At 38.2% G+C, this 72,089-nt stretch overlaps 3 protein-coding genes across 4 annotated transcripts; 1 reads left to right on the top strand and 2 right to left on the bottom strand.

Moving 5' to 3' along the window:
* Window positions 1-40,170: 40,170 nt before the first annotated feature.
* LOC114290810 (uncharacterized) lies at window positions 40,171-44,819 on the bottom strand. Of its 2 annotated transcripts, XM_082869049.1 has the most exons (3): window positions 42,101-44,819; window positions 41,200-42,005; window positions 40,171-41,114 (listed from the first exon to the last, which is right to left on the bottom strand). In XM_082869049.1, exons 2-3 carry the CDS (start codon window positions 41,218-41,220, stop codon window positions 40,512-40,514), a joined length of 624 nt encoding a protein of 207 aa, XP_082725175.1. In that variant the 5' UTR covers window positions 41,221-42,005; window positions 42,101-44,819; the 3' UTR covers window positions 40,171-40,511. The 2 variants fall into 2 exon arrangements, with proteins under 2 accessions (XP_082725175.1, XP_028090586.2); XM_028234785.2 differs by having other exon boundaries at window positions 41,200-44,819.
* Window positions 44,820-48,697: 3,878 nt separating this feature from the next.
* Window positions 48,698-49,778, bottom strand: LOC114290811 (stress-response A/B barrel domain-containing protein UP3). Its single transcript, XM_028234786.2, has one exon. It carries the CDS (start codon window positions 49,666-49,668, stop codon window positions 48,844-48,846), a length of 825 nt encoding a protein of 274 aa, XP_028090587.2. The 5' UTR covers window positions 49,669-49,778; the 3' UTR covers window positions 48,698-48,843.
* Window positions 49,779-56,549: 6,771 nt separating this feature from the next.
* Window positions 56,550-57,435, top strand: LOC145791470 (zinc finger BED domain-containing protein DAYSLEEPER-like). The gene is made up of 2 exons (XM_082871822.1): window positions 56,550-57,001; window positions 57,141-57,435. The coding sequence occupies exons 1-2, from the start codon at window positions 56,550-56,552 to the stop codon at window positions 57,433-57,435; spliced, it is 747 nt and encodes a 248-aa protein (XP_082727948.1).
* The last annotated feature ends 14,654 nt before the right edge of the window (window positions 57,436-72,089 follow it).

Here is a 72,089-nt window from a genome sequence, read left to right as displayed (position 1 = left end):
GATCAATTTCGTAGGAAAAACATATATGAAAAATCTGTTTTAAGCTTGTTGTTCAAATTTTGAAATTAAATAAATAGATTTATAAAGAAATCAAATTATATATATACTAAGAACACATACTAATAATTACAACTAAATTTCAACAGAAATACACAAAACAATAAAAGGGTAAAGAGACGAAACCGAAGCCTGCACGGAAGCAGTTTCCTTAAAACAGATTTCGCCGCCTCACTGGTCGAGTGCTTGAGGAATCCCGGCGTCTGTCTCCCAGGATACGATGGTCAAAACCAGCTACGGCAGAAGCACTCTCTGTCTAGCTTAGCGAACAAAACAGTGGCAGCACTCTCTCACTGTAGGAACTTTCAAGCAAACTGACTTGTGAAATGGAAGTAAAAATTTCTGTGTTTGAGACTTGACAGGAGGGTCTCAATTTATACATGTACAGGGGAGAGAGGAAGAGCCTCCAGCCTTTATGGCTGTTCATAATGCACCATTAACCTCTGCAATAAAGGCAGGAGTTACAAACCCCATTAATGTAGGAGTTACAAACCCCATTAATGCAGGAGTTACAAACTTCATTACCTTTTTTCCATGAAGCTAACTTCATGAGGTAATTTCTCATTCAAATCTCAATGGTTTTTGGCCATTCTATCTGTGGTGTAAAGATCTCAATGCAAAGTATCTAGACCCACTTGGACCCAACACAATAGATGGTTGGGACCCACTTTAATCTTTAATTAAAGTCACCACACTTTAATATTAAATTAAAGTCCCCAAAAATCATTTTTTCCAACAATTTGTTGGACAATCTTCAATGTATTCAATGAAAGAATTAAAGAAATGAGAGAAACTGTTTGATTACAAAAATCAAAACAGCATATAAAATAAAATAAAACAACATATTCTTATTTTGTTACAAAAACAAAATCAAAATCTAATAAAAATAAATGAAACAAAAAGTACATTAATTACTTACCTTAGTAATTTCTCGAACAAAATTTTGATCAAGTTTTGTGTTTAACACTGTCCTTAAGACAGATTCGTCCTCTCCACGGTGCTTTCATATTTCAGACTTCTATCTCCCAGGATAAAATGATCAAACAACGAATAGTAGTAGCACTACAAACTATTCATACAACGAAAACACTTTGTGTTTATATTCTTTCTCACAGAAAATTAAATGCAAAAAAATACAGAGAGCAATAGCAAAATTGAGAACGAAAAAATTAAGTGAAAAACCAAATAAGGGACTTGTCTATTTATAGATGCAAACGTGGCTTTTCAGATTTGAATTCAACGGGCAGCAAATTTATTTGAACAGGTACAAGACCTGTTCGGTTTGAATGAACAAATACAAACTTGTTCGGTTTGAATTTTGAACATGTACTGAATCTGTTTGATTTAAATTCAAACAGATATAAATCTGTTCGGTGAAGGAAAAATCTGGACATTATTTCAGAATTAATTTCAAAATTTAAATTTTGAAAGAATGTAAGAATTTTAATTTAGAAAAAATAAAATTCAAAATGTTTTTGGCCCAAAAAGATAAGCATTGGGTCTGACAAGCCCAATCCAATCCTCACACCACGCACTCGCGTCCAAGCCCAGGCCTAGCCCAGCCTGCCTGACTTAGCCCAGCGTACAGATGAACAAAAACAAAATAACAAAACATTCTGGGTATGGTTCACAAAACTTGACTTTTCAAATGGGAACCTCCTTGGGAGGCATAGTGGCTAGCTGACCCAAAACTCTCCAAGCAGCAGCTTAGGCATAGTCACGCGCCTGCTCACTTACATACATAATATAAATAGTAAGTGAAAGCATAGTAAATATTAACAAAGTAAAGGGTTAAATGAATGATGTCCCATATCATATCCAAAAAGCAGAAACAGATTCATATTCTTATTCAAAGCTCAGAAACATGTACTTGTTCTGTAACGCCCTTAAAATAATACATAATTCCCACATCCAATCTTTCCATAAACATGATAGATAGTCTAATTTTCCACACAAACACCAGAGTTAATATTACAAAAGTGTGCTTCATATTAATAAAAAATGTTTACAAAAATAATAGAATGCCCTGCAGGCTTACATCTTTCCAAGTTGTTACTTGGTCAATCAAGGGAAAAGTTCTATCTCTACTACAGGTAAAGCCCTCGGCTTGCATTTACATATAATCAACAAAACAAATAGTAAAGTAGAGTCTTCAACTCCTAAAACCTCCCAAGCAAATATCTTGAACTTGGCACGTCTCCGGTACCTGAAAATGGTGTCCCAAGTAGGGTGAGCCAAAGCCCAGTAGAGATATACTAAACCCAACATGGGAAATAACTAAAACAATATCATTCAACAAGTGATTAACACGTGTTAACCAATTCACACCCTTCTCATAGCTCAACAACAAGTATATTCATGTTTCTATCCGCCTCCCTTATTATCCAATTCAATTCCTCAATATGGTTCATTATCTAACCCAACAATTCAGGTGAGACTACAGTTCGACTCATTAATACTTCCGCTATCTATGATTCAAAATGAGACTACAACTCATGTAATTTATACTCCAGTTAACAACTCTATTCATGCACTTCAATTTATAAGGTTTCGGGACTTTCACCCCGGACATTCTAGCCAACTTAGTTATCTATGGAGTCCATTCCCCATCTCTTTCCAAACAAAGATACGCAAACAATATGTTAAAATATATGAACACATATGGAGTACATCCCCTATCTCCTCCCAAACAAAGATACATAAATAATGTATTAAAGTATATGAACACATATGGAGTACATCCCCCATCTCCTCCCAAACAAAGATATATAAATAATGTGTTAAAGTATATGAATACATATGTGTGTGGAGTACATCTCCTATCTCCTCTCACACACTGGAGTACATCCCCTGTCTCCTCCCAAATAAAGATACATATATAATGTATTTAAACACTTCATCACATACCATGATCAATCAATACACATATTTGCTGTATTATTCCAACCATCACATTCAATGACATAACACGTTCGATTAGTTTCAGTTTTCCCTAATCAACATACAGTGTCTACAACAATCAAGACTATCCTCCACCGATAGTGTAAACATCCCATTTTTGACCGCCCTTAAGACTTGGAGGCGACTGATGGTTTACGTGGTGGAGAAAGGTGTGCAGGGGAAAGGTTCAGTTTCTTCGACAAGGAGAGAGTCAAATCTCAACTTCATATCTCTTTTTGGACCAAAACAATCTTGATCAAAAGATTTTAGACCTTAAAACGCTCTCTTTCAAAATATTTTTGAAATAAAGTTTTTACGATGTTCCGAAGCTCGTATTTTGTCAAATGTTGCGCTTTTCGGTAAACCGAGCAAGGACAAAGTGGAAATGAATGAAAGAGAGATGATATCTTTGAAAAATCTTTCAAAACACCTTGTCTAGGGGTTTAGAGTTGAAGAAAAGAGGAGAAGAGAGACAAAAACTAGCTTGGGAGAAGTTCGGCATGAATCCGGGTAGGACCGAAACTGCGCAGCTTCACCAAAACGGGCATAACTCTTTGTACAGAAGGAATTTTGATGCAAGGTTGGCGCCATTGGAAAGCTAACTTCTGGGGCTTCAATGTGGCTACATGGAAGACCAGAAAATCAGATGGCCGACCACTTAGGTGGTCAAAAGTGGTTCAGCATGAATCCGGGAAGAAGAGAAAAAGTCAAGCGGTCCTTGCTAAATCGGGCTTACTCATTTGCATACTTGGATTTAAGATATGAGGCCACCACTGTTGGAAAGCTTACTTCCGGGGCTTCATTTTGCACTCAAGAATCTCCTAAAGCCAAGTCTGGGTGGGGGAGATATGGTTGGTTGAAGTAGGGCATCAATCCGGTTGGACCGAATCTGCGCGGCTTCACCAAAACAGGCATAACTTTTTGCACAGGAGGAATTTTAATGCAAGGTTTGCGGAATTGGAAAGCTAACTTCAAGGGCTTCATGGACGACTAGATTTGAATCTTGAACCCTTTGACCCCTGGTCGGCCGACCAGGTCAAGTGGTCGGCTGAGCACTTGAACTGGTCGGCCAGCTACCCTCTGTTTTGTCTCAATGAGTGTGAGCCAGCTGTGCCAGCTGGAAGCCTCAGAATGCATCTAAGCTTGGTTTTAAGCTTCTTGAAGAAGCTTTAGGCCCTCTCTTCTATAAAGGAAAGGTGCCTCTTCCATTGCAAGGGTTCCAAGAATGGTGAAGGCTCATACATACACCTCTCCCTATATCTCTCTATTCCAAGCTTCAAAACACCCTTGTTCTTGCACCATTGCTCTACACCTCCTAGCACAACACCTCCACCATCACTCTAAGCAACTTGGGGCTGGTTTGCAGAGATTGAAGGTGTGTTATTTTGGTCCAGAAGCTGCTGGTCCCTTTGGCTACAAGGGTAAGTCTCTATTTTCCCCATTTTGACATTGTTTTGCTCCATAGTTTAGCTCTATTTGCAAGCATTTTTGGGTTTCATCTTAAACTGAAAAGTGTCTTATTTTGAGCTCCTCTTGAAGTTTGATTAAGGATACTTTTCTGTTTGAGGTCATCTACCTCCTTGTATGCTCCATCCCTCTTTGTAGGCTTATTTTGCTTCCTATCTTAGCTTTACTTGCAAGCATTTTCGAGATTTTTCATAAACTGAAAAAAGTTTCATTTTGAGCTTATAAACATGCTTGCTTAAGGTCATTTTTCTGTTGGGGGTCATCTATCCCCTTTCATGCTTCATTTCCTCATGTTTTGAGCTATGCATTTGAGCATTTGCATTGGCCTTGGTTTGGCCACTGAAATCTAGTGGATTTTCAGTAGCTTAGATGTGTTTTTAAGCTTCAAAATCATAGAGGGGTGACCCTCTCACCCCTTGTTCTCTTTACTAGCTTTATTGGCCGTCCAAAGGACCCCCATTTTGCATGCTTTGAAGTCTTGTTTCAGGCCATTATTTGTGAGTTTTTAGGTCTGCCTTAACTCTGTCCAGAGCCCCTTTGGCCATATTTTGTGTCTATCATGCATGTGTGGAGCAATCCTCCTCAAGGCCTTTCAAAGGGGCTATCATTTGCATGCTTCATTGACCCATTCCAGAGCCTTTTTGGTGGGTTTTTGGACCCTCATAACCTATTTCCAGAGTTGGTTTTGCCATTTGGTGTGTCCGTCATATACGTGTGGAACAACCCCTTGCATGGCCCTCCAAAGGAGCCCCTCATTTTTGCATGCATTGACTGAGTTTCAGTGGTTATTTGGGCATATTTCAGCATACCATGTTGCTATTTTTGGCTGGTTTGGTGACCTCTCTTGTGCTTCATATACATGTAATGTAAACCATGCTTACTAGCCTATGTTGCATGTTATTTTAGCCCTTCATGTTAGCACTTTTTGGCCATGCTTGGAACTGATTTGGTGCATGTTTAGGACTGCCTTGGCTCTGTTTTCATGCCTCATGGTCAAATAATGCTTGCTTTGCATACTTGTGGTTCAATGCATTTGCCTAGTTTTGAGTTTCGGGGCTTATTTCGTGCATTGGGTGACATGTTTCCATGATTTGGGACCATTGAGCATCTTATTTCAGAGCTGAAAATTGCATGTTTGTATTCCATCTTTCATCCCTTGCCATGCTTTGGTAGAGTGGCATTTGATGCCTTAGGATCGGTCCCTTGCATCGCGCATGTTTGCATGTGTTTCAGTTGTCTCATTTCCATCATATGGCCACTGATTTGAGTGTGGCTGAGGTCCACTCATATTGGTTTAAGTCCACCTTGCATTGTGTATGCCATGTTGCAATGTGTCGTGCATGTTATGTTGTTAGCATTGTGTATGCCATGTCATTCCTCGCATTGTGTATGCTAGGTTGTTAGTAGCATTGAGTATGCCATAGGTTGTTAGTCACATTTAGTTCATGAGCATTATGCATGCCATGTAGTGTTAGCATTGTATATGCTAGGTGCATGTTTGCATTTTCATCCCTTGCATGTTTGCGTCATTCAGTGGCATTGCATCTAGGATTGCATGTTAGAATTGCATTCATGCATATCATGCATATTGCATTGTGTTTAGAGTAGGGTTTAGTCCAAACACAGCAAACAAGGGACGTTTCGTACTCCAAGTGACGAAACGTGTCTCAATTCTCGGTTGCCGACACTCCGGATTATCCATGATGGAGTTTAGGCCTTATTGCGTTCATATGTGCATGCATTTCACATCGAGTCGTGCAATTCGATTCCTCGGCCATCATGCATCGAGATACGTGATTGGTGGCACGAGGATCGAGGACTACACTCCCTAGAGCTTGTGTAATGACGGGGAGAGTGGTCGTGCACACATGTGTTGCAAATACCTTGCTTTCTCTTTCTCTTGCCTTTGTTGCAGAAAAACCAAAAACTGGAGGCAGGAACTGGTCGGCAGACCAGCTTTTCTGGCAGGCCGACCACCCTTTTTGGTTTTTTCCACATAAACTGGTCGGTGGGTGGTCTCTAAGCCCAATAGCTGGCCGGTGGCCCTCCCACAGCTTCCCAGAGTGGAGTTTCAGCCTCTCGGAGCTTTGTGCAAGTTTCTGGATTCAATTGCAAATAAAGGCGAGTCAAGGCATCGCGATGGAATTTATCGACAAGGCAAATTGAGCACGCATACACCCTCTATCATTCCAAGCAGAGCTGAGGCAGTCCATTGCACATAGCATAGCATGCTAGTTTACTTTGCTTACCTAGTTCATTTGTTAAGTAATTAGTGTTGTGTAATAATTCGTTATTTATTTTGGTTGTGTAATATTCATTTGGACCCTCCGAGCGAGGGCAATGTTGTAAATAAGTGTGCATGTGTGTGATGCATGTCTTCCAACCCCACGTCTTTCTCCCTTTTATTTACCAGCTTATGATGGTTAGATTAGGGCATGTTTCAATTAGCATACTTATGTTCGCATGTTTGCATCATTCATCTGTATTGCATGCATTGGGCTCGGCGCATCATACTAACTGCATTTGTATTTCAATTCCAAATTGAATACGTGTTAACTGTAACATCATCATATGCCATCTTAGAATAGCCGAGCCAATTGTAGTTGCATTCCTGCATGTGTTGCATTAGGCATTTTTGTATAGTTAGGATCATGCATGGATTTCTAACATAGCTTTTGTTTTGGCTTGGAGTACTCGGTAAGCATTTATGCTTTAGCATCCTTGCATGCGTGTGAGTGACTGCCATGATAGCATGCTTACCATGAGGCTATCTACTTTCGTGATATAACTGCCTGAATGCCTGTGGGTGAAGGTTGGGTAATTTGGATTGGAACAATTCATCAATTGTGAGTTTTAAGCCCACTTGAGAGTGGCAAATCACCTTATTTCAAGCCCAGCCGAGGGTGGCAAATCCACGTTTTAGCCTACTTGCGGGTAGCACCATCAAACCATTTTCAAAATAAACAAACATGAGATGTGTTGTTCCAATTCAGGCAATCCAGTCTATACTTATATGCTGTGTGCATCACATAGTAAATCTAGGCTAATAATCGGAATAAGAATGCATAATGTTTTCAAAACCCGATATCATGGTTAGTAGAGGCCGATCTTTGATCGGGCGAGCGGGGGTGCTCACGAAGTGACCTTCCCTAATCGTACCCAAGTTCCCGAGTCGAGGCAACTTTGGTGATGACGGACACGTGGCCTTAGGCAAACGAGTCAGGGTTTCCTAAATTCTCCAAAATAAAATATTTAGGTGGCGACTCTGTATCTGGCAAAGCAGTCCATGTTTGGCACTTCTTTCAAAAAATATGTTTTCAAAAACGATTTGCCGGATTTGGACTCTTTGATGATTCATCGGTCTTGCATTGTACTCTGCGAGATTAGATACAGGACCGTGACATTTGAGTCCTGAGCTGTAGTGAGCCTAATGAACAAAACGGGAGGGGGGGATTCCCTCTCGGGACGTTCGGGGACGTCTACAGATAGCCCAAATCAGTTATCTCTAAACAGATAATAAATTCATCAACAGATAAAATATCGACAATCTCATAGGTGAGTGATTAAATTATCCAACTACACCATTTACCCCCACAATTTCCCAATTTCATTATTCTCAACTCAATTTCACATTTTCCCAAATTAATTATTTAAATTAATTATTCAACATAAATAGGGCATTTTCCCCATTTTCACAATATTGATCATAAGGCCAAATTCCACCAATTCAACTCTCAAACTCATATTTCCAAGTCCTTAAATATACATGGGGTTATTAAACACAAAACCCCTCTTTTATAAATTACAAACCAAACCCTAACTTTCTCCAAAATTACCTAACAACACCAACTAATCAAAATGACAAATATTTAAGTCAAAACCCATAAGAAGGAGTAGGATATCCCTACCTCGAAATTAGAAGCTCAAAGGAGAAGATGATGAAAACCCGAAGTGCTCCAAATCCACTATTTTTCAGATTAAAGTTAAGCCCACGCCACCCTCTATCTTTCTTACAAAGAGGTTAGGGTAGAAACACTCTAGAAGTAGATGAAACCCTAGAGAGAAGATGTATAGAGAGAGAGAGAGGTCGAATCTAGGGTTTGAGCGAAAGAAGAGATGAAAAAGTGAAGTGTAATCTCGCTACTGTCTATTGATATAACACAGGCTCGCTCGAGCGAAGAATTGGTCGCTCGGGCAACCAGACACAAAGAACTCTCGCTCGAGCCAACAATTCGAAGCTTTAGGTCTGCAACCCAGAAGCACGGTCGAGCGACAGAATGCTCGCTCGAGCGAAGAAACTCAAAACATACACCTCGCTTGCTCGAGCAAAGGCAAGCTCGCTCGAGCCAAGAAACACAGCTCTCAGGTCCAGAATCAGACGCAGACGCAAGCTCGAGCGAAGGACTTCTCGCTCGAGCCACCAAATACAAAACTCAACTTTCGCTCGAGCGAACAAACCCTGGCTCGAGTGAAGGATCTAAAACAAAGACCTCGCTCGAGCGACAAAGTCCTGGCTCGAGCAAAGACACCAAAATCTAGGCAGTAACCATTTGCGCCCAAACACTCCCAACTTGTAACAAACCTGCCCAACACATCCTATAACTTAAAAATAAGAAATTAAAGGATGACAACAATATAAATACAACAACAAGCTCCACGGAACTTAAGTCCGGATACAACAACCAAATGGGGAAAGACCGGGATCACTATAATTAGTTTCACAGAGGATCATACGTGGTACACCTATTAGCGTTAACAAATCATGTATAAAGAGCATTATAGGTCATACTTGATCAGTTCCATAAAGGAACCTCCAGTACTGGGAACTTGTAACATGCTTGAGCCACGGTATTGTTACGCCCGGGCAAGGGCCATGAGACCACAATATTAGTATCCTCGGGCAAGGGCCATGAGCTCATAGACCACGGTATTGTTACCCTCGGGCTAGGGCCTTGTGCTAAGGACGCCACAAATACTTTTCAATATATGGACAATCATTCATTGATTCAAAACATAACTTGTTAGAAAACAAAGCATTTCTTGTCATATCATATCATATAAGAAATTACTTAAACGTAAACATAGCTTTACAAAGTTATTATTCATCGATGGCTTCCAAGCAGACAAATCAGATAACTTACGGTGCGTGACCTACACAGACACATGATGAATACATACTGAATTACACGCCCAGAATCATTAACTTAGTTCTTTCTTATCTTGGCGTGTTTCTACTTCTTATCCTCATTATTATGTTTTAACTATGACCTAGGAATGCCTAAGATGCAATACGGATGCCAAAATGAACTTTGAAACTCTTAAACAAAATTTGCTGAAAACAGGGCTTTTGCTCGAGCGAAACTTCCTTCGCTCGAGCGAAGGCTCAAAAATGTGAGTGGTCGCTCGAGCGCAACTTCGGTCGCTCGAGTGGTCTGTAAACTCTACAACAGTACTGATTGCTTGGTTTTTTCGCTCGACACACGCTCGACGATCGCTCGAGCGTAAGACTGAGGTCTTCGCTCAAGTGCAACTCTTATCGCTCGAGCGATTTGCAAAAATTGTAAACTTCTGGGAGCCTACATTTTACGCTCGAGCTAACTTTTGGTCGCTCGAGCGAGAGTGCAAAATACGGAGTGGTCATTCGAGCGGAAGGACAAAATATGAAATTTCAAGATTGCTCTTCCAAGTTCAAACCTCAAATTCAAAGTTGCAAATTATGGTCTTTTGACCAAAAACTTGAGAAAACACTTATAAACTGATAAAAACATGGTGAATTAAAATTCATTTCGCAAAAATTAAGCCCAAAATCTTTGTCAATTGTTCCAAACTCAAACTTAAAATTGTGAAAACATATCATTACATATCACGCATGTAAAGATGCAAGTTCAAAGCTTTCAAACACATGATTAAATGAGGTGTTTAACTCAAAAACATGTTGAATTCTTCGAATAAGGCCAAAATAAGGACATGCAAGAGGAAATTCTTTGAATTCAACTTCAAAATCATGAGAATTATGTATGCATGCATGATACACTCCCAAAACCATTTATCTAAGCTTGGCTCTTGTATTACACAACCTAGTTCTCTAGAATTCATGTTCTAAATACCAAGATTATACAATCTAAGCGTTGAATGCTTACCTCAACTTCTCAATCAAGCTCCAAATGCTGAATTCACTTAGATTTCAAACCAAATCCTTGAATTCCAAGCTAATTCCTTCAAAATTCTAGCAATTTCCTTATTTGATCTCAATTCTCTCCTCCTCTCTCTCTCTCTCTCTCTCTCTCTCCTCATTTATGCCATCAAGGATGAAGATATGAGAGTGTAAAATGTAGCTAAGGGTTCACTTGTGTCTTATATAGGCTTGAATTAATTAAGTTTAATTAAACTTGGTTAGGTTTAGCTAATTCCATATATTTTATTCTAATTAATTCGTTCTGAATCGAATTTCAATTAAACTTACCATAAAATTCTAAAAATCCCAAATAACACATAAATCAAGTCAGTTTCGTGTTTGAATGCCGATAAGGCCTTCAATTCACAGAACCAAACATAAACATGAATAGATATTCTTACAATAGACAAATATAAATACAAATAATGCAACACACATGCAATTAATTCAAAATTTCATCTTAATTACTTATTAGGCATCTTTAATCATGGTTCAGCAGTTAATCATAGGTCGGGGTTGTTACAATCTTTCCCCCTTAAAGAGTTTGGTCCTCCAAACTTGAATTACCTTCATTTTGGTAGAATACTAGATCCAAAGGAAATAAGTTAGGGTATCTCTTCATCATATCTTCTTCGGTCTCCCAAGTTGTATAGGTCCCTCCGTGGTTTTGCCAATCAACTTTTACCAGCGGTATTTTTTTGTTCCACAATCTTTTGTTCTGGCGATTAACAATCTCAATTGGCCGTTCTTCATAAGTAAAATCATCTTTCAGAAGCACATGAGTTAGTTCAATCACATGGAATGGATCTCTCAAATACTCTTGAAGCATGGATACATGAAAAACATTATGCATATGCTTCATGACTGGCGGTAAGGCTACCCGGTACGTCATTGGATTGATTTTCTCAAAGATTTCATATGGCCCAACATATCCCGGTGCCAATTTGCCTTTCACTCCAAACCGCGTTTGCCCTTTCATAGGGGTCACTTTGATGAACACATGATCCCTAACTTCATATTCTCGATCTCTTTTTCGAACATCCACATAACTCTTTTGGTGGCTTTGTGTAGTTTTCAATCTTTGTTGAATTAATTTCACGTTTTTAGTCATTTCTTGCACAAGTTTCGGTCCCAACAAAGGTCTGTCACTTACCTCGGCCCAACAAATCAGAGAATGACATTTTCTACCATACAAAGCTTCATAAGGAGTCATACCGATACTCGAATGGTAGCTGTTGTTATACACAAACTCGGCCAATGGTAAATAGGCCTCCCAATTGCCTTGGAAATCTAGGGTACACATTCTAAGCATATCCTCCAAACTCTGTGTCGTTCTTTCTAATTGGCCATCTGTTTGTGGATGATAAGCACTGCTTAGTCTCAGTTCGGTTCCCAAAGCCTGTTGTAAACTCTACCAGAATCTCGAAGTAAACTTGGGATCTCTGTCAGATACAATAGATATTGGCACACCATGTAATCTCACAATCTTGTTGACATATAAGTCAGTCAACTTATCCGTATTATACAAAGATTTGATAGGCAAAAAACGGGCAAATTTAGTTAAACGATCAACAATTACCCAGATAGAGCAAGGCAATCCAACAATGAAGTCCATCGTGATATGCTTCCATTTCCATTTCGGTATTGAAAGCGGTTGAAGTAATCCAACAGGTCGTTGATGTTCAGCTTTAACTTGTTGGCAATGTAAACATCTGGCTACAAAATCAGCAATGCTTTTCTTCATGCTAGGCCACCAGAAATTTTGTTTTAGATCCTTGTACATTTTTGTGTTTCCCAGGTGTCTGAGGACCCCGTATTTTGTTTACTTGACAATTTCTTCCTTAAGAAAGAGCCCTGTCTTTTAGCCTTCCAGTCAACTGGTGATTTACTCTAGTTGGCCATGTTAGTTTCTGACATTAAAGCTCGATCTAGCACGTCAACATAAGTGGGCAGTTTCAACAGGTTCACTCTTTCCAAAATGTCATTGCAAAGACCACTTTCAAACTTTCTTTCCTTTTTATATTCAGTGTTGACCATGTACAGAGCAAACCTAGCCAATTCAGTAAACTTGGCCTCATACTCAGTTACAGTCATATTGCCTTGCTTTAGGCCCTCAAATTCAGACACCTTTCTATCACGGACACACTGTGGGAAATATTTATCATAAAAAAGTGCAAGAAAACGTGTCCAGTCTATACCCTTATTATCATCTCGGATTAGCATCCACCACCTTCTTGCTTCATCCTTCAGTGTAACTGTGGCCAGTTATACTTTCTGTGTTTCAAGGCATGGGAATACTTCAAACAATTTTTCAATGCCGATGACCTAAGCTTCGGTCTTCAATGGGTCTACACTCCAATGGAACAGTGGTAGCTTCATTTTCTTGAATTCTTTAGTGAGGGCTATTGTTCGATCATCATTTTGCAAATTCGGTATAAGTTGTGCAGGAGGTGGGGATTGCGGTTGTTGCCACTGCTATTGTTACCTTAGTGTTTTATGCCATGTCCTACATCAATCTCTATATTCAATCTAGCCGAGCAGTGGAGGATTCTTCTAGCTCATCGGCTCTCGTTCTCACCATTATCTAACAAGACTTGCATTATAATTCATACAGAAGATATACACAATATTTATGTACAAAAAGAGTACGTTCATACAAATAGGCAACAATATATAGATCATGTAGTCGCATACATCAAGTCACTTTAGCAAAATCTCAATGTATTCAAACGTATATATTTATCATATGAATGCAACTTAAATATTTTCTAGACACTCTATTGCTCATTGGGACAAGTGTGTGAGTTGTTACTCATACTCTGATACCACTCTGTCATGACCTAAACCCGCCTCTATGGATTAGAGTCATAATCGGCCAGTAATCATGAGATTACCTACGGTCTCAGTCAGAAATCAAATCATATTTAATAATAAGGGGCCAAATTGTGAAAGCAAAACTTGCAAAGATTGTCCAATGAGCTGTGCATACATGGCTAAACCAAAAAAATTTCTCATGTATGTAATAACTCACATTATACAAACATCCATAGCATGTACTACATATGTCCAAGATCATTTAAAAGTCAGTATTGACAAAAACCAAGGTTATACACAAATTTGGTCACACATGACCGCAAAAGAATAAAAGGAAAAGCAAAACAAAAGTAAAGCCTCTTGCATGAGGCGATCTTGATTGACTCCTCAAAACTCGGTTTCTCATAGCTCACTAGGCTGAGGCTGGACATCCCGCTGCTCACCTACATACATATAAATAAAGAGTGAGCTAATGCCCAGTGAACAATACCATCGTAAAGGAGTTCATGAATGAGATTCATTTAATCAAAATTCATAACTAAACTTGTTGATCGATATCAACGCAAAATGACCTCAAGTCCAACATATCATAATCGTATCCGTATACAAAACGGCCTTGTGTCTAATTCGTATTTACAAAATTTCCTTTGGCCCATTATATGCAAAACGACCTCAGGTCCAATTCTTAGGCAAAACGACCTTCGGTCCATTATATGCAAAACGACCTTGGGTCCAATTCATATACAAAACGACCTTGGGTCTATTCAATTCATATTCACATTTGTGCGCACTTTTAGATCCATGATCATGTTCACATTCGCCTTCATATTGAAAACGACATTAGGTCCAATCAATTCCTTATTCAAAACGGCCTTTGGCCCATTTAACAGTCATACAAAACGGCCTTAGGCCCAATTTATATCCTCTTCAAATAAACCTAATGGCCTTGGGCCCATTTCATATTCATACATCAATCACTTCACATACTTCATTGCCAATCAAGCGGATAGAATACTCATTTATAGTATCAATTCGGAAGTTTAGAAACTTACCACACAGGCAAAATTTAGAAAATAATGCATATACAAAATATCTTTACTAAGATGTTACTCACAGTATTCCGGTGCTTAATTCGTCCTTGCACTTGACCCTACATAATTCATAACACATTGGGTCATAATACAATTCAACATGTTCATTAGTTTACTAAATTTACTTAGGCTTCTTTCGTGCCCTTTATTTTAATTCATTTAGAATGCTCAATGTGTGCCTAAGAATACTTAGAAATGAAAGAGAACAAAAATTAGAAAATAAAATAGCTTTTCAAAATTTTTTGAAATAGGGCACTCCACTCGAGCACAACTTTGGTCGCTCGAGCGGTCTATAAAACTTGTAAAAGTTCCGGTTGCATGAATTTTATGCTCGAGCGAGATTTCTGCCACTCAAGCGATGCGTCTAGCAAAATAGGGTTTGCTTGAGTGCAAGGTTTGCTACTCGAGCTATCGTGCAATTCTCTATAAAACTTCTGGGAGCTTGATTTTTACGCTCAAGCGACACTTTCTTCGCTCGAGCTGATAGGTTGAATTCTAGAATTTTTAGAACTGTGTTTGAAGCTCAAAACACATTTCCAAAGGTCCAATTTCATGCTTGACTCACCCAAGTATTTAAGAACGCTTCCAACTACATATATTTGAAGTTAATTTCAGCTTATAGCTCACAATTCCATGGATCCAACAAAAATTGAAACCATAATACATATATGTATATAATCCATGTTCTATATCATGCACTCACAAGCTTTGAGCCTTATGATTGGACGTCAAAACATAACAATTCATGCGTGCATGTATTAAACACCCCTTAATTCAACATGGTTAACATGCTTTATGATCAAATATGAAGACTTATGGCGAATTCCTACATGCATGCACATCTTGATCATGTTTTCTATCATCTTAGCTCAATTCATGGTCTTAGCTCAATTCATGGTCTTAGCTACTTATTCACTTTGAATTCATATTCTTATGAGTTCAATTTATGAATGAGGGTTCAATTACTTACTTAAAACCTTTGAATCTTCTAAATCTTAGCAAGTTCTTGAGCTAATCTTCCCAACTCTTCAATCATCAAGAAATTTCTCCAAGTTGAGCTCGCTCTCTCTCTAATTCTCACTTCTCTCTCTCTCTCTCTCTCTCTCTCTCTCTCTCTCTAACGTGTATATCTCAACCAAGATTGAAGGAGAGCTCAAAATGTATAAGCTTAAGCACTACATAACATATATATATATATATATATATATATATATATATATATATATATATTGGTGATTAGCCTAAACTAGTCAGACTTGATTAAGTTTAATCAATAGCATTTATTTTACTTAATTTAATCTAATTATTTTGATCCAAATCAATTTTTAATTAAATCTCACTGTAAGCTCTACAAATCATGCTAATCACAATAATATAGTCAATTTCAGTTTCTGTAGCCTCTATGGTCTTCAATTTCAAATTATAGCAAAAAAGCAAATAGATTTCTATACGGTGGATGAATATAAGTTCAAATTCACATCTAATCACATAATTTGCATTCAAATTCATATCAAACACATAATCACAATTATAATTGACGAGTAACAGTCTATCACAGAGTAGGGTTGTTACATGTACCCCATATAGACTAGAATTACACCCTACATACATTCAACTTGCACCCCACACATAGATTAGACTTACACCCCCACACAAATTCGACTCGCACTGATGTAGGCCAAAATGTACCACATTGAGGCTGCTTAAGATACATTTATATAGTCTTTGAATTTTGTTTATCTGGTGAAGATGATGTGTTTTGTGCACTTATACAGATTTGGTAGGCAACAAACAAATTCAAGCAAAAAAATGGTGCAAAAGCAAATTCTCTGTGTGAGTAGTGAAAATTCCCGGCCTGCTAACTCACCGCACGTGCGGCCAGGCTCTAGTACATGTGGGGCCCACCACCAGACGAGCGGAAATTAGGGGCGCTCGAGCTGCCCACCTAAGGTTGCGTATGCGGAAATTCAAGCCTATTCTGCTAGGAATAAAAAGAAGAAAAGAGGCTGTAATTAGGGTTCGAAAATATTTTAGAGAAAAGAAGGGGCTATGGTTTGGAAAGAGATTTCTCAAGCTTCAAAGGCAATTTTCATGAAGGCTTCTTCTTCTTCTTCTACTTCTTCCCACGCCTCCATGAATGGCTAGGCTCCTATTTCTAGGGTTTTGATGAAACCCTAGCCAAGTAAATAGATTTTTCTTTTCGGTTTTCTTTCATGTAATGATTTGAACAGTTGTATGGTTCTCAAGAAGTTTTTAAATATAATTTTTCATTATTTCTTCAAGTATTCTGCTTTCTGTGATTGTTAAATGCTTTCTATACAATGGTCTTCTAGTCTTTCATGTTCAAGGTATGAGACAAGCCATACTATGAGGAATGAGTCGTGTTGCTACCGTAGTTTAGAGCGAACGACTCGTACTACTTGAGATAGTTCATGCCTATACATTGAACGTGTTAATTTTCTTGATCAATGCTTTGAACTTGTATTTGCGAAGTATTATTTAGTTCGAACCGTAACATAATTGATTTTGAAATTGAAACCTTATTTATGTAACTAGTGGTGAATTCATTACCTTAGGTTTTTCCTAAAAATCAGTAACTTCATCTTTAATTATAATTGCTAGTTTATTCGCTTGGTTTAATTTAATTATCATTAGGTTATGAACAACCATCTCTTTCATCAAAATTAAATTAGGAATTTAACAATTAAATAAGTTTAATTTCCTATTTATCCCTATGGATCGATACTTGGACTTACCATTACTCTAAGGAATTTGGTACAATTTAGTGTTTATTTTGGTGTGTGAAACGACCCATCATGCACCATACACAAACTGGGCTTACACCGCCATACTTATTAGACTTATATTCAAGCACAGATTGAACTTGCGCTCCCTCATATATCTGACTTGTATCTTACATAGACTGGAGCTGCACCCCATACAGACTAGAATTGCACCCTACGTACATTCAACTTGCATCCCACACATGCTAGACTTGCACTATCACACAAATTAGACTTTCACTCTACACAAAGTGGACTTGCAGCCCCACAATCTATGTCAGAGTGCAAGTATAGTCTGTGTCGGGTGCAAGTCTAATCTGTGTGGGGGTGCAAGTTCAATTTGTGTGGGATGCAAGTTGAATGTATGTAGGGTGCAATTCTAGTCTGTATGGGGTGCAAGTTCAATCTATGTGCAGTGCAAGTCAAATATATGAGAGGGGACCAAGTCTAGTTTGTGTTGGGTGCAAGTTTAATATGTGCTCAAATGCAAGTCCAATATGTGTGAGGGTGCAACTCTCGTTTATGTACGTTGCAAGTCTAGCTTGTGTAGGGTGCACGTTTAATTTGTGTGGGAGTGCAAGTCTAGTGTATGTAGGGGTGAAACTAGAATGTAGTGCAATTCTAAGCTGTATGAGGTGCAAGTGGAGTTTGTGTGCAATGCAAATCTAGTCCGTGTAAGGTGTAAGTTCAATTTGTGCCCTAATGCAAATCTAATCTGTGTAGGAAGCAAGTCTAATATGTGAGTTAATATTTGTATGGTTTAAATTGTGAGGTTCCTTCCTAACTTTTATAAACCCTATTAAGTCCCTGACTTTGGAGTTATTATGATAAAATCCTTAGTTCCTCGTTTATTTGCAAATTTAATCCTAGAATTGAAGACGTGTCGAGAATGAACCCGTACAAACCCTAATCGACCCTGATAGCTTAATAATTGTTTCTACACTCTAATATTAATTATTTAACTATGAGGTTTTATTTAGACCCTTACTTTTGACTTATTTCAATAAAGACTCTTGATTTCCTTATTTGTTTTCAATTTTAGATATAGAGTCGAAAAAGCGCACCAAGTGAAAACTCGTAAACCTTGATTGAACCTAAAAACTTAGTGATCATTTCCAAAGCCCTAATAATAATTAAATTAATTTCCTAATTATATTTTCCACTCAAAACCCTAAGTTCCCGATTCTCATTACGATTTGTCGTTTAATTCGAAATAAAGAAACTTTAATTGGATTGAATTTTCAAATCCTAATTTAATTAAACATTACACTTAAATAAATGTTCAAATTCATAAATCAATGCCTTAGCCCTCACTTTTTACTTGAATTACAATTTGACCACAAATTAGTACCTTCATATATATATATATATATATATATATATATACATGTTGTACCTTAATTCAATCGTTGTTTGTACACAAAATCTACAAAATTTACGTTAAATTGTACACATAATCTCTCCGAATCCAAAGCACATGGCCGGTCACCACCCCCCCCTCCTAGGCTATAATTATTGCTACCTTTAGAACAAAATTTCTAAAATCATGAAAAATAAATTATGACATTGGTACGAAAAGATTTGCAAAGAATACTTTGATCTATATATATATATATATATCTAATGTACTTGTAACTAGAATTGATTAAATTAGTCCTAAGCCTAACTAGATCATAATCAAGTATATAATTAAGGCTCAAATCACCCATCATTCCATTACATTCAAACCAAATCAAAGAACTATTCAATTGAATTGCAATGAAGGGCATTTTGGACTTTTCACACCAAATTCCCTATAAATACACCACCACCCTCCATATTTTACACATCTCATACACTCACACACCTACACATTCGGCTGAAAGGGAGAGAGGAGAGGAAGAGAATGAACCTTAGTGGTGGAGAAGGGAAAAGAGAAAAAAATAAAAAATAAAATTGTGTAACTCTTCATAAAGTTTCAAATAAGTCACAACACAACCCTGTCTTTTATTTTCACATTCAAATACATGATATTATAGGCTTAAAGTATTAATTTCATATTTTTATATATGGTGTTCATGAGTTTAAATAAGAAGAGTCGAGCATTAGTTGTCACCTTGCATGAGTTCTTCCTTAAAATGCAATAAGGCTATCTTTTTCTATCAATTTCTTACTTTATTTTCAAAGGCATACCTTGAATCTAAAATTCTGAGTTGTTTGTATATTATTTAGCATGTTTTCATCATAAAATATGCAGAGAATTACTCATGGTTTCCTTCTTTTTCTATTATTCCCCTTATTTCAAGTTTTATGCAAGAAAGACAGGTATTTTTAGCTTACTTTCAAAGATAGTAGAAAAATGTAGAAAAATACTCTTGATCTTAGTTTTATATCAAAACTTCCCTTAATGTGTTAGATTTCAAGTAAAAATGGTTTTATTGAAGAAGAGTGAGTGGTTAAAGAGAAAATCCAATTTTCGTAACGGTTGACGAATTTGAACAGAGCTGGAGTATTTCATTAATAACTAAAAATCTAGAAAAGCTATCCCACTTCCATAAATTGACTTTGAAACTAGAAAAAATTCTATACAAACCTTAAAGAGGCCGAGTTCGGAAAAAATCTAAAAATTCCATTTTGATAGTTATCTTTAAATTAAATCAAATCTGGAAATTGTAAATTTTAGTAGTTTCATACTCTTATTTGTTTGGATGTGCCTCTTATTGTTTGTTTAAGTGTTTGTATGACATCTATGTGTGTTTTGGTTGTATCTGTTTATATTTTTGTCCTAAAATGCCTATACTTGTGTAGTAAATGTTATTTCAATTGTTGTTCCAACCTTAACATAGTACACCAAATTTAACGGGGAAATTTAATAAGGGTGATATTGGGTTTTTGATCACTAAGGTAAATTTTGTGAGATAATGACATGTTGATTTCAAGTATTGATTGGTGGGATGTATTCTCCATTCGGGGGTTAAGTATTACGCAAGTGTGTTTTCGAACCCTAACGTGGCACAAGAGATATTCTAGATGCTTAACGGAATTTGAAATTATAAGGGTGACAGTGAGGGTCTCACACAAGGAGAGTATCGCTAGAAGCTCGTTTCCTTGGGGCAGACCGTGATGTCACCACTCGGGTATGTAACCATCATTGGTAATTATGCGGTAAGCGATGCATTGATATTTGTTTAACCAAAGGGGGGATCAGAATTGGCCATGGATAGTGTTAGTGGTTGGGTAAGAACAACATTTGGTGGGGAATTGCCTAGAACTAACTTGATTGACCGCTATTATTGAGAATTGAAATTTATTATAAACTTTGCTTGATTATTTCTTCAGCTATATATTATGATCATGCCATTATTGTGTGTTGGATTAGGAAAAAAGGATAGGATGTGTGTGTATTTATTGAGCATTTACAGCTCATGACGTTTCATGCTAGGTATTGAAGACTATTAGTCTGTCAAACGCGAAACTGAAGCATTTGAAGACGTATGGCTACCCTAGGAAAAATCAGAACTAGTTTTGTAAATGTGTTTTGGAATTGTAAGTATTAAATCTTCTGTTGTATTTAAGACATGATTTTGTAATTATTATATATCTATACATATCTTTTGTATTACATATCCCTTATTTTCTCGTCGACTTGTGTGGACCTTCTATTAATACCTTGTTAAGATCTGTTAAAAAAGTAGTTTTGCTATCTAAGATGGTTGGACTTTGAAGGGAAACTATACTGAACCCCTGACCTTCTTGGGATCGTACTTGGTTATTAACCAAAGGATTCAATAGTGACGTTTACTGGATTTGTAACCTTAGATAAATCATATATTTATTTGTTAATATATTTGTTTATATTCTAGATTTTTGGAGTGCCAATATATATATTTTTTATTTGTATGATTTGAATTAAATTTGTACAGGTTAAATATTATGTTTATTATATTGGATTTGATTTAATTTTGTATGTTTGAATATTATTTTTTTTAAATTTTAATTGTATAATTTTACAAAAATGTTAGAGATGCTAAATGTTTTGCTAAAAAAATTACGAAAGAGTCATGTAGGTGTAGGTTTCGCACCTATGTGAGTGTTTGATAGATTTTCTGATAGTTATTTTGATATTCCTAACATGATTATTATTTTTATTAGTCTCTACAGTTTCTCTTAGCATATAAAAATAATATTTTTTTATTTAAAAAGTACTTCAAGAAGATATATTATCTATATTAGGTTAAATCATACAAATCATCTTAATTATATAAATTTTCATAACGTTTAAATTACTAATTTAGATTTTTATGCTATGCGATTAATATTTTTAATTAATTTTTGTAACTATTTTTAAAATTGAAATATAAAATATTTGGTTGAATTTTAGTTAACATTTTTTTTTGGGGGGTTATATATCTAGTCAAGTTACATATATTTAAAATGTTTCACATTTATGAATATTTTTTATAAAATTATTGAACAATGACAAATATATAAATTTTACGTAGCTTAAAAAACTAATACTTGTTTGTGAAAACCCAAAACAATAAGTTTTGAGTTTCGGGTTTTGGAAAATGAGCTCAAAATGAGATTTGAAATATATGATGTGAAAACCCAAAACCATACTAGTTTAGAGTTTTGAAAAATGGATTCTAAAATTGAACCAAACGGACCCTTTCTTTTTCTTTTTCTTTTTTTGAATTTTAAAAATCTCAACTACCCTAGCTTTTGCCCCTAATCGTTTCCTCATAAATGCTTTTGAACCTTTCTCTTATTACTCTCCATTGCTGTAGTTCAAGATTTCTTCATCGCATTTCCATTGCTACCAAAGCAACCTCCTATATTCACGAAATACTTGGTATCCACTCCTTAATCCCTACCTCTTTCTCTACTAAACTTCTATTCGCTTTTGTCAGTACAATAGACTAGGAGAGGTACACTTTGGGCTCTCCTGCTTGTTTGTTACGTGGAGTGGCTTGACAAGGTTGCTAGACCAAGAGAGGTAACACTCTGGGATCTCCTCTCTACAAGAAGATTGGTATTCACGATCTCATTATGCTGAGTCGTTCAACATTGAACCTTGATAATGGGGTTTAAGGCTAGTTGCATGACAGTTCTGGTCAATCTCCACAATCTTTTTTCATTTCCAGTTTGGAATCATGTCACCCACTTTACAAGACTTTGGCTTTATTGTTTGCCTCCGTCCTCATGGAGAGGAGGCTAATGCTTTCATCTCCTACTTTTGCAGAAGCATCTCTGGTGAGAAAAGAAAACCCTCTATTTATTTGAATAGTTAGGTAAGTGTGGGGATATATTTTTGAGCACTGACACGTGGCAAGGTGACGTCGACGTGTCAGCCGAGGTGTTACGTGTCAGGGTCATAACGCCGAGGTGATCTCGGTCAACCCGAGGTTATCTCCGAAGATATCGGAATCCGAGATAAGCGGATAAAAGATAAGGGACAAGAGTCATAAAATAAAGAGGAGACTTAGCCAAGATAAGAATAAAACTCTTAGGGAGTTTATCTCTATCTCTAAAGGAGTCCAAGGTAAGTATTAAACAGGAATCCATAGAAGTCAGGCTTCTATTGGGATTAGGATTGAGGTAACTATAAAAGAGAGGCACCCCCGTGGGTCTAAGGTACGCAATCTTATGCTTTTGGTACTCAAGCTTGTGAGTTTGGCACTTGATTTATCTTTGAAAGATATGCTGACTTGATCGTCGGAGTGCCCCCGGGTGGTCGAAACCACCGCCGAAATCTCCTCTTTCTGTTGCAGGTTAGCCAGGTGTCATCTATTCTGCTAGTGTTCTCCAGCTGAATACTGAGTCAGACAGTGTGATTAGAAAATCACCCATACAATTTGGCGCTGTCTGTGGGAACGAAAGTAGAATAGATGGCCAGTAACGGATAGAAGGAAAAGATTGGGGACGACACTCCTGCTGGGAGTGGGAGACCTATTGACCTTGATGGCGAAGGAGAAAGGTCAAACGTAGAAACTTGTAAACAAAATCACGGAGCGAAAGACGTCGGCCAGACTAGCGACGCATCAAAGAAACCTGAACAAAGCAGGTACTACAACGAAGATGACCTCTAGGCTTGGAAGGATAGGTGCCTACGGAGGAACGAAGAGGTAAAAGAGATGACAAACAAATTGGCAGACCTGCAGTCGGTCGTCAATTTCATGATGCAAAATAACGTCATGCAGCCACCATACCCGTTGCATGACACGCCGATTCCAGCGGCCAATACCCAGAAGGGAGGACAGAAAACAATCCCCGTAGCCCCTTAGCACAACGGAGATGAAAGATACTCTCACCAACCTTCTAGGGAGGACGGACGAAGAGAATCAAGAAGAGAAGGATCACAGAGGCCGCATCGCACAAAGGAGGTAGATCCCAAAGGACATCAGCATGTTCAGGGGCAGGCACTGTGCTTCGACACAACTCATGGAGAAGGATTGAAAAGGGCTCACCACGAGGCCGAGAGTAGTATACCGACAAGACTGAAGTCGAAAGATAGCCGAGCTCCTGGGCGGAGCAAAGAAGACTTAAGAGATTACCGCAAGAGGAAGCAACAGAATGCCGAAGCCGAGGTAACCTCTCCAGATAAGCCGAGAACACCATTCTCGGTGGAATTAGACAGATTTGAGGCACCAAAGCGATTCAGTATGCCGAGGTTTCAAATATATGACGGAAAGTCAGACCCCATGTGAGGCCCCTGACTTTTTTTGTAAACCTTATTAGGTCCCTAAATTTTGAATTATTATAATAAAGCCCTTAGTTCGTCGATTAATCGCAAATTAAGCCCTAGGACTGAAAACGCATCACGGGCGAATCCATACAAACCCTAATCGATCCTGGAAGCTTAGAAATAACTTCTAACACTCTAATATTAATTACTTAACTCTCAAATTTTAGATTAATCGCTTTAAACCTTAACTTTCAATTTTTACAGTCATCGTTCGGTTATTTATCTTTAAATTCAAAGCAAGATAATACAAACTGAATTATTTTACACTTGGAATAGATACTTTAATTGAACCCAAGCCCGCACATTTTTATTAAATCACAAATTGACCCTAAACAAGTACTATTATATATTTATATACACTTTTACCCAAAAATCTTTTTTAATAATATATTTTACAATTTTCAAGATTTGTACAAAATATATATATATATATATAACATGTCCATCAATTCACCATCACATGGCTAGCCATCATACCCCCCTAGACTATAATCATTGTACTTTAAAATCTTTTGAAATCTTGGAGCAATAATAACTTTGGTACCTATAAAGATTTGCTATATATATGTGTGTACTTCTAACTAGAAGATATTTACATTAGTCCTAGACCTAACTAGATCATAATTAAATACATCATTAAGGTTCTAATCCTCCTCATTTCATTACATTTAATGTGAAGCCCCGGAAAAATGTATTTTCTAAAAAAAAAAAAAAAAAAAAAAACCTTACATTTGAATTATTTCCTTAAAGCCCCTCAGTTTCTTAAACTATTTCGAATCTTGCCAGATAGCATTTTTAATTTTTATCGGAACAAGAATTACACTAGCCGGATTAGGTTCCCTAACCTAATTTAATTCTACATAAGTAAGGTTCCAATACATGAGTTTAATTCCAAGCCCTCACTTCTTTATTTAAATTCTAAATTTACCCCAAACTAGTACTTGTACCTTGTACCTTGGTATACCATCAATCTTGCAATATATATATAGGTATATATACACCTTGAGGGATGTGCCTAGGACCAAAATTAATTAAAATAACAACCCATCACACTTCCCCAAGACTATGATTAAGATATTTTAGGAAATCCAAACCTAGTGACCTAGACCTAGGTTGCAAATCTCAAAACTAGTTACCTTTCAACTAAAGATCAACTAATTGATGCCAAAACCTATAATTTAGCACCTTAGTTACTCCTATCCCATTTGACACCAACCAAAATCCTAGCTTTCCCATCCATTTTCAACTAAAGGGCTTTTATGTCCTTTTATACCAAAATTGCCTCTATATATATACCACACCCCCTAGCTTACAAACTCACACAACACACTCACTCACACACACATTTTGGTTAGAAAGAGGGGGGAGAGCAAGGAAGAAAAGTCTAGAGAAGAAGAGGAAGGAAGAAAAGAGTTTCTTGTGCAAAGTTGGAAGGTAAGCCACCAACACAACCTTCTCTTCATTTCCTTTTCTAATGCATGTTCTAAAGTTTCTGAATAATGTTCCGGATCTGTTATTATCAAGTTCTTATGTCAAAAAAATGGTAAGGGTTGTGTATTGATTTCATCCCTCTTGTATTTTCCCCATTTTGGCACAAACCATCTTCTTTCTATACAAATCTCTCAACTTTTCAAGGGCACTCTTTCAAACAAATTTTTTGAGTTAAACATGTGATAGTTAGCATATTTTCCTCACAAAAGAAATGAAACTTTCCCATGGTGGAACCCCTTTTTTATAAATTTTCTTGTTTCGGGCATTCTACCTTAAAACCTGTTTTTGCAGTCAACTTTCAAAAATTCCAGAAAAATGTACAAAAATATTCTGAACCTCTATTTTATGTCAAAACCTTCCTCTAGAAGTTATCTTTCAACTAAAATTGGTTTCATCGAAAAAAATTGAGCGGTTTGCAAGAAAATCAAGTTTTCGTAACAGTCGACGGATCTAAGCTGATTCTGGACAGATTCTGGACAGTGCTGAAATACTTTCTAAATAATTGAGAATCTAGAAGAACAACCCCAATTCCGAAAAATGTTCTATCAACCAGATCGAATCCTCTATAAACCATAGGAAGGCCAAGCCGGTAAAGGGTCTAGAATAGCTCTTTCATTTTAATCTTTATGCGATATTAAATCTGGAAATTTTTGTTAGGAGTGGATATCTTGTACCTTTGAGTTCATGAGAATGTTTGCAGCTTATAATCATATCTTGACCTGATAATATATGTGTTGTGGTTATGCTATTTACCTTTCTTATAAGAATGTTTGTAGCTTATAATCATAACTTGACCTGATAATATATGTGTTGTGGTTATGTTAATTACCTTTCCCATCTTAAGAATGCATGCTTATATGGATATTATTGTTTTATAAGTTAAGCTAACCTTGTCTTAAAACACTTAATTCGACGGGAAACCTAATTGGGAGGGTATTGGGTTTTCGAGCACTTGAGAAATGAAAAGATGAGAATATGTGATATATGGTTTGTTGGGATGCGTTCCCTATTTGGAAGTTAAAGTCTTGCGCAAGTGGTTTTCGGAACCCTTGAACGGAGCGGTTGTATTTGGACCCTAGGTGGTTTGGTGTGAGGAGGGATTCGGACAAGGCCCTATTTTACCGTCTCTTTTGAGGCCCTGCGGTTGGCGCTACACGGTATATAACCGTTGGTAGGCATCCGAGGTTAGGTCTGCAACAAAGCAACAAAAGAGGGGGCATACCGAATAATCCGCGTCCGATTCTTGTGGTTGGGAGGACGGAATCTCTTTGGGGGATTTCTAGTTTACTGACATCTAACTTAACTATTTATTTATTTATTGATTTATTTATTGGAATATCATGCTTTACTACTTGATGTTATATTTTGTGATTGTGTATTGGATGGGGAAAAAGGGATAGGGTGTGTGTGTGTGTTTACTGGGCATTCAAAGCTCACGGCGTATCATGCCAGGTGACGAAGAGGAACTCATAGCTGGAGACGTCGAACCTGAAACTTTTGAAGACTTTTGGCTATCCTAGAATATTAGAAGTTTCCTTTTGGATATTTTGTAAGACTCATTTGAAGATTTAAGCTTTCTTTTGGGATGTATTGTAATGGAACAATTTTTTTGAATCAAGTATAATTGTGGTTGTTATATATTTATATTCTATGTATGAACCTTATCGTTGCTCATGGGACCTTGTGTCAATGCCTTCTAAGATCTGTCCAAAAGGTAGTGCGCTGCCTTAGAAAGCTGGACTTAGAAGGGAGGTTATTTTGGCTCATCCGGCGATCTGGGATCTTACTTGGCTATTGACCATAGGACTCATTAGTGACTCTCTGTTGTCTGCAACCAATAGCGTAGAATCGGGGCGTCACAACTTGGTATCAGAGCCTAGGTTCAACCCTTACCCACGCGTTTCGACCTGCGGTTAGAGACTACCTTGCCCAGACTATGTTATATTATTACACTACCTATTCTATCAAGGACATCGAAAATAGAATATTTCTTGACCTATCTTAGGAAATTTCTTCGAATTTCGGGCACACCAAGATCAACTCATGAGGACCTACTTCAGGATCATGAAATGGTTTTAACTTTGAGTGCGGCCTCATCGCGCAGTAGGGAGGGTACTATTAGTTCTATGCGTCTTCTATCGATTGTCGTACCCTCATCTTGTATTCGTAGCCTTTATTCAATGTCACCCTTTCCCAAAACATAGTCTTGTCCATCTAGTCTTGTTTTATATACCACTATTTGTAAATTTGACCTCCTTGACCTTCGAATATTTTGTTTAGCTCAAGGCTTCTTGTAAATAATTTCATTTTCTTTGCTCAGTGATGAATCTTGGATATTCAGTTTGAAACACGGATGGCCAACGCAGTTTCAAGTTAAATATCTAGTTTAGTCACTACATCTATAACCTTGATCACATTGAAGTTTGAAACCATAACATCATACCATTCATCCATATTTCAGACAATCCTGATGTTATCACCATAACTGCTTCGTATTCTTCATCTCCACTTCAATCCAATTTTAGGGATCTTGTAATTATTATTATGTATATATGAAGTGATGCTGTGTAATTAAACTCTAACTTAAGATTAGTAGCTTACCCATAAGGAATTGCCTCTGTAGTTAGAATTTGACTTGCGCCTCACCCCATTCAAAGGACAACAAATAGTAGACCATACTTTGAGAGAAGTAATAGCATGAGCTTGCAAGCAACAATATAAATGCGGTACCAGGAAATTGAAACCTTAAGAATGGACTAGCAAGCGTGGCTAAAACCCCGAACCCTATCAAGAATCAAATTTTGGAAGAGTCTTACCATCTTTGTGGAAATAATCGGCACAACATTGACCTCAGAATGAGGGGAGGTAGAATCCAAGAGGACTTGGAGCTTGTGGAAAGGAGACCCAACTTCATAAGGGACCAGAAAGGAGCAACCAGCAGAATCTTTACCTTGCAAGAGGAAGAAGCGGACCCGTCTATAATTTAGTACTACACAATTCTTGGGCGCATGTTTTATTTGATACTAGTGCATCACATTCTTTCATATCCTCTGCTTGTGCTAAGTCATTAGAACTTGAATGTGAACCTTTAGAAACTGCCTTAAGTGTAATGTCACATATGGGAGGATGCACTCGGGTAGGATTGATCTGTAAAGATTGTAAAATAGGAATGTCGAACCTACACTTAACTTGCGACCTTCGTGTCATGGAAATGTCGGACTTCGATATCATCTTGGGCATGGACTGGTTGTCCGCCCACCAAGCGGTGATCGACTGTCGCCAGAAGAAAGCGGTAGCTCACACGCAAGATGGAACACATTTCTAGTTTAAGGGGGATAGACAAGACCCCATGGTTTCAACAAACATCGGACGCAGTGGCGTGATCAACTTGCGGGTAGAATAGCAAGTCTGATTCTAAATGAGGAAGGCCAAGGGGAAATAGAACTCCCGCGCGTAGTATATGATTATGCAGATGTATTTCCTATGAAGTTACCAAGATTGCCACCAACCCGGGAAGTAGACTTTGGCATCGAGCTACAACATGGAACTACCCTAATATCCATGGCTCTGTATCGCATGGCACCAGCAGAACTACGAGAATTGAAGACACAACTACAGGAATTGCTCAAGAAAGGATTCGTTAGGCCAAGTACTTTACCATGAGGAGCACCCGTGTTGATTGCTAAAAAGAAAGATGGGTTGTTGAGGCTATGCATCGATTATCGTCAACTCAATCGAGTCACAATTAAAAACTGATACCCATTCCCGAGGATTGATGATCTTTTGACAAACTTAGAGGCTCAAGGTGCTATTCAAAGATCGATCTCAGGTTAAGTTACCATCAACTACGAGTCAAGGAGGAGGATATACCAAAAACTGCCTTTCGTACTAGATGTGGCCACTATGAGTTTGTAGTAATGCCCTTCGGACTAACTAATGCACCGGCAGTATTCATGTGTTTGATGAATAAGATCTTTAGACCATACCTTGACCAGTTTGTAGTAGTATTCATTGATGACATCTTGGTATATTCAAGGTCTGAAGAAGAGCATGAGCAACATTTAAGGACTGTCCTCCAAGTTCTTAGGGATAATCAGTTATATGCCAAGGCGAGTAAATGTGAGTTATGGTTGAATGAAGTAAAGTTCTTAGGGCATGTGGTATCAGAGAATGGGATTGCGGTGGATCCAACCAAGGTGGAGGCAGTATTAGATTGGAGACAACTAAAAACCGTGTCAGAAATCCGCAGCTTCTTAGGATGGGCCGGTTATTACCGGAGGTTCATCCAAGATTTGTCCAAACTAGCTAAACCAATGACTTGTTTGACACAAAAATGAGTAAAGTGTGAGTGGGACAAAAAAATCCTTCCAAGAACTAAGGAAGAGGTTAACTAGTGCACCAATTTTGACCATCCCAGAACGAGAAGAGGGTTACACTGTGTATTGCGATGCGTCTAAAGAAGGATTAGTTTGTGCGCTCATGCAAAATGGAAAGGTGGTCACGTATGGATCCAGGCAGTTAAAACCTCACGAGCGCAACTACCCTACACACAACTTGGAGCTAGCAGCCGTAGTTTTTGCCCTAAAGCAATGGCGACATTACCTGTATGGGAAACAATTTGAGATTTTCACTGATCACAAGAGCCTGAAGTATTTATTCACGCAGAAGGACCTTAACTTGAGACAGAGACGATGGATGGAGTATCTTGAGGATTTCCAGTTCACTCTCTCATATCACCCCGGTAAAGCCAATGTAGTAGCAGATGCTCTAAGTCGCAAGAGTAGAGAGATGATGGCTAAGATCTCCGTCAAGGAATGGGATATGGTTAAGACACTCAATGAGTTTAGGATCCAAGTGGAATCCCAAATTACAAAAGCATGTCTTGATACGCAGAAGGTGATGCCTAAGTTGATGAATGAGGTCGTGGAGGCCCAGAAGCATGATCAAGAGGTAGCCTACATCAAGGGACGTCTGGAGTCAGGAGAACCCATGCCCGGTTGGGTAATTCACCCCGATGGGAGTTTAAGATACCAAGGCAGATTGTTTGTACCAAGCGACGAGTTACTTAGAGAAAAGGTACTGAAGGAATGCCATCATTCTGCATTTGCGGTACATCCAGGAGGGACTAAAATGCACCAAGATTTGAAGAGGCAATGTTGGTGGAATGGATGAAGAAGGAAGTGGCTAAATTTGTAGCCAAATGTCTGACCTGCCAACAAGTGAAGGCGGAACATCAGAAACCAGGGGGAATGTTGCAACCTCTACCGATAGCCGAATGGAAGTGGGAGTATGTGACGATGGATTTTGTGACAGGGTTGCCTAAGTCACCTAGAGGGCGCCATGCTATATGGGTAATAGTGGACCGCCTCACCAACTCAGCACATTTCTTACCCATCCAAGAGAATGCTTTTATTATTTAAGGGGGATAGACTAATGATGCAACAAATCAACCAACACAATGGGAAGTGTAGATCGCCACATTAGGAAATTGGCAAAACAAGCCCTTACACGGAAGCAACAGCGTCATTACCCTTGTAGTCAACAATTCAAGAAGCTCGGAGATTAGCTTATCTCCTTAGTCATTAATTAGGGAGGAATTCGATTCAAGACGCTATTATTAGAAAGACCAATGGTGACTCTAGACAGAACGAAGAATAACATAAAAAGAGAAGATGATCTGAATGATTTAAAAATACGTTGCCAGCACTAGGACGTAATTTCCCACAACATTTTCGAGGACGAAATTTATTTAAGGGGGATAGGTTGTGAGGCCCCTGACTTTTTTTGTAAACCTTATTAGGTCCCTAAATTTTGAATTATTATAATAAAGCCCTTAGTTCGTCGATTAATCGCAAATTAAGCCCTAGGACTGAAAACGCATCACGGGCGAATCCACACAAACCCTAATCGATCCGGGAAACTTAGAAATAACTTCTAACACTCTAATATTAATTACTTAACTCTCAAATTTTAGATTAATCGCTTTAAACCTTAACTTTCAATTTTTACAGTCATCGTTCATTTATTTACCTTTAAATTTAACGCAAGATAATACAAACTGAATTATTTTACACTTGGAATAGATACTTTAATTGAACCCAAGCCCGCACACTTTTATTAAATCACAAATTGACCCCAAATAAGTACTATTATATATTTATATACACTTTTACCCAAAAATCTTTTTTAATAATATATTTTACAATTTTCAAGATTTGTACAAAATATATATATATATATATATATATAACATGTCCATCAATTCACCATCACATGGCTAGCCATCATACCCCCCTAGACTATAATCATTGTACTTTAAAATCTTTTGAAATCTTGGAGCAATAATGACTTTGGTACCTATAAAGATTTGCTATATATATGTGTGTACTTCTAACTAAAAGATATTTACATTAGTCCTAGACCTAACTAGATCATAATTAAATATATCATTAAGGTTCTAATCCTCCTCATTTCATTACATTTAATGTGAAGCCCCGGAAAAATGTATTTTCTTAAAAAAAAAAAAAAAAAAAAAAACCTTACATTTGAATTATTTCCTTAAAGCCCCTCAGTTTCTTAAACTATTTCGAATCTTGCCAGATAGCATTTTTAATTTTTATCGGAACAGGAATTACACTAGCTGGATTAGGTTCCCTAACCTAATTTAATTCTACATAAGTAAGATTCCAATACATGAGTTTAATTACAAGCCCTCACTTCTTTATTTAAATTCTAAATTTACCCCAAACTAGTACTTGTACCTTGTACCTTGGTATACCATCAATCTTGCAATATATATATATATATAGGTATATATACACCTTGAGGGATGTGCCTAGGACCAAAATTAATTAAAATAACAACCCATCACACTTCCCCAAGACTATGATTAAGATATTCTAAGAAATCCAAACCTAGTGACCTAGACCTAGGTTGCAAATCTCAAAACTAGTTACCTTTCAACTAAAGATCAACTAATTGATGCCAAACCCTATAATTTAGCACCTTAGTTACTCCTATCCCATTTGACACCAACCAAAATCCTAGCTTTCCCATCCATTTTCAACTAAAGGGCTTTTATGTCCTTTTACACCAAAATTGCCTATATATATATATATATATATATATACCACACCCCCTAGCTTACAAACTCACACAACACACTCACTCACACACACATTTTGGTTAGAAAGAGGGGGAGAGCAAGGAAGAAAAGTTTAGAGAAGAAGAGGGAGGAAGAAAAGAGTTTCTTGTGCAAAGTTGGAAGGTAAGCCACCAACACAACCTTCTCTTCATTTCCTTTTCTAATGCATGTTCTAAAGTTTCTGAATAATGTTCCGGATCTATTATTATCAAGTTCTTACGTCAAAAAAATGGTAAGGGGTGTGTATTGATTTCATCCCTCTTGTATTTTCCCCATTTTGGCACAAACCATCTTCTTTCTGTACAAATCTCTCAACTTTTCAAGGGCACTCTTTCAAACAAATTTTCTGAGTTAAACATGTGATATTTAGCATATTTTCCTCACAAAAGAAATGAAACTTTCCCATGGTGGAACCCCTTTTTTATAAATTTTCTTGTTTCGGGCATTCTACCTTAAAACCTGTTTTTGCAGTCAACTTTCAAAACTTCCAGAAAAATGTAGAAAAATATTCTGAACCTCTATTTTATGTCAAAACCTTCCTTTAGAAGTTATCTTTCAACTAAAATTGGTTTCATCGAAAAACATTGAGCGGTTTGCAAGAAAATCAAGTTTTCGTAACAGTCGACGGATCTGGGCAGATTCTGGACAGTGCTGAAATACTTTCTAAATAATTGAGAATCTAGAAGAACAACCCCAATTCCGAAAAATGTTCTATAAACCAGATCGAATCCTCTATAAACCATAGGAAGGCCAAGCCGGTAAAGGGTCTAGAATAGCTCTTTCATTTTAATCTTTATGCGATATTAAATCTGGAAATTTTTGTTAGGAGTGGATATCCTGTACCTTTGAGTTCATGAGAATGTTTGCAGCTTATAATCATATCTTGACCTGATAATATGTGTGTTGTGGTTATGCTATTTACCTTTCTTATAAGAATGTTTGTAGCTTATAATCATAACTTGACCTGCTAATATATATGTTGTGGTTATGTTAATTACCTTTCCCATCTTAAGAATGCATGCTTATATGGATATTATTGTTTTATAAGTTAAGCTAACCTTGTCTTAAAACACTTAATTCAACGGGAAACCTAATTGGGAGGGTATTGGGTTTTCGAGCACTTGAGAAATGAAAAGATGAGAATATGTGATATATGGTTTGTTGGGATGTGTTCCCTATTTGGAAGTTAAAGTCTTGCGCAAGTGGTTTTCGGAACCCTTGAACGGAGCGGTTGTATTCGGACCCTTGGTGGTTTGGTGTGAGGAGGGATTCGGGCAAGGCCCTATTTTACCGTCTCTTTTGAGGCCCTGCGGTTGGCGCTACACGGTATATAACCGTTGGTAGGCATCCGTGCTTAGGTTTGCAACAAAGCAGCAAAAGAGGGGGCATACCGAATAATCCGCGTCCGATTCTTGTGGTTGGGAGGACGGAATCTCTTTGGGGGATTTCTAGTTTACTGACATCTAACTTAACTATTTATTTATTTATTGATTTATTTATTGGAATATCATGCTTTACTACTTGATGTTATATTTTGTGATTGTGTATCGGATTGGGAAAAAGGGATAGGGTGTGTGTGTGTGTTTACTGGGCATTCAAAGCTCACGGCGTATCATGCCAGGTGACGAAGAGGAACTCATAGCTGGAGACGTCGAACCTGAAACTTTTGAAGACTTTTGGCTATCCTAGAATATTAGAAGTTTCCTTTTGGATATTTTGTAAGACTCATTTGAAAATTTAAACTTTCTTTTGGGATGTAATGTAATGGAACAATTTTTTTGAATCAAGTATAATTGTGGTTGTTATGTATTTATATTCTATGTATGAACCTTATCGTTGCTCATGGGACCTTGTGTCAATGCCTTCTAAGATCTGTCCAAAAGGTAGTGTGCTGCCTAAGAAAGCTGGACTTAGAAGGGAGGCTATTTTGACTCCTCCGGCGATCTGGGATCTTACTTGGCTATTGACCAAAGGACTCATTAGTGACTCTCCGTTGTCTGCAACCAATAGCGTAGAATCGGGGCGTCACACCCCAACTTCCACGTTGGATTATATTTGAATTCAATGGTATTGTATAGTGGGAACGAACCGTTGCTCTACAAAGTATTCCCCTCATCCTTCGAGGAGATTGCATTAGATTGGTTCCACAAACTACCGAAGGGAAGCGTGAAGACTTGGGAAGGCCTGGCCCAGATGTTTGTGGCCAGGTTTGTGACAAACAAGTTGCAGCCATTAAGGGTAGACGCATTGATGGCTCTAAAGATCAGCAAGGATGAAGGCCTTAGGGCCTATGCAAAAAGATACTATGAGGTGTTCAATCGAATATCCGAATGTAATCAAGAGGTGGCAGTCGTATCTTTCAAGAACGGCTTGAAAGACAACTATCCATTATGAAAGTCTCTGGCAAAGACATTGCCAAAAAGTATGGAGGAGCTCATGGCGAGAATCGAGAAGTACGCCAGAGCTGAAGAAGACACGTCGGGAACCAAGAAGATAAAACAAGAGAAAGGAAACTGCTCGTCGAAGCGAGGCCGAGGTAACAACGGAACGAGCAGGCAAGAGGCAGAACTGAGGGCCACACAAGCAGTAACAACTGTGTTCCAAATCCCAATTCCCAAAGTCTTGGATCAAATTCGGAACCAACCCTATTTCAGAACACCAGAAAGGACTCCAGGAGAGTTCATGGGAAGAAACATTGGCAGGCATTGTGCCTACCATAATGAAGATAGGCATACAACTCAGGGTTGTAGAGCCCTAAAAACATATTTGGAAGATCTAGTGAGACAAGGACATCTGAGAGACCTTATCGATGAGACCAGAACAAGGGAAGAACGGGCAAGATTGCCTCAGGCACCGGCAGCCCCACCTCCCCCAGCACAACAGCCACAGGCAGGAGGACCTCGGATAATCAACGTAATCCACTCGAAGGTCAACGAAAACGAAATCCGATGAGAGACCCAGAAAGTGAAGCACCTGCAACATGTCTACCAAGTCGGGGAAAAAAGACATCGGGCAGAGGAATGCCAAGGACCAATGATAACTTTTACTGAAGCCGACCTAGAGATGGTCCAGCATCCGTATAATGATGCCTTGGTAGTATCCCTCCAGGTTAGGGAGTGCCAAGTGAAACGCATCCTGATTGATCAAGGCAGCTCTTACGACATCATGTACGTTCGATGTTACAAAGAGTTTGGCCTTCACCAAGGTGATATGGAATAGTCCAATGGCCTAATGGTTGGGTTCAATGGAACGCCGACATGGCCTCTAGGAGCAGTAAGCTTGGAGGTGCAGGCTGGCACCAGGAAGATCAAGACAGAATTCACCATCATTGACACACCCTCCCCCTACAACATCATCTTGGGGAGGCCATGGTTGCATGCAATGGGGGCAGTTCTCTCAACATTGCATCAACTATTGCGATTCCCAACACAGCATGGGATAGAAGAAGTCAGAGGCGATCAGCTGCAGGCGAAGAATTGCTCCATGGCAGCAATGAAATCTACCTGCAGCATGCGAGAGCCAGAGAAGGCATAAATTGAAGATGAGGACGTGGAAGTCCTAGAAGATGTCGGCAAAGAGCCAGCCGAGAAGAGCGAAGAGGCACTGAAGAAAATCCTCGTCCAGGATGGGGATGAAGAACGCTTCTTTCTTCTCGGCTCGGGCTAGCCGAAGAAGAGGAAAAGGAGTTGGAAACTTTTTTGAGAGCAAATATTGAGGTGTTCGCTTGGACACCTTACGAAATGCCTGACATTGACCCCGAGGTCACGTGCCACAAACTGAATGTTGACAGGTCGGCCAAACTTGTAATTCAACGAGCCAGAAGACCAACGTTGATGCACGTCGAAGCAATAGAAGAAGAAGTAGACAGGCTCCTAGAGGCTAGGGCCATTAGAGAAGTACACTACCCCACATGGCTATCCAATACAGTGGTGGTAAAGAAGAAGAACGGTAAATGGAGGGTCTGCGTAGACTTCACTAGCCTCAATAAAGCCTGTCCCAAAGATAGCTTTCCTCTACCAAAGATTGACCAGCTAGTAGATGCCATTTCAGGGCATGGAAGAATGAGCATCCTAGATGTCTACAGGGGGTACCACCAGATAGCCATGTTCCCCCCAGATGAAGAGAAGACAACGTTCATCACCCCAAAAAGCCTGTACTGTTACAGAGTAATGCCTTTCGGGTTGAAAAACGCAGGAGCGACTTACCAAAGGCTGGTAACCAAAATGTTCAAGTACCTGATTGGCCGAATAGTAGAAGTCTACATCGACGACATGGTCGTTAAGACCAAGGAGCCTGAGGGTCATCTTGCCGATCTAAAAACAGTCTTTGAAATCCTTAAAACATATCGGCTCCGACTTAATGCATCGAAATGTGCATTTGGAGTTGGATCTGGTAAGTTTTTAGGATACCTGGTGACCAGAAGGGGCATCGAGGCCAGCCCAGATCAGATCAAGGCCATCCTAGAGTTGAAGAGCCCGACGTCGGCAAAGCAAGTGCAGATACTAACTGGAAGGGCCGCAGTCCTGAACAGATTCATCAGCAAAAGCTCAGATAAGTGCAGACCTTTCTTCAACTTGTAAAGAAAGCCACAAACTTCCTATGGACAGAAGAATGCGAAGTCGCTTTGGCCGACCTAAAAAAATACTTAACCATAACTCCAGTTCTTTCAAATCCAGAACCTGGGGAGGAGCTATTCCTGTACTTAGCCGTTTCAGAACATGCAATAAGTGCAGTACTAATCCGAGAAGAGAAAGAGGAACAAAGGGTTGTTTACTATGTAAGCAAAACCCTAGCCGATGCAGAAACGAGGTATCTGCCCTTAGAGAAGTTGACACTAGCTTTAGTAATGGCTTCAAAAAAGTTGAACCATTACTTCCAGGCCCATAAAATTGTAGTGCTAACGGGGCACCCCTTGAAGTTCTTACTGCAACAAGGAGACCTAACAGGAAGAATAGCCAGATGGGCAGTCACCCTAGGCCAGTATGACCTAGAGTACAGGCCAAGGACAGCAATCAAAGGCCAGGTTCTGGCCGACTTCGTGGCCGAGTTCACACCAGAGTCCATCGAACATTGGGCTCCGTTGAGCCAGGAAGAGCGATGTCCAACCAAGCAAGGAGAAGCACAACCAAAGGCAAAGGAACAAAGGAAAAAGGACAAACTCAGACCCTGCAGCATTTACATCGGCGACTCCTTTCGACTGTTTGTCGATGGGAGTTCAAACCGACAAGGAGTAGGGGCAGGAGTAGTATTGATATCCCCAGATGGGCAGGTACTAGAACAGTTAATTCGTTTGGGGTTCAAGGCCTCAAACAATGAAGCAGAATATGAAGCACTCATTGCAGGACTGAAGTTGGTAGCAACAGTGCAAGCAGATGAGGTAATAGTTTTTTGTGATTCACAACTAATAGTTAACCAGACAACAGGGTAGTTCGCAGCCCGAGATGAACGAATGTCGGCCTACGCAAAGGAAGTCATCAGACTGTCAGCCTTATTTCAGAACTGCCGACTACTTCAGGTAAGCCGAGATGATAATAGTCACGCCGATGCGTTGGCTAACCTAGCTAGTGCAGTACAACCTGGAAAAGTAAGGATAATAATGATCGACTACCTGTCGGGCCTTAGCATTGAACCAGTAACCACAGAGCATGAAGCAATGTGCATAGACATGGGACCAAGCTGGATGGACGCAATTGTTGCGTTCCTAAAAGAAGGAAAGCTACCAGATGACCGCAAGGAGGCACACAAGATCATATTGAAGTCAGCAAGATTCAGTCTGACAGCAGAAGGACATCTTTACAGAAGGTTTTTCACTAGACCCCTTTTAAGATGCGTACACCCTTTGCAGGTTGAAGATTTTCTGTATGAAATCCACGAAGGAATTTGTGGAAGCCACACAGGGGGCAGATCACTAGCTCACAGGGCCATTACCTAGGGGTATTGGTGGCCTTACATGCAAAAGAATGCAGAAGCCTACGTGAAGAAGTGTGAACAATGCCAAAGGTTTGCACCCTTGATACACCAGCCAGCTGCTGACCTGCACCCTGTATCCAGTCCTTGGCCATTTGCCCAATGGAGCGTGGATCTCGTTGGGCAATTACCCCAAGCAACTGGACAAAGAAAGTACTTGCTAGTAGCAACAAATTACTTCACAAAATAGATAGAAGCAGAGTCTCTTGCCAAGATCCGAGATGTGGATGTCAAGAACTTCATATGGAGAAACATTATTACTAGATTTGGAATTTTGAGAGCAATCGTTGCAGACAATGGAACTCAATTTGACAGTAAGCTAATCAAGAACTTCTGTGCAAAGTTCAAGATCAAGAACTACTTTTCAACCCCAAGCTTTCCACAAAGCAATGGACAAACAGAAGCATCTAACAAAGTAATTTTGGATGGAATAAAAAAGAGGCTGCAGGCAGCAAAAGGCAAGTGGGTAGACGAATTGCCCAATGTACTCTGAGCATATCGGACTACGCCGAGAAGATCAACAGGAGAATCCCCCTTCGCCATGGCTTATGGCACAGAAGCAGTCATTCCGTTGGAGATCGGCATCCCAGGAATTAGAACCCAGGGAGTTGAAAACGGGACTAATGATATACTGTTAGCTCGAGATCTAGATCTTTTAGAAGAAAGAATAGAGAAAGCTGCAATCCAGCTTGCAGCATACCAGTAGCAACTTGCAAAAACTTATAACAAGAAAGTCAATCCAAGAGAGTTTCAAGTCGGCGACCTAGTCTTGAGGAAAGTCGTCAGCAATAAGAAGGATCCCAGAGAGGGCAAGCTTGGCCCAAACTGGGAAGGACCCTACAGAATCATCTCGGTACTGGGTAATGGGGCATATCGACTTGAAGATAATAAGGGCAAAGAGTTGCCAAGACCTTGAAACACTTGTAATTTGAAAATTTTCTATCATTAAAATTTCTTTGTTCTTTGGCCATTCGTCGAAATAAATAAAGAAAGATTCTGTTCTCTTTTCAAGAAAACTTGACATTGTCTCTAGAATACATGTATAATGAGAACCCAAGTGGAACTCAGGTTCACATTAGGGGGCAGAGAGAAGAAGAAGAATATGCTTAACACTTGTTGAAATTTGTGGACAATTTACAAGTTAAGTTAAACCGAAATTATTGCTTAACACTTGTTGAAATTTGTGGATAATTTACAAGTTGAAGTTAAGCCGAAATCATTGTTTAACACTTATTGAAATTTGTGGACAATTTACAAGTTGAAGTTAAGCCGAAGTCATTGTTTAACACTTGTTGAAATTTGTGGACAATTTACAAGTTGAGTTAAACCAGTGTGATGTTCAACACTTGTTAAAAGTTTACAAGTTAAGATTAAAACCAAGACGTTTATCTATCCGAGGTGTGTCACCCCGAGAAGCTTATACAAAGAAGGAAAGGTATGTGAAAGACATGCAGAGTATTCTAAGTATAGAGTCATGCAGAAGCAATGAAAAGAAGACAAGGGTGCAAGCACTTAGAAAAAGAAAAGTTGCATTAGCATTCACCAAGAAAAGGGCACATCGGCCATACAAAAAGCTTAATTGTTTCAAAAGATAAAGAAAAAACAAAATACAAGTAAGCAAAAGAAAAACATGAAGCTAAGACTCCTCTCCACCAGTTGGTTGAATTTGAAGATTAGATGTTTGTTGAGAAGACATCTCAGCAGCCTTATCCGCTGCGACCTCGGCGTCAATTTCTACAAGAGTGTCATCAAGGTTCTTATCAGCAAGAATGGCATCGGCTGATTCCTTCACATAAGCAGCGTCTTTGTTAACCTCATCGCCTTCTTCATCCTAAGTCAAGTCTAGGACTTGCTCATTCTAAAGAGGGGACTTAGCCCCATCAGCATCTTTGGATTTTCTTACCAAAGCCTCATCCTCTTCCTCATCACCATCCTCAGACTCAGATTCGCCGACATCTTGACTTGGAGGTTGAGCTGGAGGGAATGGAAGAAGAATGGCATCGGCTTTCGTCAGTGGTGAGTCCTCTAGGACATTAAGTTTCTTTAGAAGGGACATCCAACCAAGGGTGAAACCCTTGTTGCATGCCTCCTTCACCTGTTGTTCGTAGGCATCTATGACGTCGGTCATGCCTTGGGCATACGCCTTCTCGTCATCATCTTTTGTTTCGGCTTCTTTGATGGCCAGTGCCTCCTGAAGCTCCTTTTCGACTTGGACCATTTTTTCCTCGGCTTCTCTCTTCTGAGACTTAGCCACTTTCCTGATAGCCTCAGCAGCCTCAGCCCTCTCTTCGGCATTGGTCTGAGCTTTGATTGCAGCCTCGGCTTGGTCCTCTATTTTTTTCGTTTTTGATTGAAGACCTTTGTTGGTTTTTTGAAGAGAAGAGAACTCCCTCTTCATATCGACCAGCTTTTGCCGATTTTCGAAAGACTGAACAGAAAAAGAGTGGGCATGCTGAATGGCCTGAAGAAAACACAAGGTAAAAGTTATTTCAAAATTTTCAAAGTATGAAAAAGAAAAGGAAAAATGCCAGATGAAGGACGCTTACTTGAACAGAGCGTTGAAGCATCAACGCATAGTTTTTGTATTCGCTCAACTCGGCGTTTCGCTCCAGATCACCTGGTAACAGCAGAGCAGTGCTGAGCGCAACGCCGACATTAATATCTTCGGCACTATCATTTGCTATGACTGGCTTATCCTCTAAAGTAATTTTGGGGGGCTAGGGGGCAGCAGGCTTTTTAGACCCCGAAGTTGTAGCGGAGGATGACTTCGGCTTTTTGGATTTTGGGGATTCTGATGGCTGGGTTTCAGAGCGCCTCTTCCCAGCAGAGGGTTGAGGTTTGTCACTCTCAGCCAACTTTGAGATAGGCAAGGTGTCTTCAGACTTAACCTGAGCTACCTTAGCCTTTGGTTGAGTCTTCTTTATTCTTTTCGGCTTCGGTGGAGGTTGGGTTTGTGTTGGTTGATCGTCAACAGATGATGGAATGCAGGCCAGAAGGTCTTTTGCAACTGGTTTTGGGCGACCCATCTCGGCAGTAGAGACTGTTCGGCGTCGGCGGCGACGTTGTGATATTGGAACCAAGTATGGAGCTGAAGTTGACAATTGCTCGGCTGGATCAGAGGTTGACCCCTGGTCTGTCTGAGATGTGGATGCGGTCTGTGGCGTTGTGGCAGATGGTGGAGAAAGGCTTTTTTTCTTCCTCCTAGGGACGTCGGGCAAAGCGGACCTGTATGTTGGAATAAAGTTGAGGAGCAGAGGCGCCTTTCGTTTGTGAATTGGCAAGTTCAAAAGTTTTTTCAAATCCTTGCTGGGATAGAAGGATTGGTGAAAATTCTTTGGAGGTTGAGGAAGAACTGCAAAAGATAAAAATAGCACAGACATTAGTACAAAAAATATTGAAAACTTTATGCAAGAAGATAAAAAGAAACTTATGAAGGGTGGCCCTTACCAGCTCCTTCCCCCAAAACAGTGCGGCTTAAGGGATAACGATGGAGGTTGTCGTTTGGCTGAAACTCCCAATTGCCCGAGACAATGAAGTAATCGTCTCCAGCTCCCTTGTTGGAGTCTGGGAGGTCGGCTACGATTTTATATTCGGTGGATCTCGGCTTAAGGTGTCCGTGTCTTTTCTAAGACGACACATGGTATAACAGTATTGGAAGTCGGCAAGTGTAATCCTAGCATTCTCTTGTTTAACTAAAGCTATGGTACCAGTAATAACTCGGTAAGAATTGATGGCGAGTTGCATTGGGTTCAACTTATAGAAATGAAGGATTTGACGAAAAAAAGGGTTAAGTGGAAACCGAAGTCCACACTCAATAAAGGCAACTACAGGGAAGGGCATGGAGTGATCAGTAGGCATGATGGAGTCATCATCCCCAGCCAACCTTAGATTGACATCGACTGGGATTTCAAACTCTTGCCTAAAAAAGTCTAGCTTAGAAGGGGTGTATACCCGATGTTTCCACATACCCATGATATCGGGATAACTAAAGGTATTGGATTTCAGAAAGAAGGTGTTTAGAAAAGGGTTATTGGGACCTCGGCAAAAAACCTAGGTTTGAACTGGTGCAGAAATTTGTAAGGGATGTTTCAGTTTTTCCTAAGATGTGGGTACTATAGACAAATCCCAAACCTAAAACTATGAAGATGAAGATCAAAGGCACAGATCTGGAAAAGACACAAAAAACAGAAAACAAAGGCGAAGTTTCAGAATCAAGAACAGAGATGGACTATCAAAAACATGAAGAATACAAAAGATTGAAGGCCAAGAACAGTGGCAGGACGTGCAAGGAAACTATGAACAGTACATGTATTCAAGGCATAAGCAGAAAGTAAAATCAACGCATTCAGATGTATGATTCGCAAATTAAATGTTTGAGCAAGGCAGTAATAACAGGAAATTTCAGAAAAGATCAAGAACTGGAATAAGACGAAAACAGTTGCTTACCAGAAAATATGAAGCCGGTGTAAAGATCGCCGAAGTCAGACGACGGTCGTAGAGGCAACGAAATGGTGCAAAACACGCCGGAAGGGGTGAACAGAATAAGGTTCAGAGCAAGGAAGCTTGAACAATGGCGGGCTCGATAAGAGAAAGCTAGAGAGAGAAAAAGTTTTCTAGAAACGAAAATAAGGTGAAAGGAAAAAAAATGAAGAGATGTTTTGTTAAAAATGAAAACGGCGGCAAAAAGTAATCAATACGCCTGGAAGAACGTACGCGTCAGACGGCGCACGTGAAAGAGAGACGGCTTACGGGCGCGTCACAGGTAAGAACCAATAAGAAGGAAACGCGTGGTTAAAAACGGTTGAATTATGGTGTATGACAGCTCATACGCGTTAAAGGGTTCTTGAAGTTCTTATTTTTCAACAAAGACATGTCGGCCAAAATAATGATCTCGACTGAGATACTGAAAACTGACGAATTGGGAAAACGGAATGATATAGGTTCCATCACCTCAGAATGTCGAGGTAATAGAACCTAGGGGGCAGTTGTGGGGATATATTTTTGAGCATCGACACGTGGCAAGGTGACGCCGACGTGTCAGCCGAGGTGTTACGTGTCAGGGTTATAGTGCCGAGGTAATCTCGGTCAAGCCGAGGTTATCTCTGAAGATATCGGAATTCGAGATAAGCGGATAAGAGATAAAGGACAAGAGTCCTAAAATAAAGAGGAGACTTAGCCAAGATAAGAATAAAGCTCTTAGGGAGTTTATCTCTATCTCTAAAGGAGTCCAAGGTAAGTATTAAACAAGAATCCATAGAAATCAGGCTTCTATTGCGATTAGGATTGAGGTAACTATAAAAGAGAGGCACCCCCGTGAGTCTAAGGTACGCAATCTTATGCTATTGATACTCAAGCTTGTGAGTTTAGCACTTGATTTATCTTTGAGAGATATACTGACTTGATCGTCGGAGTGCCCCGGGTGGTCGAAACCACTGCCAGAATCTCCTCTTTCTGTTGCAGGTTAGCTAGGTGTCATATATTCTGCCAGTGTTCTTCAGCTGAATACTGAGTCGGGCAGTGTGATCAGAAAACCACCCACACAGTAAGTAAAAAATGATGAGCCATGGTGAGAAGAGAACTCTCACCAAAACCAAAGCTTTGTTTTGTTCCTCAACATTGTGAAATTTGGTGTGAGGAAATGAGTTTAATGAAACTTTTCTACAATATCAATATCATCCTATGGTAGAAGAAGCTGAAAAAATGTAGCTTATTAATATGAAATGTTAGTTTTTTAAAAGATAAATTACACTGACACCTCCTGAGATTTATGTTTATTACAATTTTTTCCCTCACCTTTTGGAAATTACATCTTTCCCCTGAGATTTAAAGTTTTATTACAGATTTCCCCTCAGCAATTAAATTTTTTTAAATACCAATTTTGTCTTTACTGAGTAAATTACATTAACACCCCTCACATTTTAAAAATTACAATCCCCTCCCTAAGGTTTAAAGTAGCATTACCAATTCCCTCATCGGTTAATATTAGTTAGAAAAAAAAAATTATTGAAAAAAAAAATTAATTGAAAAAAAATTGTTAGTAAAATTTTTGTTTAAAAATCAACGTAAACTCATTTTTTAAATTTATGTTTTTTTCTCAAATTTACAAATTGAGACAACCATTTATAAACTAAAAAATTTATCAAACAAGTTTTTATGACAGTTTTTAAAATTTTTGTAAATATAAATTAAAAACTGAAAAACAAATGGTTATCAAACAGGCCTTATATATATGGTAAAAATGCCATAAAATTAACAAATAATTAAATAAGCTACCAATGTAAGAAATGACTTATCAAAAGATTCTTAGGCTATGTATGGTTTGATTTTTAAATTTTTTTTTAAAAAAATTAAAAATTAATTTGGTTAAGAAATAAAAAATAAAAAATAATTATCATTTAAAGGTAAAAAATAATTATCATTTTAACTTTTGAATAAGTTATATACATACGTATGGCTGTTTCAATTTAATTTGTAAAAAATTATTTCTAACAACTCAAAAGATAAAAATTATATAAAAATGATAATTATTTTTTATTTTTTATTTCTTAACCAAATTAAGTTTTAATTTTAAAAAAAAATTCTAAAAATCAAACCATACATAGCCTAAGAATCTTTTAATAAGTCAGTTCTTACGTTGCTAACTTATTTAATTATTTGTTAATTTTACGATATTTTTACCATCAAGCTTGTTTTAGTAACCATTTCGTTTTCACTTTTCAGTTTATATTTACAAAAATTTAAAAAATTATTATAAAAACTTGTTTGATAATTTTTTTATTTATAAATGATTGTCTCAGTTTATAAATTTGAAAAAAAAATTTAAATTCAAAAAATGAAATTACGTTGATTTTTAAACAGAAATTTAAAAACTTCACTAACAAAAATTTTTTTCAAATTAATTTTGTTTTCAAATAATTTTTTTTCCAATGAATTTTTTTTCCAACTAATACTAACCGAGGAGACAATTGATAATGTTACTTTAAACCTAGGGAGGAGATTGTAATTTCTAAAATGTGAGGGGTGTCAATGTAATTTGCCCAACGAGGGCAAAATTGATATTTAAAAAAATTAAATTGCTGAAGGGAAAATTTGTAATGAAACTTCAAACCTCAGGGGAGAGATGTAATTTTCAAAAAGTAAAGAAAAAAAATATAATAAACATAAACTTAAAGGGGTGTCAGTGTAATTTACCCTTTTTAAAAATGAAATAAGGCGCTATTCTTTTTTTTTCTCTTATTTTTACTCTATCCAATCAAGATAGGTGAGATCCTATATTGTTTTCTCTTTTATTATCATTTCCTTTATTTTCTCACCTAAGGCCTCGTTTGAGAACCCTCATTTTTAGCCAAAAAGTCAAAAAATTACTAAATTAGCCAAAAAGCCAACAACCCATACCAAAAAGTCAAAGATTCTCTTTTTTGTCTATTTTTGCACATCTTTTCGTAAAAAGCAAAAAAATCATCCCAAACATATTAATTTTTTTTAACTCATATTTTAACCAAATAGCCAAAAAATTACTAAATTAGCATGTTCTCAAATGAGGCCTAAGTGAGAAACTAAGGCCTTGTTTGGTTTGTGTTTCTCAAAAAAATTTGGAAAAAATTCTCTACAAATAAGTTTTCAAAAGTAATCAAACCAAACAAATTTTTCCAAAACTTGTTTGGTTTACAAGTTTTCCAAACAAATCTCTCTCTCATACACATCAAATCAATCACTTTTTCCAAAACTCTCTCAAAATAATTTTTCAAAACATCTTTTGAAAAAAAACCAAACCAAACAAATTTTCGTACTTTTTATCTCAAAACATGTTTTTCAAATATAAACCAAACAAGCCCTAACAAATTTTTTTTTTTTCTTTTCTTACCTCACGATCCAAATGAAGTGTAATAGAACCGTATTTTCATATGGTTACTTCATTTCTAGGAGAAAGGAGGCATAAGTGAGCGAGGAAGAACACATCTTCTGGGCCTATTGGTTGAACAATTTTATCTTTTGCATCTCCCCAACAAGGTAAACCAAGGGTTTCACAGATCTTGCAAAATCTTTCTTTGCTAGGAGGAAGCTTGCCCTTGCCCTTCTAGCTCATCTATACAGAAGTTTGAAGGAGATGGTAGACTCCACAGATAGCTAAAGGCACCGGTCCCATGTAGCTCCTCCAGCTTTGGCTCCAGGCATACTTTCTTGAATTTTGGCTGGAAGTTTCTGCCATCCCAAGTTGAGTCCTCCTGTTTTGGACTTTCCCTCCTTGAAGCTGAACCAGAGAATTCTCCTTTAACAAATGTTTTACCTTTTCTGTTTATCAAAAAATGGTAACACAAGAAAGAAAGCTCTGGTTGCCTTTCCGGAAGAGCCACTGCTCCTCCTATTGAGCATCACAAACTATTTCCCACCAAACGCATCCCTCGTTACTGGCCATCAACATTTAGAAGTTCCATTGATGAAAAGCAGCGTATAATAATACCAAACTATATTTCTATTGTGCAAAATTATCAACTAACACATGAAATTTCAACCCCACAAAAAACAACCAAAAAACGAAAACAAAAACTATACATAACATTGAGCAATTAATCACTTTGCATTTTAACAATGGAAGATCTAAATGTCGATGGCCTGTGCTAAATCTCTACAATGCTATTTGGCTGTATATATATTTTTATATATATATATATATAGAGAGAGAGAGAGAGAGAGAGAGACTAGTTTAGTCTTTCTATAGAGCTGGGGAGAGAACAGACGATCGCCTTTAGTGAGAGAAGTGGCAGAAGAGAGAAAATGAATAGTGAGTCTAGGGTGGACTGTTTAGACATGGACTGGAAGTTGAAGGAGAGGAGTCTGTGATTTATCAAAAAGCATATATTGTATAATAAATATAGGCCTTCCTTCTTGTACACAAGTTGCATTGCACTCCTCTTGGTTAGGTTGCACCCCCTTGGTGCCTGTTTTTTAATAAAACAGATGGTGTGCACACCCGATGGGTGTTCTATGAAAATCAACCTGCTGAAAATAATAATAATAAAAGCTAACAAAATTTGAAATTCAAAATCAAAATAGTTATATAGAGATAGTTGTACAAGGGCAATTTGGAAATGGAAAAAAAGTATGACAATTCACAGCAAAGGAGTTGTATTCTTTTATAGAATAGTATTGATAGATGGATACTACTTAATAAAAAAAGGAGGCAAGAAGAAAGAAGAATTTCAAAAACTGTAGTTGTAAAATAATGACTATGAATTACCTCTTTTTTGTACAAGGGCATACTTGTGTTAATTTGTTTCCTTTATGAGAAATGCCACGAAGTTCTCTAAAACTAAAACTGTGTTAAAAACAAATGAAGCAATTTGTTGGTATGCAACTTCAACAGAAAATTGTTAACAATATCACTTTTACACTTGGGGCCAATTATCCGTCGAAAGAATAACCAAATCCAAGTTGAACCCCATTGCCAAACTCACCTTTCGCCTTTCCTTCTTGCCTCAACCCTTCGTTTCCATTTTCTACTGCTCAAAATTCTCAACAAAACAAATAAGGTGGACATTTATAGACCCTGAACAGAACAAAAAGGTTTCATTGACGTAAAGAATATTTGCACAAGAATTTATTAAATTTGAGTTCGCAACATCGGAAACACAATCTTTGTCCTCTAAAATGTTAAAAAGCTTTAACCAAGCAAGAAGGAACATCTTACAAGCCTCAATAGCAGCTTAGAAGAAAGTATCTGAAATCTATAAATAATAATCTTGATGCTTCAAACAAACATCTACCATAGAGCAAAAAGTGTCATCATCTACCAAGAACAAAATTAAACATCATAAGAAATCAAGATTAATATAAGCTCCAATAACTTTTGATTGGATCACATTTAGACACCACCACCAAAAAAAAAGAAAGAAAGAAAACGAAAATCAAATTTTCTGTTCCTTACCTTCCAATGATCATACCATGGTCCTCTGTAAGCTTCATGAACTAGAAGAACATTGCTTAAGCCATAAAAACAAAACAAAAATGATCACAAGCAATCAAAACATCCAATTTGCAAAAATATAGTCAAAATAAGTGCGCTAGCAAGCTGCTGCATTTAACGATTCAAATACGGTCCATTACACAAGCATCAAACACTGTGCTCGAAAACAGGTTATAGTCTGAATTCATAACAACAAATTTCAGCAAGAGAGACAGAATTCAACCTTTCAAAGACTTGCATTTTGCGGCTTCGGAATCACATAATCCAAAACGATGACGCTATCGAGCAAATCCCTAACCTTGTCTTTCTGCAAATTAACCAACTCCGAATTCGAATCCAAAGCCTCCAATTCACTCAATCCGGGCAAAATCGCAATGGAAGCAATCGAAAACCCCTTGGCCCTCGCAGAAGAGAAGTTTTCCCCAAAACTAATCTGATCAATCGATGGAAAAACATCTTTGATTCCTCCAATCACATCCAAAATCTCTCTCTTCTTCTCAGTATCCACCAAACCCTCCTTCAACTTGAGGAACGTCACTCTCATGGCCGAACCGGAGGGAAGCCGAGGGGTGGAAGAGTCGGCGACCCAATCGACGGCCATGATGTCATCGCAGATCGGCTTGACGAAGTCGGTAACAACGGTGAGGTGGCTGGGGTGATCGGAATAGGCGGTGAGGTCGTCCTTGGAGTTGTATCGGCTGTGAAGCAAGTGAGTGAAGGGGAAGGGAGAGGATCGGGTGCGGAGGAGTGGACCGGCGGTGAGGTGGAGGACTTGATGGAGGGAGATGAGAGAGTTGAGTCCGGTGATCATGGAGTCGATCTTTGATGGGTCAGTGTCGGGTTTGACCTTGAAGAGGACGATGTGTTCGATGATTTGCGTTGACATTTTGATGGGAGAGATGGGCGGTGGTGATGAAGAAGAGTGTAGTTGTTTGAAGCGGCGTTGAAGGAGCAGATGTCTGTTACCACCGAGAGTGAGAGGAGAGCGACAGAGTTGAGGAAGAGATAAGAAGTGGGTGCGTGCTGTCATACACAGCTTCGTCACCACCATTGTGTGTGTGTGTGTGACAGTGAAAGGTTATTTCTTGTGGAATGAATAGGCTTATGGACCTGACTGAGGGTTGAGGCTTAAGTTCAGCCCTAGTTTCTTTCGAGAAAGCCGTGTATGTACTTTATAACTATAAAAAATATATATATAATTTTATATTTTTTAATAAAATCATAATAAAAATTTCAAAATAATATCATAATTAAAAAAAAAAAAATTAATCATACTTAAATAAGAAAATAATATAACTAAAGATATATATGGTATGAGAATGTGCATAATAGAATTCTCAGTTTTCTATATCTTTGTTTATAAGCTCACATTCGATTTGAGCTTAAGCCTAGGTAATAGTTTTCGAACACTAATTTTTTTTTGTGAACATTGTGGTAACTAGGGCTGTGCAACGGATTGCTCGACCTGCCAGACCTGACTCGACCACATTTTGATGGATGCGTGACTGTAGCACGCGCCCGCGAAGGGGGGCCCTCGCTACTACAGTTCGGACTCGATTTGTGTCACGGTTCTTAATCTTGAACCAAAGAGTCCAAATCTGGCAAATCGTTTTGAGAAACAGATTTTTGAAAAGTAGTGCCAAACATGGACTGCTTTGCCAGATACAGAGTCGCCACCTAAATATTTTAAAATGGGAGAATTTAGGAAACCCTGACTCGGTGCCGAAGGCCACATGTCCGTCATCACCGGAGTTGTCTCGGCTCGGGAGCTTGGGTACGATCGGGGAAGGTCAGCTATGAGCACCCCCTTTCGCCCGGTCCGAAGACCGGCCTCTACTAATCATGATATCCGATTTTGAAAACGTTATGTGTTCTTATTCCGGTTATTAGCCTAGAATTACTATGTTATGCGCACAGCAAACAAGTATAGACTAGATTGCCTAATTTGGAAATAAGCATTGCATATCCGTTTGTTTTGGAAAATGTTTTGGATTTGCTACTCGCAAGTAGGCTAAAACACGGATTTCAACGAGTTTTTCCAACTCAAACAATCCAACCTTCACCCACAGGCATTCAAGCAGTTTAACACATAAGCATTTAGCCACATGGCAAGCATACTGTCATGTTAACATTCACACGCATACGAGATGCTAAAGCATAAATACTTACATCGTACTCCGTGCCAAAACAATAAACTAGTTAGCAAAACATGCGTGTCCTAGTTCATGTTAAATTGTCTAATGCAACACATACAGGATGCAATTAGATAGGCTCGGCTAACCTAAACATGGCATGTGAAATGCGATCAATTGATGCACGTATTCAATTTGGAATTGAAATACAAATGTAGTTAGCGTGATGTACCGAGCCCAATGCATGCAATACAAATGCATGGATGCACGCATGCGTAGCATGAGGCATGCTAAATTAAACGTGCCCTAATACTAACCAACAAAGCAGGCAAGTAAAAGGGAAGAAAGAAGTGGGGATTGGAAGACATACACACCACTCACACACACTTATTACAAATTTGCCCTCGCTCGGAGGGACCAAATAAATAATACAAATTAATTAACTACGCAAGCTAATTAAATATTACAAATTGCCTAATCAACTAAGCAAATTAACTAAAGCTAGAAAAACAGTAAACTGCCTCGGGAGGAGAGCCTGATGCAATGCATGTTCGATCCCGCTCGGAAACGCACCTCCATGCATAGGCTGCCTCTGTTTTCCTTCCTTCACTCCTCTAGAGGTTGTCAAAACCTCAGGACTGCTTCCTTGGACATTGGGGAACACTACCGGCTGGATGGAATTGCCACCGGCAGTGGCATGTGGCCACCGGCCATTGATGAAGCTATCGGCAGTGAAAGTATTGCCGGTCGGCACTTGACACTGCCGGTCAGCAGAGTGTTCCTGCAGAATCTGCAAATGACAGCAACAGAGGGCAAGGCAAAGCATGGCAGCACAATTCAAGGCATATATGCACCAATCATGTCCCTTATCATGGTAATGACTCAAAGGGGCACGTGTCTCGATTCTCGGACCACCAATCACGCATTTCTATGCATGATGGCCCAAAGAATCAAGTATGCAACTTTCATGTCAAATGAAATGCAAACCAAACAAACAAACCAAAGCCCAATTCCTATCAGCAATTCAAGGAACAAGGCATGCATGCAAGATGCAATGCAAACTAGACATACAAGCTAAGGATGCAACATGATATGGCAAGGCACTTATTCAAGCATACAAGCAAACATGAGGCAATACCAACCAATGAAAAGGTGGTCTTAAACATGATTTGGGCAGCTCTAATAAGGCCCAAAACAGTGGCTAAAATGACCAAAACAAGAGACCAAAACACATACACACATGCACATGTTAAAATGCCAACACTTAGGCACAAATGAGGCAACTCTCAAACACAATTGAAAGAGGCAATCATGGGCTAATTAGCATGCATTATAAGCCTTGAAAACATGTAGGAAATGATGCCAAATTGACCTACCAATGCAAGCTCTACATACAACGAGGCCCAAGGACCTAAAGCATGATCATATGACTCATGAAGCAAATGACCAAATTGAGTCAAAACAGTCCCAAATCATGCAAAAACAAGCCTCAAGAATCACTTAGATGGCATCCAAGTAACCTAATCCTAGAGGCATACACCATGGCATAAACATGAAACATGAAACATCAACTCTTGAAACATCCAAAGGGTCATGGAATACAAACATGTAAGCATGCCAAAGAGACTGAAATAACATGTAGGGTGGCTCCAAACCACCGAAATGATGCAAGCAACGCATACTACACATCCACATACTTGAAGCATACAAGCTCGAATGTAAAGGGGCTATACCAAGCATGCCAAATCTGACCCAAACAACTATGGACAGACCTAAAACATGGCAAAATATGCACAAGACCTTCACAAGACTAAGCCTAAAACATGCTTGAACAAAGGCTAACAACCTAAGGCATATTAAGGCAATAACAGGGCATTACATGGTAGGTATGCTAAGCATGCATGGTGTACCAAAACCAACAATAAACAGAGGTATATTACAACATTTTAAGCATGGAAAGCAGCCAAGACATGGTCAATACATACTCTAACATGATGCTCTCTCAAGAGGCCAAAAATGGTCCATTTCAAGGACAACAAGGGAAGGGGGTGGCCCTCCCCTTTTGGAGACTTCAAGGCACCATCTCCGCCACTGAAATCCCTCAAGATTTCAGTGGTGGAGAGGCCCAAACACCAAAGTCTCGAAACTTGCACAAAATGGGGCCTTTCAAGGCCTAGGAGGGGTCAAACACCTCCAAACCACAAAACACTCTAAACAAACAATTTAGGGGGCCTAAAAACAGAACTTTTTTGTATTATACACCAAGCTCAAAAACGATTTTAAGATAGGTAAAAACAAGATGCAAAAATGGGGAATAATGGGACTAGATTCTCACCCTTGAAGACCCCTTTAACAATGATGCTCCAATGGCCCTCCTTGGCTTGAATCCAACTCCAAAACTTCAAAACCAACCCCTTAGAACCTCAGTAGCTAAGTGAAGGTGAAACACTATGTGTTTGTGTGCAATAGTAAGACACAAACACACTTTAACACACACAAGAGGGAAAAAGAGAGAGATAATGTGTATCAAACCCTAACCCTAGAACTTAAACCCTAACAATGGCTGTCTAAGCTCTCTCAAGTGTCTCAAGTGTCTCAAGTGTCTAACCCTTAAGGCCAAGAGAGAGCCCCTCTCTTTATAGAACCTCTTGTCTTGTAAAGCTTACAAGACAAGCTTCATAAGAGGGAGATCCCTCCATACACGTGTATGGAGGGTAGCAAAAAGCAAGACAGCTGTCTTGAAATATCTGCAAAAGCAGATGCACAGTAGTCGGCCGGCCAAAAATGCCATTTTGGCAAAATTTAGTGCCGACCGGCACTAAATAGTGCCGACATTGCCGGTGGCAGCAAAAACCAGCCGGTGGCCTCTAGCCACTGTCGGTGGTGTGTGTGGATGCCTCACAAGGCATTCCCTGCCCTTCCAAGGCAAAATGCAAGTGTTTGGTGCAAAACCAGACACTAAACGGTCGAATTCGGAGATCCCGAGGCAAGGCGTGTAGCCGAGACCTCCGGGAACTCCAAACGAACACAAACATGGATGATCACCGAGTGTTCAAATGGTGACGTCCAAGTCTTGAGGACGGTCAAAAATGGGGTGTCTACAGTGACACGTGGCGGGCGGATGCGGGCCCATTTTTTGAGTTTTGCGGGTTCGGGTCGGGTGTCGGTTGATCCGCCATTACCCGTGAAACCCTACCTGCCTGTATTGCCTCCGTTTATTTATTTATTTATTTTACCTTCCATTACCTATTACCCAAAGGCTAAAGCCATTCGTCTTCTTTGATTCAAGAGATACACAACACACACAGACACACTCACTCACTCTCTCTCTCTCTCCCCTCGAAACCTTAACGATAGACGGCGACGACCGACGATCCCTAAAGTCGATCGGCGATCTTCTTTTCGACCGACGATCTGAGTTGTTTTTTATTTTTATTTTTTTACGCCTTTTTCTTCGACTGAAACCTTAACCCTAACCCATTCTTCGACTGAAAGAGGATGAGCGATCATTGTGGTAGCGGTGAGATCTTCTTTCCTCTTCTTCTTCTATTCTTCTCCTCAATCTCTAATCTTATTTAATATTTTTTTTTGGGTTCCATTCCAGTTCTTTGACTGAAACCTTGATCTGTTTTTCATTTTTTTTTCCTGCTCTTGTTTTGTAATTTGATATTCCATAATCTTCTTTCCTCTTCTTCTTCTTCTATTCTTCTCCTCAATCTCTAATCTGATTTTTTTTTTTTTTGCGGTTCCAGTTCTTCGACTAAAAGCTTAATCTGTTTTCAATTTTTTTTTTCCTGCTCTTGTTTTGTTGATATTCGATAATCTGTCTAACCAAAAATCTGTTTTTTATTTTGTTGCAATTTTGTTGCAGTTCTAATGCTACCATTGATGTAATCTTGAACTGGGTTTGGGTTTTCCTCTCTCTCTGTCTATCAGCTTTAGCTTCATACGAAAGTTGCTGTTTGATTTGAGGTAATGTAATGCCACTAAGAAACTTTTGATTTTTTTTTTTTAATATAAAGATTTGTGTAAATCAATTGCTACTGTCTTGAATTTGAGGTAATGTAATGTAATGCCACTGTCTTGAATTTTTTTTGCTTATAAAGAAATTCTAATAATTATTTAGCATAACCCATTTGTTACAAAGTGTTTTATTAATTCTGTTATAGTGTGAAAGTGATTCATGTTACTTCCATAGAGACATTCAACCCTGTTTTCTTGTTTGTTTGCTTAGTTTTATAACTCTGATAATAATTTGTTTGGTGATTCTATTTGGGTTTTGTATTTTTGGGACTTGTATTGAATGCTTTGGAGTAACAAAATGATTTTTTTGTCATCTCTTGGTGTTTATGAATTCATATATGATTTTTTTTATCATCTCTTGTATTTCTGGGAATTGATTTAGTTGTTCATATATGTATTTGTTCATGTAGTTGTTCTGGGAATTCTAGGAATTGATTTAGTTGTTCATGTATTCTGCTAAGCATAATTGATAATCATAAGGAAAAACCATTCTGGGACTTAAAAAACCATTATGGGATTTGTTCATCTTGTTTGAAATCATAAGGAAAAACAAACCATGGATTTAAAAAGCATATTTTGAATGATTTTTTTTTTTTTTTTTTGCAGTATATTTGATAATCTTTTGGACATGGATCCTTCAACCGAAGAAATATGTTTTGTGACTCCTAATGTTGAGCTCGAATCATCTTCTGTTGACCCCTCTACCCAACCTAATGCTCCCCCTCGTAGACCACCCCTGGCCAAAACTAGTAGTAGTGGGAGAACAACATCAAAGGCTGGGGATCATTTTGAAAAGATTAAGGGTATTGATGGGAAAGATAGGGCTATGTGCAAGTATTGTAAGAAAGAATATATGGCAGGGTCTAAGAGTCATGGAACAAGTAATTTGTTAAGTCATTTAAAAAATTGTACAAAGTATCCATATAGGGATACTCATGGGCAACAAACATTGGGGTTTCAACCTAGAGAAGTTGGTGGGGAAGATGTTGTTGATGTTGTGGCTACGTCATTTTCTACCGAAGTTGCTAGGAGGTATCTTGCCGAGATGATAGTAATTGATGAATTGCCCTTTAGATTTGTTGAGGGGATTGGTTTTAAGAGGTTTTGTAATGTCATGCAATCCAAGTTTAAGATCCCATCTCGATATACCATTGCTAGGGACATTGTAGACATATACACCAATGAAAGGGAGAAGTTGAAGAAAATTGTGAAGGGGCGCAGAATTTGCTTTACCACAGACACATGGACTTCTATACAAAATTTGTGTTATATGTGTCTAACTGCACATTTCATTGATGATGATTGGAAGTTACAAAAGAGGATCATAAATTTTTGTCAAGTTGAAGACCACAAAGGAGAAACTCTTGATAAAAAAATTGAGGCACTCTTAAAAGAGTGGGACATTGATGGCCTTTTTACCTTAACTGTTGATAATGCGAGTTCCAATAATCTAACCATTAGATTCTTGAAATGAACCACAAAACTATGGAAGGGAACAGTCTTGGGCCATGAATTTTTACATATGCATTGTTGTGCACATATTCTAAATCTCATTGTTAGTGATGGATTGAAGGATCTTGACTGTTGTATAGCGAATGTGAGGCATGCAGTGAGGTATGTGAGGTCTTCTCCAAACCGCCTTAACTCTTTTAAAAAGTATGTGGAAAGTTTAAAAATTGAGAGTAAGAGTCTCTCGTGCCTAGATGTGCCAACATGATGGAATTCCACATATCTTATGTTGGAGGCGGTGGAAAAATTTGAGAGTGCTTTTCAAAGAATGGGTGAGGAGGACTACAATTACAAACACTACTGTTTGGATAATGAATGGGGTGAGAGGAGAGAGATGCCTACAGTCGAGGATTGGGATAATTGTAGGGTGTTTTTGAAATTTCTTAGAATGTTCTACAATGTAACAAAGAGATTTTTTGGGTCTTTGTTTGTTGCTTCAAATACATTCTACATTGAAATTTTTGTCATTGAAAATATGATTAGACAATTAATCAAAGACAATGATCCTATTTTGTCTTCAATGGGAAAGAAAATGAAAGAGAAGCTTGACAAGTATTGGGGAAATGGGGATAAAATCAATCTACTTTTGTACGTTGCGGTAGTACTTGATCCTCGAAGAAAAATGACATACTTGCAATTTTGTTTTTCAACAATTTTTGGTAGAGATGTGATGAAAGTGAAAGAAATATTAGATAAGGTGAAAAATTGTTTGAGTCAATTGTATGATCATTATGCCACACTTGATTCAACAAATGTGCATGCCTCTAATGTAAATGAAAGAGTAGATATGGTGATAGATGAAAATGACCCACACTCTATTGTGAACTCTCAATTTAACTCATTTTTGGAGGGGTTCTAGTAGTGAGAGTATATCAGAATTGGACAAGTACTTGGGTGATATTGAGAAAGGTGGAAACAATGCTCAATTTCATATCTTGGAGTGGTGGAAGGTTAATGCAACTAAGTATAGAGTGTTATCACTTATAGCACGAGATGTGTTGGCAACGCCTATTTCCACTGTTGCTTCTGAGTCGGCCTTTAGTACAAGAGGTCGTATACTTGATCCATTTCGTAGTTCACTTGCTTCCAAGATGGTGGAGGTTCTTGTTTGTACACAAAATTGGCTTCGAAGTAACATTCCAATATGCCTTTAACAAGCAATGGAGGATGTTGAAGAATTTGAACAACAATATGATTCGGGTAATATATATATAATGATTTATTTATTTTTAATCCATTTCATTTATTTTGTTTTTTGAAAATTCACTATCTTCACTTTACATGTTTTTGTTGTGTTATGTTTTATGCATAGTTGTTTCGGAATCACGTTCGTGTTTAAGCTCAAGTCCGGAGAGTAATTTTATCCAAGTTTAATATCATTGGTAAAATACTACCCCTTTGTTAAATGTTTTTAATATATGTTTACTTGTTTTAAGTTTAAGACTTTTTGTTTTTAGTGTTTCTTTATTAAATAATTTCATTTTTTTGTTATGAAGGTTTACATGGCTCATGGTTTGGTGAAAGGAAATGAATGGTTTTTTTGCTTCTTTTTGGATGACTGTAACTTTTTTTTTTTTTGGATGCACAATGCTTGTTGGATGACTGTAGCTTTTTTATTTTTGGAACTCTTGGATGATTGTCACTTAGATGCATAATGTTTTCTTATGTTTTATGTGTAAGTTAGATGATTTATGCCCATTGGATGCATAATGTTTTGGGTGATATTGAATTATGTCAATTGGAACCAATATTGCACTTGTATATTGAATTATGTCCAGGTTGCACTTGTATTATGAATTATGAAACCAATATTATAAAACCAATATCATAGATGGAACCAATATTTAATTATGTCCAGGTTGAATTATGCCCATTGCTATGAAACCAATATTGCACTTGTATGTTGAATTATTTCCAGGTTGCACTTGTATTATGAATTATGAAACCAATATTGCACTTGTATGCATTTCATAGATGGAACCAATATTGAATAATGTCCAGGTTGAATTATGCCCATTGCTATGAAACCAATATTGCACTTGTATGTTGAATTATGTCCAGGTTGCACTTGTATTATGAATTATGAAACCAATATTGCACTTGTATGCATTTCATAGATGGAACCAATATTGAATTATGTCCAGGTTGCACTTGTTTCATAGTTGCACTTGTATGTTGAAAATTTGTAAAATTTCAAATTGCCAAATCGATTCGTATCCATCCGCCAATCCGCCAAATCCGTATCCGCCGGATTGGCGAACGGATGCGGATTGATTTTCTCCAATCCGCTAATCTGGTAGACGGATGACAGATTGGAGGTTTCGTGGCCGCAACCGATTCGCGCACACCCCTAGTGGTAACCAGAATTGACACATATACTATTTGGCATTACTATAGTAATTGGCATTACTTTAGTAAGAAGCATGAAAGATGCCAATTGTGAGGTATCACAAGCTTATAACAGCCAAATATGCATATGTCGAGATAGAGTTGCCAACATCGGCAAAGTATATGCATGCTAAGATAGAGTTGTCAAAAGGCGATCACAAGAAAAGAAAATGTCACATGAATAGAGGAAAAATAAATGAGATGGGACATGCTCAGACCAGGGCAATGATGCAAAGAGGAGGAGCTCCTATAAATAGAGGATCCACACTTGAAGGGTAACTGAGAGAAAAAAAAAGAAAAGAAAAAGGATAGAACTTACAATATTGAAAGAATACTAACTAGATCTTTAGAGGATTCACTCGGCACACCACCCCGTTGAAAACTGTTCTTTGTTTGCAGGAATACAATGTGAAGTGGATCATCCTCTTGGTAACAACTGGGTAGAAATTTTGATCCACCACAATTGGCGCCGTTTGTGGGAAAACCTCCGCCAGTGTAACCTGTCAATGGTTGATGATTTACTCAATCAACATTTTCTTATTTGCGTTGATTGTTCAGCAACTAAACAGATTTTCAAAAAAGATGTTTTAAATTTAGCATGTAAACAGATATTTGCCACTTGGCAAAGAATTTTATCCGTATTTGACTTTGACATCGAATATATCAAAGGTGACCAGAATTCGTTACCCGATTTGCTAACCCGTGAATATTTGCAGGGCCCAACAAACTCATGGCCAGGAGAGGCCGAGGCCGTAGAGGCCGTGGTTGGGGTTCTAATCCCTACCAAATAGAATTTCCCAGGCTTTAAGCCTCTATCAGTAAAGGTGAATCCAGTCAAACGATTAAGAATATTCTTCTTAAACCTGAAGAACAATATACCGCTAATAGTATCACTGAGGCGACAGTCCTCTATATTGAACTAGCTGATGAACAGTGGATGTCAGATCCATGGGAAATCAAACATCGGTATTTGTAGATGCGTCCTGAGGGGCTTTATGCTGTGCTACAGTTCGGACTCAAATGTCACGGTTCTTAATCTGATCTCACAATGTGCAATGTGAGATTGATAAATCACCAAAGAGTCCAAATCTGGCAAATCGTTTTGGAAAACTGATTTTTGTAAAGAAATGCCAAACATGGACTGCTTTGCCAGATACAGAGTCGCCACCTAAATATTTTATTTTGGGGAATTTAGGAAACCCTGACTCGTGCCTAAGGCCACATGTCCGTCATCACCAAAGTTGCCTCAGCTCAGGAACTTGGGTATAAGAGGGGAAGGTCATGCAATGAGCACCCCCGCTCACCCGATCAAAGATCAGCCTTTACTAACATGATATCTTGTTTTTGAAAACACATGCGTTCTTATTCTGGTTATTAGCCTAGAATTACTATGTGATGCGCACAACACACAAGTATAGACTAGATCGCCTAAGTTGGAACAAATTATCTCATGTTTGTTTATTTGAAAATGGTTTGAAGGTGCTACTCGCAAGTAGGCTAAGACATGAATTTTTCCACCCTCGAGTGGGCTTAGAAAACATGATTTTGCCACAATCAAGTGGGCTTAAAACTCGCATTTCAATGAATTGTTCCAATTCAAGTAATCTAACCTTCACCCACAGGCATTCAGGCAGTTAATCATATAAGCAGTTAGCCTCATGGTAAGCATGCGATCATGTTAACACTCACACTCATGCAAGATGCTAAAGCATAAAAGCTTACCTAGTACTCCGAACTAAAATAATAGCTAGTTAGTAATCAATGCATGATCCTAGCTATGTTAAGATGTCTAATGCAACACATGCAAAATGCAACTAGAAATAGGCTCGGCTATCTAAGAATGGCATGTGAAATGCGACAACTCGATACACGTATTCAAGTTGGAATTGAAATACTATGCGGTTAGTATGATGCGCCGAGCCCGGTGCATGCAATACAGATGAATGATGCAAACATGCGAGCATAAGGATGCTAATTAAAACATGACCTAAAACTAACCATTGAAAGCAGGTAAGTAAAAGGGAGAAAGACGTGGGGTTGGAAGACATTTACACACTCACGCACACTTATTACAAAATTCTCCCTCTAGATCGAGGGTCCGAAAGAATAATACAAATTAACTAATTAATTAACTACCCTAGCTAATTAATTATTACATAACTCTTAACTAATTTAAACAAATTAACTAAGTTATGAAACTAAAGAGGCCGACACAACTCCGCCTCGGAATGATTGAATGACGCATGCTCGATCGCCTCACTCGGAAACCCGTTGCCATGCCACATGTTGCCTTTGTTTGCACTGTTCTGCACCTCTGAAAACTACACAAGTCCCAAGGATGCTTCTGAATCACTCCCTGAGCACTGTGGGATGTCACCGACCAAAATATAGGAACATCGGCCATGTAGAATTGGTCATCGACCATTTGTGAGGATCTCGGCCAACAATGTTTAGTTGATCGGCACTGAAGATGGCCGGCTGGCCATATCTTCCTGCAGAATGCTGTTTTGCTGCAGCAGAGAACAAACAAAGCATGGTAATGCATTTTCAAGGCAATGTGTGCACAAACACCCTCCCTATCATGTCATGAGCTCAAGGGAGTGTAGTGCTCGACCCTCGGGCTATCAATCACGCATGTCGATGCATGATGGCCGAAGGAGCCAAGTGTGCGATTCAATATAAAATGAATGCACAAAAACACATGAATGCCTAGAACTTTATCATGTTAGATTAAGAGTGTCAGCGATCGAGAATTGAGGCACGTTTCGTATCTTCAAGTACGAACTTCCCTCGGTCCTCATGTTTGGTTCGACACCCCAAACCAAACACAATGCAATGTAAGTATACCAAGTACAATGCAACATGGGGACATTTATACAATGCAACAAGACTAGTGACATGCAAACAAACTCAATGCAATATGAGTATGTATGCAAACATGTAAGCATGCAACAAGTATGCAACAATACTATGCAACCTAAACATGCAAATATGCAATGTACGAAGCATGCAAAATGCAATGTACCAAGTATGCAATAACGACGAAATGGAACAAGCATGCAACAATATGCAAGGATCATGCAAGATGGACTTAAACTGAAATGGGCAGACCTCAGCTATGCCCAAATCAATGGCCAAAACACTGAAACCAAGGCACCAACATGCAAAACAAACATGTACACATATTGGTCTATCACTTAGGCACAAAGAGGACAACTCTCGAAAGCACTCAAAGAGTGAAAAGCATGCAAGCGTGACAACACTACATGCTCTGAAATGATGTCAAGGATGATGCCAAATTATACATACAAGTCAAGCATAACATGTAAGAAAGCTCAAGGCTTAAGGCTAGCTAAGGAGCTTGTACTAAGGCCACATGAAACAAGCTCCAAAGAGCCAAAGACAACCAAAACAGTCCTAGATCATGCTAAAGGGAGTCTAAAACACGCAAGGGCCAAAGCTAAAACAAGCCAAAATGAAGGGCCGAAGGCAAGATGCAAGTAAGGCCAACAAAGGGGATTACACTACACCTATTATAACCAAACATGGCATGACTTAACCAATGAAAAACAGAGATATGGCATGTCAAAATAGGCTCAAAAACCCACTTAGATGGCATCCCGAAGACCTAATCATGGAGGCATGCACAATGACCCAACCTTAAGGCATAAGACACCAACCCTTCAAAGCTTTGAAAAGATGACAAATGCAAGTATATGAGCATGAAACATGGACTGAAATAACATATTAGATGATGCCAAATCATGAAAAAAGGTCCAAGTAGTGCATGCTAATGACTTGGACATTCAAAGCTAGTAAGCGAGGATGTATGGTAGCTATACAAAGCAATGCATATATGATCAAAACAACACCAAATAGAGCTTTAGCATGCTAAAATATGACCTAAAGTTCCTTTGAGCTGAGCCAAAATATGCAAGTATGATAGTCCAAATGTTAGATGCATGTTAAGGCAATAGAGGGGATTACAAGGCAAGTATATGGTGCATGCAAGAAGCCATTAAACCAACCTAGAACAGAGGTATATCATGAACAAAGGACACCAAATACTTGCTGAAATGAAGCCAAAACATGCTAAGCAAACATGCTACCATTATGAGCCAATAACACAAGCATATGAGACACAAGGAGAGAGGGGTGTCCCTCTCTTATACAAGACTCTAAAACTACCTTTCTACCACTGAAAATCCTTTGGATTTCAGTGGTAGAAAAGTCATGCAAAGGCTAGAACAAAGGCCAAAAGAGGTTGCTCAAAACAAGGCCAAACAAGGCTTAAGAGGGGGTAGACAACCCCCAACCAAAAAGTGATCTTAAACAACCATCTTAAGCACACAAAAACAGAACTTTTTTTCAGTTTATAGTTAAGCTTAAAACAATATGAAAATAGGTCTAAAAGCTTAAACCAAAATGGGGAAACAAAAGGTTAGTTGCTCACCCTTGAAGAACACCTTCAAAAACACAACTCCAGCCACTTCCTTAGATCAAAACCAGCCCAAGAACTCTGAAACCAACTTCCTAGTGTCTCAGCAACCAAAGGAAGGTGCTCTACTAGGTGCTATAGTGCAAAAGTATGAACAAAATACACTTTTAAGGCACCAACACACACACAAATATAGAGAGAGAGAGAGATATATAGAGAGAGAGGGATATATGAACTGTATATCTATTTTGCTGAACCTCTGGAAAGGGAGGGGAGGCTCCCCTCTTATAGGAAATCCAATTCAAAGCTTCTTAGAGAAGCTAAGCTTTGGTTCAAATCTCTCCATACACGTGTTTGGAGGGGAGGGTCTGTGCTCACCAGCTGGCACAGCTAGCATGCACAATGCCTGAAAAAGGCAAAGAAAAGGCCTCGGCCAGAAAATATGGCTGATCGACCAAAATAAGTGTCGACCGACCAACAAAAGTGCCGATCGACCAACATTTATGGCCGATGGCAAGGAAGCAAGGCCGATGGCATCATGCCATAGCCGATGGGGTGTGGGGATGGCCAACAAGCCACCCTCTTTCCTCAGAAGCAAAACCACAAGTCATTGGTCCACAACCAAGCACAAAACAGACAAGTTGAGAGATCCAAAGGCAAGACACGCAGCCGAGACCTTCGGGAACTCAAAACGAACGCAAACATGGATGATCATCGAGTGTTCAAACGATGACGTCCAAGTCTTGAGGACGGTCAAAAATGGGGTGTCTACAGTATTTTACCACACAACAATTTCCTTATCATTTTGACCAGTATAGATATGTTTATGAACAGATACATGTGGAAACTGTTGTTGTTGAGATCAAGCACACTTTGCATGATCCCTCTAAATCGGCTAGTCCTATTCAGTATAGTAAAATCACTATCTGCAACATTATGCCCATTACCACTTGGAGCATTTATCTGCATACCACTCGTCAACTTGACATCCGTAACTGGGAAACTCGGTATAGTTATTGGGACTATATCGATGCTTTACTCAAACTTTTTACTACCAAAATCCAATTAACAACAATTCTTGGTTTATCTGTATCTGCCCTGATGTCCTAAAAAACGATGTCCCTTCTTGGTTCCTCATTTGGTGGGATAAATTTGGGTTACAGTTAAAAATTTTACTAGTACCAATCAGGGATGCCTACAATGAATGGCATGTTGCATATTTCCATTTACCAGCAAATAAGGATATTTCTATCACAAAATCCTTAGTCCATTTCACAATCCATTTTGGTATTCCATGGATTTGGAAATGGGACTTTCAGTGTGATTATCAGAATAAGATCCCACGTCTCAAAAGGGTTTTCTTTGTGAGATAGTGGGATAAGGGTATGAACCCTACTCTACTAGAAATTGTCCAGAAAATCAAGGCACATTCTCAAGCCTTTTGGGATTCTATTCCAAAACTTGTTCCCAATCAACCAGTTACTCAAAATTTGTTTTTGCAAATTCAAACAGAATTACGACAGAAATATCCCAATCTGTCAGAAACAGAATTAATTGTTAAAAGTATGGATTTTATGAAAGAACAGTTCCTTCAAACTATTTCTGGAGATGATACCTCCATGAAATTTTTTACCAGTAGTCAAGATCATGAGGATCTAGATCAGGATGAAAATGAATTTGCTATTTTAGTAGACGAATCACAAGCACCAGAAGATGATGAGCCCAATTTTGGTGATTTTTGGAATTCCCTCACCAGCATGATGGTCGACAAAATTGACAAAGAAAAAGATAAAAAAGGAAAAGGCAAAGCATGATATACTTTGTCCCCCCACCAGTAAAATCGTCGGTACAACATGACAACAACCAATATATCAACTTTTCAAAAGCAGAAGTTTGGTCTGCCAACCAGTACAGAGAATAATATCTACCTCCTTGCCGACACTTATAAGATAAGGATACTGATTCAATAATGAATATCTACTCAACCAAAGGATAAGGCCAAATGACTCCAACCATCCAAGACACGCCACCTGTCCTCATCCTTATCTTACCATTTTCTTTTAGAATATTCAGAGTTTTTCTTTAGAAATTTCGCTTTCCTTCAGTGTGACCTCTCCCTCTCTCATCTTGTAAAAATTTCTCCAATATATAAATTAAGTGTTGAAGAATTAAGCTGTTTTGAAGTTTGTAATTGTAAGTATTTCTTTCTTTAATGTATGCCCTCTGTAAATTTACTTGTTGATTTATTACATGTTTTAGAATTTTATATTACCAGTCGTAACAATTATTTGCCAATCCTTAACGATCCGTATCTTCAGCCGTGGGCAACTCAATAGGTAGAATTCTGTGAACAACAAATAAACAGAACCCAACAACAAATACAGGAACATATTTTTGTGTAGGCAGCTACCGTTAGGTCTCCACATCAACAGTAAATTATGAGACCATATATATTATAATTTGTTTATTATATACTTGTATTATACGTATTTATATTCTTGGGTTTGTGCCAAATAAGGGTAGAATGGAGCTAGAAGAAACGGGACGTCATCCAAGTCGCGTTTAGGTTAGTCCTCCATAAGCAGAGTTTGCAAATAGGACCTTGTACCTTATAAACCGTTGACAGACGTGCTTTGACCAGCCCTTTTTGAGCATTTAGTTGGTATCAGAGCCAAGTTTATATGTAGATATAATACATATATACGATAATTAAATTATACATATATGGTCACACACAACATATGGCAGAAGAAGCAACCATTATAACAGTAGCCAATACAGTAGCTTCCACATCAGAAGCAGCAGAACTAGTAGCTTACCAGGATGTAAAAGAAGCCTTAGAAAAATGGACAATTACTAAGGTCAAACCAGAAACCATATATAAAATCGGAACATTTGATTTTACCAGTCAGAAGATTATTAAAACTTTTGAACATGAAGTACCTTTACAGAATGATGATGAAGTAATCCAATTACTCCAGATACAGGATTTAATACCATTTTTGAAAAAATATAAATATGTCCATATAGGACTTGTCCAGATAGCCTTTAAGCCCTTAACCTTGTTAGGACAAAATACTAGTCTTACTTGTACACTCAGGGATGACCGATGTCTTGATTGGAAAGCTTCTTTAATGAGAGCGATTGAAACCAGTTTATCTCATGGACCAGTCTATTTTAATATTTATTTAAATTTGAGTATAGCACTCATTGATCCTAATTTGTCTAAGGTTCTTGAACTAAGAATCTTGACACATGGTTATCAGTACATGGCAGGAATATCGTCTTTATCAGCTATCTTCAGAATTCATCTTAAGGTTTTAAGTACTTTAAATCTTTATATCAGAAAACACAGTGAGTTGGGGAAAATTGTCCTAATTGATACTAACCTCTTCAGTAGCTAGGTAGCTGTTCCTAAAATGATTCCTTGGAACAATATTACTTTTCCGGAAAGATGGCAAATTCAGAACGCTGTACGCGTTAGACCAATTATCCGTCAAACTCTTGATTATGTTATTTAGACACAAGGAGGTAATGTTTACCTTAAATTTCAACGACCTCTCAGTAGGAGTTTGTCCAGTATGAGTGATCACTTTGCACATTTGCCTTATCGTGTAGACTTACCTGAATCATCTAGACATTCTATGTCTGAACCCATAAAATCTGTTAACCAAGGGATGCCTTCACAGCCTCCTAGTCAGCGTTCTCCTGACCCTCTTCCTAAAACCCTAATTCGGGGTATTCACATATCAGAAAATCAAATTCCTCATGGAGTTTATGAAACCAGAAGGCCTGAGAGCCCAATCGCTAGTGATATGAATTTTGCAATTTAATGGATTTTACACCAGGAGGTGAAATAAGAAAACAATTAAATTAGGATTTTATATAAGATAAATATCAGGAATTTAGAACATGGTATTTTTATAATCATACTGAACAACAACTCTAGTATTTTAAAAACCAGTATTAATATCATTTAGAGAAGTACCAAACTCTAAAATCCTTTCCAGAATGGTATTATGAATTTAGTACAGTAATGGAAATTGTACCAGATTTCCAAATTAATGTTTTGGAAAATATCCAAAAGGCATTGAAGCCAAAGTATTGTTTCTATCCATCCACCACCACAGTCTTTAGAGTTAGCCCCCAGTGATGTTTCACAACAACCTTTGACCATTACTGCTTATGTGGAAACTCTTACCACAATGGCTCAAAAGGAGTCCTTACAGGTAAAAGATATTGTTCCAATCACTAAACAGAGTAATTATACTAATTTATGTTTTCAAACAGTAGTCAACCAATTGACTAGAATTGAAAAAACTATTGACACTTTTAAAAATCGTCAATTGGTTCCATCACCAGCTTCTCATCTTCAACCAGTAAGTATTAAACCACCTCTAGAAGTAACTAATTTTAAGTTACGCTCTTCTAAACAGGACAATGAACTCATGGATACCCTTTTAAAAAAAATGTCTGATTTAAATATAGGTAAACCAGGACCTAGTTCTATACGCATGATATCGGCTCAACAAATTCCAGAATTAAATCCAGAAGAAGCAGAAATTACCCATTCACTAATATATGAAATTCAGAATAATTTTCAGGAGATGCAATCAGTTAACCGTATTGCCTTTTCTAAACACACAGGAAGAACAGCTTTAACAGGATCTAGTAGGTATTATTATCATAGACCTACCCCACAGGATCTTCTTTATGAAGAAGATTTCTTTCATTCTCAAGACTCTTATCATGGAAAACTATCTATGAATGGAATCTGGATGGTTATTATGAATACCAGATATATGAATTAATACATAAAACGCTTATGTATGCCACAATATGTAAGCAGAATAATAATTCTGACCATCAGATAGTTAAATTCATTGTTAATGGATTTACTGGAATCCTTAAAGGATGATGGGATAATGTTCTCATTTTCATTCAACAACAAGAAGTCTTGCAAGCCATAAAAATAGAAACTGACCCGACTACTCATACTGCTGCTCATCACGAAGACGCAGTTTATACTCTAATCCAAACCATTATTTATCATTTCATTGGAACCAGCGATGTTAGCAATGACCACAACCGCGAACTTCTCCAGAATTTTAGATGTCCTTCTTTAACCCATTTTCGTTGGTATAAAAATGTGTATCTTATGAAAGCTATGCAAAGACCTGATGCTAACAGTGAACATTGGAAAGCCAAATTCATTGATGGCCTTCCCACTCTTTTTGCAGAAAAAGTTCAAAAAAAACTAAGGGATCGCCGTGATCGTATGGCTATTCCTTATAACCAGTATACTTATAGCCAACTTATTGCCATAATTATAGAAGAATGTCTTTCTTTGTGTAATGACCTTAAACTTCAGTACCAGAAGAAAAAACAGAATCTTACTGGTAAACAAGAATTAGGTGAATTTTGTGATCAATTTGCCTATGATACCAAAATACAGTATCCTTCCAAACCTCGAAAACCTTATCACAAAAAACCCTCTAAACAGTATAAGAAATATTATAAAACAATCAAAAATATTCCTTCAACCTCTCATCAGAAAAAGTTTTCTCCTCAAACCCATAAAACCACCACTAAAAAGGGCACTTCTAAGAAAGATGTTAAATGCTATATGTGTGGTGCAATAGGACATTATGCTAATCGACGTAGATCGAAATTAAAACAGAAAATTAATGAAATGTCTTTAGAAAAATCCTCCTCCTTGGTCTGATGAACATACCCAAGCTGTATAGAAAATAAAGGCTAAAGTTAAACAACTTCCTTGTCTTAATCTTTCTAATCCAACATGGAAGAAAATTATTGAAACAGATGCTCCTAATCAGGGATATGGTGGGATTTTAAAATAGGTTAACCCTACCACTACAACAGAAGAACTTCTACGTTTTAACAGTAGTAGTTGGCGAGGACCCGCTTTAAACTACCCAACTATTAAACAGGAATGTTTAGCCATTGTTAAATGTGTTTTAAAATTTCAGAATGATTTACTCAATCAACATTTTCTTATTCGTGTTGATTGTTCAACAACTAAACAGATTTTCAAAAAAGATGTTTTAAATTTAGTATCTAAACAGATATTTGCCACTTGGCAAAGTATTTTATCAGTATTTGACTTTGACATCGAATATATGAAAGGTGACCAAAATTCTTTACCCGATTTTCTAACCCGTGAATATTTGTAGGGCCCAGCAAACTCATGACCAACAGAGGCCGAGGCCGTAGAGGCTGTGGTTGGGGTTCCAATCCCTACCAAATAGAATTTCCCAGGCTTCAAGCCTTTATCAATAAAGGTGAATCCAGTCAAACGGTTAAGGATATTTTCCTTAAACTTAAAGAACAGTATACCGCTAACAGTATCACTGAGTAGATAGTCCTCTATATTGAACCAGTTGATGAACGGTGGATGTCAGATCCATGGGTAATCAAGCGTCGGTATCTTACCACGCAACAATTTCCTCCTCATTTTGACCAGTATAGATATGTTTATGAACAGATACTTGTGGAAACTGCTGCTACTGAGATCAAGCACACTTTGCATGATCCCTCTAAAACCGTTAGTCCTATTCAGTATAGTAAAATCACTCTCCACAACATTATGCTCATTACCACATGGGGCACTCATCCGAATACCACTCGCCAACTTGACATCCGTAACTGGGAAACTCGGTATAGTTATTGGGACTATATCGATGCTTTTACTCAAACTTTTTACTACCAGAATCCAACTAACAACCATTCTTGGTTTATCCGTATCTGCTCGGATGTCCTAAAATACGATGTCCCTTCTTGGTTTCTCGTTTTGTGGGATAAATTTGGGTTACAGTTAGAAAGTTTTACCAATACCAATCAGGGAAGCCTACAATGAATGGCATGTTGCATATTTTCATTTACCAGCAAATAAGGATATTTCTATCACAAAATCCTTAGTCCATTTCACAATCCATTTTGGTATTCCATGGCTTTGGAAATGGGACTTTCAGTGTGATTATCAAAATAAGATCCCACGTCTCAAAAGGGTTTTCTTCTTGAGATAGTGGGATAGTATGAACCCTACTCTACTAGAAACTGTCCAGAAAATCAAGGCACATTCTCAAGCCTGTTGGGATGTTATTCCAAAACCTGTTCCCAATCAACCAGCTACTCAAAATCCGTTTTTGCAAATTTAAACAGAATTACTATAGAAATATCCCAATCTGTTAGAAACAGAATTAATTGTTAAAAGTATGGATTTTATGAAAGAACAATTCCTTCAAACTATTTCTGGAGATGATACTTCCATGAAATCTGTTACCAGTAGTCATGATCATAAGAATCGAGATCAAGATGAAAATGAATTTGCTGTTTTAACAGGCGAATCATAAGCACCAGAAGATGATGAGCCTAATTTTGGTGATTTTTGGAATTCCCTCACCAACATGATTGCCAAAAAAAATGACAAAGAAAAAGACAAAAAAGGTAAAGGCAAAGCGTGAAATACTTTGTCCCCCACCAGTAAAATTGTCGATACAACACGACAACAACCAGTACATCAACTTTTCAAAAACAGAAGTTTGGTCTGCCGACCAGTACGGAGAATAATATCTACCTCCTTGCCGACACTTATAAGATAAGGATACTGATTCAATAATGAATATTTACTCAGCCAAAGGATAAGGCCGAACGACTCCAACCATCCAGGACACGCCACCTGTCCTCATCCTTATCTTACCATTTTCTTTTCTGTATTATAAAAGGGAAGGTCCTCACCCTTGTTGAGGTAGAGTTTTTTTTTAGAATTTTCAGAGTTTTTCTTTAGAAATTTCGCTTTGCTTCAGTGTGACCTCTCCTTCTCTCATCTTGTAAAAATTTCTCCAATATATAAATTAAGTGTTGAAGAATTAAGCTATTTTGAAGTTTGTAATTGTAAGTATTTCTTTCTTTAATGTATGCCCTCTGTAAATTTACTTGTTGATTTATTACATGTTTTAGAATTTTATATTACCAGTCATAACAATTATTTGCCAGTCCTTAACGATCCGTATGTTCAATTGTGGGCTACTCAACAGGTAAAATTCTGTGCACAACAAATAAACAGAATCCAACAACAAATACAGGAACATATCTGTGTGTGGGCGGCCACCATTATGCCTCCACCTCAATAGTAAATTATGAGACTATATATGTTATAATTTGTTTATTATATACTTGTATTATGTGTATTTATATTACTGGGTTTGTGCCAAATAAGGGTAGAATGGAGCTAGGAGAAGTGGGACGCCACCCAAGTCGCATTTAGGTTAGTCCTCCATAAATAAAGATTGCAAATAAGACCTTGTACCTTATAAACCACTGACAAACGTGCTTTGACCAGCTCTTTTCGAGCACTATAGCTCAACATCAGAATCGAAACCAGTCGCATGAAGGGGTGTTAAGTGTATGCAGTAACCTCCAGAAGTAACCCCGACACCAAATCGGCGAGACCACGCTCAAAATAAGGAGCACCAAGCCAAAGCAAGATCATAGTGTAAGCGCTAAATACAACTATAATCACAAAGCTTAGAATACTGTTATTTGAAGCCTTGTTCAGCACAAACCCATATAGAAGCATGACTATATCCACCGCCATCTTCTTGATCCATTTTCGGCATGGGCGTGGTACTGAAGGCTGTTGGGACTCGCCTCGATTTCTGGGATAGGGGAGACACCCCCATACCAATACGATGTTGATCATGAACAAAGTGATGAGAAACATTATAACCAATATGGAATTTGAGTTGGCGTAATAAGATTCGTTTTTATGGAAAGCCAAAGTTATGACACCCGAAGTAAACAACAATGTTAGAAGGATAGGAAGAAAGAGAAACACAAATCGATTCATTTTGGTTTTCTCTTTTTTTTTTGAAGAATGAAGTTTGGAAGGCAAAGGTGGGTAGACACTACCATATATATATATATGGGTGTGTATGAGGAAGCTTATATTTTATTAATTTT

Source organism: Camellia sinensis, chromosome 5 (assembly GCF_055761805.1).
Source record: "Camellia sinensis isolate YWXY chromosome 5, ASM5576180v1, whole genome shotgun sequence".
NCBI classification, from domain to species: domain Eukaryota; kingdom Viridiplantae; phylum Streptophyta; class Magnoliopsida; order Ericales; family Theaceae; genus Camellia; species Camellia sinensis.
This window is presented reverse-complemented; position numbering and strand designations above follow the sequence as displayed.

Bases quoted from the DNA above. Each gene is read 5' to 3' on its own strand.
- LOC114290811 (XM_028234786.2), bottom strand. From the start codon at position 49,668: ATGGTGGTGACGAAGCTGTGTATGACAGCACGCACCCACTTCTTATCT.
- LOC114290810 (XM_028234785.2), bottom strand. From the start codon at position 41,220: ATGCTTCAACGCTCTGTTCAA. The intron at 41,115-41,199 runs GTAAGCGTCCTT...TGTTTTCTTCAG, and splicing joins TGCTTCAACGCTCTGTTCAA to GCCATTCAGCATGCCCACTC.
- LOC145791470 (XM_082871822.1), top strand. From the start codon at position 56,550: ATGGGTGAGGAGGACTACAATTACAAACACTACTGTTTGGATAATGAA. The intron at 57,002-57,140 runs GTATGATCATTA...GAGGGGTTCTAG, and splicing joins AAAAATTGTTTGAGTCAATT to TAGTGAGAGTATATCAGAAT.